The following is a 72089-nucleotide window of genomic DNA, read 5'->3' as shown; positions in this document are numbered from 1 at the left end:
ATAACTTTAAATAAAAGATAGAAATTGATTTGCATTTCATTGAGGGAAATAAGTTTTGAACCCCTACCAACCATTAAGAGTTCTGGCTCCCACAGAGTGGTTAGACACTTCTACTCAATTAGTCACCCTCATTAAGGACACCTGTCTTAACTAGTCACCTGTATAAAAGACACCTGTCCACAGAATCAATCAATCAAGCAGACTCCACACTCTACAACATGGGAAAGACCAAAGAGCTGTCCAAGGATGTCAGAGACAAAATTGTAGACCTGCACAAGGCTGGAATGGGCTACAAAACCATTAGCAAGAAGCTGGGAGAGAAGGTGACAACTGTTGGTGCGATTGTTCAAAATGGAAGGAGCACAAAATGACCATCAATCGACCTCGCTCTGGGGCTCCACGCAAGATCTCACCTCGTGGGTGTCAATGGTTCTGAGAAAGGTGAAAAAGAATCCTAGAACTACACGGGAGGAGTTAGTTAATGACCTCAAATTAGCAGGGACCACAGTCACCAAGAAAACCATTGGAAACACATTACACCGCAATGGATTAAAATCCTGCAGGGCTCCAAGGTCCCCCTGCTCAAGAAGGCACATGTGCAGGCCCGTCTGAAGTTTGCCAATGAACACCTGAATGATTCAGAGAGTGACTGGGAGAAGGTGCTGTGGTCTGATGAGACCAAAATAGAGCTCTTTGGCATTAACTCAACTCGCTGTGTTTGGAGGAAGAAAAATGCTGCCTATGACCCCAAAACACCGTCCCCACCGTCAAGCATGGGGGTGGAAACATTTTGCTTTGGGGGTGTTTTTCTGCTAAGGGCACAGGACAACTTAATCGCATTAACGGGAAAATGGACAGAGCCATGTATCGTGAAATCCTGAGCGACAATCTCCTTCCCTCTGCCAGGAAACTGAAAATGGGTCGTGGATGGGTGTTCCAGCACGACAATGACCCAAAACATACAGCAAAGGCAACAAAGGAGTGGCTCAAGAAGAAGCACATTAAGGTCATGGAGTGGCCTAGTCAGTCTCCGGACCTTAATCCAATAGAAAACCTATGGAGGGAGCTCAAGCTCAGAATAGCACAGAGACAGCCTCGAAACCTTAGGGATTTAGAGATGATCTGCAAAGAGGAGTGGACCAACATTCCTCCTAAAATGTGCGCAAACTTGGTCATCAATTACAAGAAACGTTTGACCTCTGTGCTTGCAAACAAGGGTTTTTCCACTAAGTATTAAGTCTTTTTTTGTTAGAGGGTTCAAAAACTTATTTCCCTCAATGAAATGCAAATCAATTTCTATCTTTTATTTAAAGTTATTTTTTCGATTTTCCTTTTGATGTGCAATCTGCCACTGTTGAAATAAACCTACCATTGAAATGATACTGTTCTGAGACTTTTCATTTCTTTGTCATTGGACAAACTTACAAAATCAGTGAGGGGTCAAATAATTATTTTCTCCACTGTATATAGTAAACAGTAATGGAATTAATAAAGAACCAGTTGGCCTCCTTCCTAAACATAACAACCGGACAAGGACGGCCTAGCTGGAAGATGCAACATGAAAAGTACTCTGACAAAACTCCAAATATCAATGACTTACAGAAGATGACCTGTATCAAGAACAATTTCTGAAGTGATCTACAGAAGTAACTTTAAGGAAAAGGTGGTGAGACAGAAACCATTCAGGCTTAAGAAATTACATCATTGGAGTTTACAAGGGATGACAGGTCATTAAAGACTCTTAGTTTTGGTGAACAATGGTGGAACTCATTACCTGAATACAAAGTAGGGATGTTCCATGTGATCACCCACCCGATCTTCAAAACAAAAAGACTGACTCAATGATCGGTAAATTGACAGATCACAAAAAAAACTATTTGCTATTTTTCTATTATCGTGATGCAAATTGTATTATAGTGACACACCCAAAGGGGACATTAATATTAGGGACCTATAGGTAACTATGGTCCACCCCCTCTAACTTTAAGGTTGCTACTTGTGGTTGAGGTAGGTAGGCCAGTCTAATAATTTACGACAGAGGGGGTGGCGGCCCCACCGATTTGCATCACGATGATAGAAAAGTACCAATTATTTTTGTCCGCACCTGCTTTTCTAAGCTTTACTATTGTAATTTAGTTGTAATGCTCCTTTACTCAAGGCATTACGGTAGTTGAACTTTCACACATCTTCTTTTGCTGCAAACCTCCTGTAAACAGAGAGCGGCAAGGCAGACTTAACAAAGAGAAAGAGAGAGAAGACCGGCTTTTACATTAAAGAAATTGGAGTAATAAACTGAGAAAAAGGAATCTGAGGAGTCACCCTGAGCAATTAGACAAATGATGAGGAAAGCTATTTTAATGAGTTCAGACAGTTTTATTTTGTCCTTGATTGCGTTAAGTACTGCAGCTTACGTTTTTTTTTAGAAAAAGAGAAAAGACTGAAATTGCTGCTTGGTAAAGAAACAGGCTTGTTAGCTTAAAAGCAAAATTTGTCTATTCTACCTGAAAACGTGTTAAGCATGCTAGCCTTGCATTGTCTTGATAAACATCTTATGCACATTTCATAGATTTGAAGATTTTTTATTTTAATTTGTACTGTTTATTATTTGTTTGTGTGTTTCATACAGTACTTGTTTTGGTAAGAAACAAGTACTGCATAATTAAAACAGTCATCCACATTTATATTTAAACATCAAGAATTACAGTACAAATGTCTAGCTTCAACACTTTAAAAAGTCACAGTGCTTATGGGCAAGACAGAAGAGAATGGGAAGTTAAACCCATGCTAAAATTGAACACATTACAACATGGTCTGAATAGAGACTAGAGTTTTATAACAAGATATGAGGATTATTTGCATCTCTTGGAGTGACACAGACAACCTGACTACAGATCCACATTGTATGGAAAAACTCATCAGAAACTTCAAAAGACTTTGTTGGACAGTTATCTTATCCAAAGATATTGACCATACATTGTTCTCCTCTCTTGCTTAATGAACCTTACCCTAAAAGAGGTCTATTAATTTTTTACATCTAAGATGTCTCACTTAAAGGTTTTCCAATGTGATAGATAGATAGATAGATAGATAGATAGATAGATAGATAGATAGATAGATAGATAGATAGATAATTAATCCCAAGGGGAAATTCACATAATTCAGCAGCAGTATACTGATACAAAGAAACAATATTAAATAGTAATAAAAATGAAAATAAAATAAAAATAGACAATAACTGAGTAATGTTAGCATTTACTCCCCCAGGTGGAATTGAAGAGTCGCATAGTGTGGAGGAGGAACGATCTCCTCAGTCTGTCAGTGGAGCAGGACGGTGACAAAAGTCTGTCACTGAAGCTACTCCTCTGCCTGGAGATGACACTGTTCAGTGGATGCAGTAAATTCTTCATGATTGACAGTTGTATCTGTCCTAGTGTGTGTATAAACACAGGGAACTCCACTTTCTGAATTACATCTTGCCTGAAGAAGGGGCCTGAGTTGCCTCGAAAGCTTGTATATTGTAATCTTTTTAGTTAGCCAATAAAAGGTGTCATTTGATTTGACTTCTCACTACATTCATAATGGCTAAGATGGTACAACACCCTAGTACTAGCTTCTGCACTGAAAAAGTATAAAATAGTAAATGTATATTTCAACAGCAAAAAAGCTGTAGTGCAATTCATGATTAAAAAGGAGTAAAACCTGTGTGTGTATGCTTACATTTAAGCAGTGTTTAACTGCCAATATCAATCAATTGAATCAATGTGTGAGAATATACATTTTTGTTAGGTAAATGATGAAAAGTCCTTTCTTGAATTAAGCTTTGTTTCAGGTAAGTGCATTATAGAAGAAATTAAACAATATGACAGTGTGTAATCACGAGAAGCATTTTCACTTATTTGCTTTTTTTTATAATATTTAATGTTATTTATCATGGATCAATATTTTATCTACATATTTAATTTGTTTAAAAAGTAAGTATTGCAATGGAATTGTATGTACACTCACCTAAAGGATTATTAGGAACACCTGTTCAATTTCTCATTAATGCAATTATCTAATCAACCAATCACATGGCAGTTGCTTCAATGCATTTAGGGGTGTGGTCCTGGTCAAGACAATCTCCTGAACTCCAAACTGAATGTCAGAATGGGAAAGAAAGGTGATTTAAGCAATTTTGAGCGTGGCATGGTTGTTGGTGCCACACGGGCCGGTCTGAGTATTTCACAATCTGCTCAGTTACTGGGATTTTCATGCACAACCATTTCTAGGGTTTACAAAGAATGGTGTGAAAAGGGAAAAACATCCAGTATGCGGCAGTCCTGTGGGCGAAAATGCCTTGTTGATGCTAGAGGTCAGAGGAGAATGGGCCGACTGATTCAAGCTGATAGAAGAGCAACTTTGACTGAAATAACCACTCGTTACAACCGAGGTATGCAGCAAAGCATTTGTGAAGCCACAACACGCACAACCTTGAGGCGGATGGGCTACAACAGCAGAAGACCCCACCGGGTACCACTCATCTCCACTACAAATAGGAAAAAGAGGCTACAATTTGCACGAGCTCACCAAAATTGGACAGTTAAAGACTGGAAAAATGTCGCCTGGTCTGATGAGTCTCGATTTCTGTTGAGACATTCAAATGGTAGTCAGAATTTGGCGTAAACAGAATAAGAACATGGATCCATCATGCCTTGTTACCACTGAGGCAATGATGTTTTCACTTTAGGCCCCTTAGTGCCAAATGGCCACGGGCTACCTGAGCATTGTTTCTGACCAGTCCATCCCTTCATGACCACAATGTACCCATTCTCTGATCTTTGCAGGATAATGCACCATGTCACAAAGCTCGAATCATTTCAAATTGGTTTCTTGAACATGACAATGAGTTCACTGTACTAAAATGGCCTCCACAGTCGCCAGATCTCAACCTAATAGGATCTTTGGGATGTGGTGCAGCCCCTGGATGTGCATCCCACAAATCTCCATCAACTGCAAGATGCTATCCTATCAACATGGGCCAACATTTCTAAAGAATGCTTTCAGCACCTTGTTGAATCAATGCCACGTAGAATTAAGGCAGTTCTGAAGGCGAAAGGGGGGCAAACACCGTATTAGTATGGTGTTCCTAATAATCCTTTAGGTGAGTGTATATTAGCACTTTCATGGCCAACAATACATAAATAATAAATAAATAAATTATAATAAATAATACAATAAACCTACAGAATTTAATTATGTCAATAAAAAAAATGAACATATCATCTAGAGTTTAATTATAAAAATATCAAAGTTAACACTTTAATATAGAACATAAGGCTTCTCTGAATCTGGTTATGCAAGAGCTTAGTGCAAAAGGTTTTTAAAAAGACAGAGAGAAAAAAAAGGAGTGAACCGGCCAATGATATCAGCCCTATAAAAACGTGATCGGAACATCCCTAATACAAAGTGAACAAAGCTCATTTGCCATCTAGCATCACCCCTGATAGGAAGGATGTGAGTGGCTACATCAGGTTAATACCTGCCTTTCAACAGCGAGGACCAGCATTAGATTAAAGGAACACACTGAATGGAGCCAAAGGGGCAAACTGCTCAGGAGAACCTAAACCAGACATAGGAGAGTGAAATTCTGGCAGGGTGATGATCCTCAAATATACATCAAGAGCAACACCTAAAGATTTTGGCAAAATGATGATGGACATCCTAAAGATCCCTAGGTGTCCAAGTCAAAGCCATTAAGAATTTGTTCAAGGACCTGACCTGTGTGACCTGACAGCACACCTCTTCATGGTTAGTTGTTTGAGCACCAGAAATGTTTCAACAGTTGACAAAAGCTGGTTTATTTAATGCTACACAGAACAAAAAAGGCATCAGTTAAGCCCCCTGGATTAATTTATACACTGGAGATAATGATCTTGGTCTTTGGTGCACTGGTTCTCTCCTTACTCCACTGCAGTTTAAGCTTCCTCAGCTGTATGGTGAAAGAAGCCGATTCAAAAAATGGATGGCTGCACCTTTGACTGTGTCTCTGCAGAGGATTTGTTACCATTATCCTTTACCCTGTTCATTAAAGCTATGTGGATTTTACTGTGTGCATACAGACTGCTTCTCTGAGTGTATCGCTTTCCACACTGAGCACAGCAGTAGGGCTTCTCGCCAGTGTGAATTCTCTTGTGTCCCTGAAGGGCGCTTACTTGTTTGAATCCTTTGCCACACTCATTGCAGCAGTATGGCCTCTCTCCTGTATGAATTCTCTCGTATGCTTGAAGGTGGCTGATCTGCATGAATCGTTTACCACACTGTGTACAGCCATATGGCTTCTCTCCAGTGTGAGTTCTCTTGTGGGCCTGAAGATGACTTAATTGCATGAACCGCTTGTCGCATTCGGTACAGCAATACAGTTTCTCTCCCATGTGAATTCTTTTGTGATTCCGTAGAGAACTTCGGCATATGAAACGCTTACCACATTCAGTACAGCAGTGTGGCTTTTCACCCGTGTGAATTCTTTTATGTTCCTTAAGATTCCGTATCCTTGTGAACTGTTTGCCACATTCGGTGCAACGATATGGCTTCTCTCCTGTGTGAGTTTTCCTGTGTTTTTGCAGGGATCCTTTTTCTATGAATCTCCTACCACATTCAGTGCAGGAAAATGGCTTCTCTCCAGTGTGAATTCTCTTGTGTGACTGAAGCGTGCGTATGCTTGCAAACTGCTTGCCGCATTCGTTGCAGCTAAATGGCTTCTCACCAGTGTGAATTCTCTTGTGCACCTCAAGATCACTTAAGCTTATGAATCGTTTATCACATTCAGCACAGCTATATGGCTTCAGTCCAGTGTGAGAAGTTCTGTGTCTCCGAAGGTGACTTTTGTCGACAAATCGTTTACCACATTCAGTGCAACAATACGGCCTCTCTCCGGTATGAGTCCTTCTATGTCTCCGTAGATTGCTTTTCTCCACAAACTGTTTTCCACACTCAGTACAACTATATGGCCTCTCTCCAGTGTGAGTTCTTATGTGCCTCTGAAGTGTGCCCTTTTCTGTGAATAGTTTGCCACACTCAACACAGCAATATGGCTTCTCTCGAGGCCCATTGTGAGTTCTCTTGTGTCGTTGAAAATTACTTTTGTTTAGGAATCTCTTGCCACACTTAGAACAGCAATATGGCTTTTCTCCAGTGTGAATTTTCTTGTGCCTTTGAAGGTGACTTTTCAGCATGAATTGTTTACCACATTCATTACAAAAATGTGACTTCACTCCAATATGCCTTTTCAGGTGCTCGTCCAAATGTGATCTGTAGTTAAAGCACCTTCCGCACAGTCTGCAGGTAAACAAAGCCACAGAATGTTTATTATGGAGCCACTGAAGACTTTTGATAGAATCAATCCTGGTCAGCTTGACCACAGGAAGACGATAACAATTTGCAGAAGCCAGTTTCAAACTCACCACACAGGACACAGTAGTTCCAATATTTTCACTATGCTGTTTCAGTTTTGTTTTCTCCTGAAGGGTGGCCTTTTGAAATGAAGACACTGAACAGCTGCCATTCTCTTGGAAATCTTTAATAATAAAAAAAAAAGAAGTTATCTTAACAATGAAATGCAGTGGCTAATCGGTTCATTTCAAATGCAAAACGTTTACTTTAATGACAGTAACAGAAAGCTTCTATGGTCCCTCAAGTCTAACTTTTATTTTTGAACATGCAGCTTTGATCTTAAAAGACTGGCTCAGTGCACTCATATACAAGATTTACAAAAAATAAATTAGCCACAGAACAGCCTAAGAGATACTGTGCTCATTTACACTTAAATATTTCCGTCTAGATTTCTAAAGAGTGTTAAAAGGGAAAATTAAGTATTGATCTAGAAACTTCTATTTTTAAGTAGTAGCAGTAGTAGCAGCAGCACCATTGGAGGTCGTGAAGGACTGTGTCAGTAAGCAACTGCAAAGGAAAAAGTAAAGGTTACCCCCACACTGAGAACAAGACAACAGAAGAGGCACATTTTGGCTGTTTAGCTTTCGTCAGGAATATGAGACCCTAAATAAGAGCACACAGCCGAAACATTAGGTCTTTTTCCTTCTTTTTTTTTTCAGTATGGGAATTATTTTTTTTTATTCCATATTAGTGCTACCTTCACATGTAGATATAATTATCTCAAGTTAGTCTTAGAAAAATCATCCTTTTCCACCAAATTTTCCAGTGTCTCAAGACACATGCCTTTCTTATTTTAGGACTATGCTTACCATTAAGCAGTCCTGTGGGCGAAAATGCCTTGTTGATGCTAGAGGTCAGAGGAGAATGGCCGACTGATTCAAGCTGATAGAAGAGCAACTTTGACTGAAATAACCACTCGTTACAACCGAGGTATGCAGCAAAGCATTTGTGAAGCCACAACACGCACAACCTTGAGGCGGATGGGCTACAACAGCAGAAGACCCCACCGGGTACCACTCATCTCCACTACAAATAGGAAAAAGAGGCTACAATTTGCACGAGCTCACCAAAATTGGACAGTTGAAGACTGGAAAAATGTCGCCTGGTCTGATGAGTCTCGATTTCTGTTGAGACATTCAAATGGTAGTCAGAATTTGGCGTAAACAGAATGAGAACATGGATCCATCATGCCTTGTTACCACTGTGCAGGCTGGTGGTGGTGGTGTAATGGTGTGGAGGATGTTTTCTTGGCACACTTTAGTCCCCTTAGTGCCAATTGGGCATCGTTTAAATGCCACGGGCTACCTGAGCATTGTTTCTGACCATGTCCATCCCTTCATGACCACCATGTACCCATCCTCTGATGGCTACTTCCAGCAGGATAATGCACCATGTCACAAAGCTCGAATCATTTCAAATTGGTTTCTTGAACATGACAATGAGTTCACTGTACTAAAATGGCCCCCACAGTCATCAGATCTCAACCCAATAGAGCATCTTTGGGATGTGGTGGAACGGGAGCTTCATGCCCTGGATGTGCATCCCACAAATCTCCATCAACTGCAAGATGCTAATCTATCAATATGGGCCAACATTTCTAAAGAATGCTTTCAGCACCTTGTTGAATCAATGCCACGTAGAATTAAGGCAGTTCTGAAGAAAACACCGTGTTAGTATGGTGTTCCTAATAATCCTTTAGGTGAGTGTACATGCCCTTTATAATGATATTCTGCTTTATTTTTAAGACCATTTATAGAATATGAAAAAATAAGTCTAATGGGTATCCTATTGATGCAGACAGCAGAAAAGATAGGTGAAAAAAAACACTAATTTTGAGTAAAACTCAGTAAATCATTCACTGGGAGTTTTAGTATGCATCAGTAAATAAATGACTAGCATATGCTTGTTAACTCCATGTTGAGAAAATTGTTTTCCATTATTCTCCAATGAAACTTTTTTTTTTTTTATTAAATCAAACATATATGTCCACTTTAAATACAAAAAAGCAACTAAAGGCCATCTTTGAATTAATTTATTTTAACACTTACCTTTGGCAAAATGATCTGGAGACGATGCTTTGTCAGTCGTCATTCGGTCAGACTTCAATGTTTCAGACTTCACATGGGCAGAATGAAGAAAGCTGCGTCTACTCTCAGGCGTCTCCCGCCTGGTTACACCTTCATTAGGATGCAAATACTGCGAGAGAAGCGGGGAGTCAGTGCCTTCTTCTTTGAAACCATTTCCAATCACATACTTCTGCATGTCAGTGCTGACAGACTTGCGGTCAAAGTCCTCTTTGGTGACGCCTGCCTCCTGCTCGCAATCCTCCTTCATAGTGGACAGGCTCTCCTGGCTGCAATGGACAGCTTCCCATTCACACATTTCTTCCTTAATATGCACCGTCCTTTTCTCCACAGCATACTCAAAAATGGAGTTCTGGTCTAATGATTGAGTTAACATTACCTTTCCTTTGTCCCCTTCTTCACATTTATACACCATATTGGGAGATGTCTGGACAGCCTGGCAAATCTTCTCCATCTTGTCGATAAAAATATCACGTAAATGGTAAATGCATCTTACTCTCCTGTAGAAATAGCGCAGTATTATTTTCAGACATTCAACAAAAACCGAAGTACACAAGTATACTTTAGTCATTCTTCTGAAAGTAAAGTTATTTAAAGAACCACACAAGAGCAAAACAGACTGCTTCTCATTTAGTAAGAAGGTAAATAATTTTAGGAGGCATGTAATGCTAGTACAACTGGAAACCATTCCTCTTTTTGCCATCTACAATAAACAGGACAGACCTTCACTTATCCACTATATGGGTAAGAGAAGCCATTATTGAGTATGATTCAGTGAGAAAGTGGAATTAGAAAATCTAGATAGATAGATATTTTATTAATCCCAATTGGAAATTCACATACTCCAGCAGCAGCATACTGATAAAGAACAATATTACATTTAAAGAGTGATAAAAATGCAGGTAAAACAGACAATAACTTTGTATAATGTTAATGTTTAAAGGTGGAACTGAACAGTCGCATAGTGTGGGGTCTCCTCAGTTGGTCAGTGGAGAAGGACAGTGACAGCAGTCTGTCTGGAGATGATCCTGTTCAGTGGACGCAGTGAATTCTCCATGATTGACAGGAGCCTGCTCAGCGCCCGTCGCTCTGCCACGAATGTCAAACTGTCCAGTTCCATGTCTACAATACAGCCTTTTAAATGGAAAGTGAATTATTAGAAAAGCAATAAAGTTTAACCAAAACAATTTTACTTCATCAATTTTAAATATGTTGCTTTTATAACATATATTTAAGAGGAAAAACCTGACAGCACATTGCAATCGTACCAGTTTACGGCCTTCTTGCTTGCATGCATCTGTGATCAAATGAGGTCCGCAGCTGATCAGAAACATTTTAAATAAATACTCGCCGCACTAACAGGGTGTGGTAGCATGGCGAGAGCTGTTCCCGGGTGTGATGCAGGAGCAGGTGGTTCTACACTAAGTGCACAGATGTGAGATCGTCCCTGGTCCTAATTGGTGTCGGGTGCCGCTAATTGTCACAGCTGTGCCACGTCCCCATTTTAAAAAGGGAAGCAAGACTGTGAGGAGAGAAAAGAAAGGAATAGAAAGAATGGGGGTTAGTAGAGAGAAGAAGGCAGGAGGCGGAAAGAGCTGGTGCGGGAGAGAAGGCAGGCAGCTGGAAGATGAGCCCCTGCAGAAGAGTGAATGGCCGACACTCAGAGGCAGATGGAATGGGAGGCTCCAGCTGAGCAGTAGTGAGGAGCAGGATTGACCGGGAGTTTGAACAGCTCGCCATGTTAAAACCGGGAAGGCAGCAGGGGGTTGAGGAGGCTTTAGAGGAGAGCCCCAGCGTGGGTGCCCTGGCCTTTGGGGACCCAAGTGTTGGTCCTGCAAGGGAGCCTGTCCATGTCCGTGGGATGGCAGGCAACCAGAACTGAGGAAGGTCAGCGACTCCTCTGCTGCAAGGGCCGTGAGGGAATAAGGAGAGGAGCCGCTGGATAAAGGGGAAAGCACTGGGCTTTTAAAAAGGCCTGTTCTTGTCAGTATTTTAACAGATTTATTTATTGGAGTTATTTTAACCTCCACATTTTCACCTGTTTTTATGGATTATTTATTTATGAATTTTGAAGCACTGCACTTTCTTTTTGAACACTTTGTTTTTGTATGTTTTTAATAAAAGTACTGAACACTTTTGCACCTTCCCCTTAACTTCACGTGGTGTTCTCATTTGTACAGCTCATCCCGGTCATGACTATGGACGTGTCGGGTTCAGGAGGCTCCCAAAACTGGACGATGGGAGCTAGGGGCAGGACCCGCACCGTCACAGTATCTCCTTTATGTGTTGCTCTGCATGTCCTTTAAAACCCTTGTGACAGAGGCCGATTACTGTAGATCAGAGCATGCCGGATTTGATACCACTCATCTGTTTTCATCATGGTGGCTCTAAAATCCGATCTGCATGCACCATGGCCCCAGCATTGATGGACTACCAGAAGTCCACGTGATCACAATATTCTTAGAACTGTTTCATTTATGTTAGGTAGAATGCCCAGCTCATGGCGGAATCCCTACAGATTTTTTTTTTTTTTCTCCGCCTTTTGGGTTTTTTTTTTTTTTTTTCTGTCCCCTGCCATTGGACTCTGTTAATTAATGTTGACTTATTTTATTTTCTTACTGTGTCTTAAATTGGCTTGAGTCTTACTTAACAGGTACAAATGCTTTGTTAGTTGTGGTAATTATACTTTGAAGACACACAATATTCTATATGGTGTTCCAAAAGCATCTCTCCCGAGTCCACTGCTGTTTTTAATCTCCATGATTCCATTAGGTCAGATTATCTCGGGGCATAATGTGAGCTACCACAGCTATGCGGATGGCACACAGCTGTATTTAGCAATAGCGCCTGATGACCCCGACTCTCTTGGTTCACTGACCCAATAGCTTACTTGTGTTTCTGAATGGATGAGTTGTAACTTTCTCAAACTAAATTAAGAAGAGAAAACAGAAACCTTAGTGATTGGCAAAAATGGATATAATGAGGGTATTAGAAATAAACGTGATCCATTAGACTTGAAAGTTAAGACAAAAGTGAAACATTTAGGGGTAATTATTGACTATGACCTAAATATTAAATCACATATCAATCATATTCACTTAAGAAATATAGCAAAAGTGAGATCCCTTATAAGTTTACAAAATGTTGAATAATTAGTTCACAGTTTTGCTTTCAGACGGCTAGATTACTGTAACGCACTCCTCTCAGGACCACCCAAAAAAGACATCACTCGATTACAACCGGTGCAGAATTCAGCTGCAAGAATCTTAACTAGAGAAAGAAAAGCCGAGCACATCTCTCCAGTTCTGATGTCACTACACTGGTTACCTGTGTCATTTAGAATTTACTTTAAAATACTGCTTATGGTTTACAAAGCCTTAAACAATCTCGCTCCATCTTATATTTCAGAATGTCTTACACCTTACACTCCAGATCGTAACCTTGGATCTTTAAATGAGCGTCTGCTTATTATTCCAAGAGCTAAACGTTAAAGAAGTGGCGAGGCAGCCTTCTGCTGTTATGCACCTAAAAATCTGGAATAGCTTGCCAATAGAAATTCACCAGGCAAATACGGCTCCATGTACTTTAATGTACATAATATAAAAATATAATCACTGTCTTGCAATTTACTCCTCAAATATTCATCCCCATATCTGAGTATACGAGAAAGTCAAAGGGAGACCACTCACGATTTTTATTTCTCAGTGTCAAATTAACATCCACCTTTTTGAAGATACAAGTTATTAAAAGCCTACTAAAACAGACAGGGAGACCCAGCCATCAATTATGAAGAACATTATAAAGTACCGAGGAATGGTGGGCTAAAATCGTTCATTAAATCAGCATTGTAATTTCAATGGATTTACCTTTTAGGTGATTTGTGAGCTGTGGAGTTAAACTGGATTCTAATCTTTATCCGACCCTCAATTAAGAAACTTCTGAAAATTAAAAAAAAAAAAAAAGCAGTGCTATACTTCCTTCAATTATTTTACTTGTGTAACCACATTAGTTCTATACGATATTTTTACCATTCATTATTCTTCTTCCATTTTCTTCAATGTCAGTTCTGGAGGAAGAGGATGTAATTAGGTAAAATGGTTAAAAAAAATTGCTTGATGTGGAGTGAACACTGCGCTCAACTGCCGCTCCTTTTCTCTGCATTTGTTCTGACATCCTGAAAACTGGATTAACGGGGTTTGGACAGCCGATCGGCTTTAAAAAGTGGGCGTGCCCGGCACGCGAGGCCCTCGGAGTTTGCTCCATGTCATGTTAATTGAATAGAAATGTGCGTACTCACGTGACGGAGAACCGAGGTGTATGATCTCCTGATAAGTCAAACGGCCCGAAATATGGCCGTGTTATACACACAGCCACGTACAAAACACACACACTTAAATGCACGAGAAGAGTTTTAGACTGAAGTTGACAATAGGTTTTACAAGCAAGCCATTTTTAAATCGTGCATTATATAGCTGTTCTCTGTCTGATGAGAACTCCTTAAAGGGTGAAGGTCAAATTTATACTCGAAACCCGTTCTTCACGAACCATCGCCGATTGAATGGAGAAAGAAACGGAAAAATATCAATACATCATTTTTGTGAATATTAGTAGCCACGGTTATACAAATGCAATGACCTGCGACTGAATGTGAGAATGAATAACTAGGAATTAATAACAGTATGCACTGCCTCGTGAGCACCTGTTGTTTCTAGCCTCTGAATAAACTAGAATTATTAAATTAAGCAGGGGCCGCAGCTGCGGAGGCCAGGCCCGCCTCAAGGATATAACCACTGGACAATCGGCCAACGACCTTAAGACAAAACGAACGAGCGCTGCCGCATTGTGTGCTTCTCAATGACTATTCACTTTGCCCCTGTGCACAAACTCATATGCTGCTGTTTCATGTCTGTACCGCTTCCAGCACACACTTGTCACGTTGATCCGCTCCTGTTTAAAACAGCGCGCGGGATGGGAGTCCTCACTCCAGGAATCAGTGCCTGTTATCCAAGCCTACCGTGACACAAAAGAGTAATAGAAGAAGCAGAACACAGTCAGGCACTCACCACTCTGTTGACCATTATATCGTGTGCCAAACCGATCGACTCGCAGTTCTACCTAAACAAAGCCGCAAATTAAGTATTGATCGCTGCGGTCACATGATCCTGACAACGCTGTCTAGCATCCAAGAAACGTATGGGTCGTACGGAGCGCTGTTTGGGCCAAACATGACTGAGCACACAGACGCGTCTCAAATAAATGACGCTTACACGACTTGGATTACAAATCTGATGAGACATTTTTTGATCCAAGGTAATGTGACGATGACTGTTGCTTTAAAAGTTTTTTTTTTTTTTTACCTCTTTGTAACGTCAACTTTAAACTGGATTCAATTAAAATATGCTTTATACAGCACCCGACCCATAACACATCCAAGCCGTTATCGAACAACTTGAATCCATTTCGAGGTGGCCTGTGAAACAGTCAATCCAATCCAAGCAGCAGTGAGCACAAGGCATGAATCAGCCCTCTCTTGAAAGAGGAAGAGTTTACACATCAATACTCATTCTAACGGAGCAAATTCCGGGCTCGTACGAATATGAAAGTGTTTGTATTTATACACCGACGGCTGGTATATATTCACAAGGGACCGCTTTTAGTGCCTGCAGTCTTACTTAATTTCAAACTCATGACAGGATTGGGAAAAGCAGGGCTGAAATTCCCTTCATAGGAAAACAACAAACTTTGCAATGGCCCTTCACAGCACAGATCATTCTCCAGGTTATAGAATTCAATGATCTCATTTTTGGAGTCAGGGTCAGGCATCTTTGGCGGCCGATTTCCATCATATTCTGTGGTGCCCTGAAAGAGAGATGCCTGATGGGGCTGTAACTCAAAGTTACAGTCAATTCAGAAAGCATTCTGACTTTTTTCACATTTCAACCTTTTCCTAAAATCATTTATCCCCATATCATGCAACACTAAATACCCCCGAACAACAAAGCAAAAAGAGGATTTTAGTAATTTTACAGATATAAAATAAAAAAAAATAAATATAGCATTGACACAAGATTTCATACCCCATGCTATGACACTTGAAATCCGGCTTAATTACATTCCATTCTATTGATCTTCACTGAGATGTTCCTACACTTTGATTGGAGTCCACTTGTGGTCAATTCATCTGATTGGACATGGCTAGAAAGGCACACACCCGTCTATATGAGATCCCACAGTTGACCAAAAACCAAGTCATGAGGTCAAAGGAATTGCCTGCAGAGCATAGAGGCAGGATTATTTCAAGGTGCAGATATGGGGAAGGCTTCAAAAAAAAAAAATCCTGTATTACTGAAAGGCTCCCATGAGCACAGTTGCCTTGATAATTGGATGTAGAAGCTTGATACAACCACAAATCTTCCTAGAGCTGGCCATCAGGACAAACTGAGCAACCATGGAAGAAGGGCCATGGTAAGAGAGATGACCACAAACCCGAGTGTCATTCTGTTTGACCACCAGAGTACCTAGGTGAAGATGGGAGAAATTTCTAGAGAGACAATCATTACAGCAACAGCCCATCGATCTGGGCTTTATGATAGTGTGGCCAGACAGAAGCCTATCCTAAGTAAAAGACACATGGAAGCCCACTTGGCACCTAAAGCAGCTTTTCTCAACCTTTAAGTATTTGCGACCCGAGTTTTCATAACACTTTTAATAGCGCCCCCTAACGTTTTTTTGAAACCTTAATAAAATGTATTCCTATATTTTTTGCTGCTGATACACCGCTACAAGTTTTATTAGACCTACTTAACTTTTATCGACTTTTATCTAACTCTATATTTATTTTTCTTGTATCAGAATGTAGTTTAAGTTAATTTGTTTTGGTTTCAATAGATTTTCGATTCTTGTTTTTTTTTTTTCACATCTTTGCGCCCCCTTTTTTGTTGTCCCACAGGTTGAGAACCGCCAACCTAAAGGGTTCTCAGAAAGACAGAAACAAGATTTTCCAGTCTAATGAAACCAAGATTAGTGTCATGTCGGGAGGAAACCAGGCACTGGCAATCACCTGCGCAATACCATTCTAACGGTGAAGCAGAACCATGCTGTGGGGATGTGTTTTAGTGGCAGAGATTGGAAGATTAGTCTCAGAGACCTGAAAACCTGCACTAGAACACACTGGTGTACATTTAAAAACAGGTCAATGAAGACACACATTATATTTTAAAACTTGAATTACAAGTAGAAATCTACATTAACTATGCAAGAACCTGTAATATCTGAGGGACTAATGAACATTTTGAAATGTAAGACAGAACAATCAGGAAAATATGGTTGTTAACTCCAAGATGAAAGTCAAAGGCCCAGAAGAAATAATACTGTAGATACTGGACCAGGATAAATAAAAAAAGGACCTGATGAAATTTTCTGAGATGCTCTTCTGTTTTTCCTTTACAGAAAATTCACAGAAAGTTTACAGACTATGGAACTGATCACCACCTGTGAGAACGTGACTTTGATCTTTAACCACAACTGAGAACTGTGCTTGACAAATGTGAGAAACTAGAAAAAAAAAAAAAGATGAAAGAAAAAAATAAATAAGTGAACATGTTTTTGATGAAGTTTGTGGACTTTAAAAAGACACTGCTGAAGTGTTAATAATGTTTGAGGACATGTGTATCAAATTGACTTTTCATTATGATGCAGTGGCTTAAAAAATGTCATTAGTTGTAAATGTCAAGTCAAGTTGGGGAGTATGCACTGGTACAGTGCGCTGCTGTACCCACCACATGATGAAACAGCTCGGGATCCTGGTTGGCATCCCCCCAGGCAGACATGCGGTACAGTCCCACCCTCCAGAAATGACCTTCTATTTGCCGCAGCCAGGTGTTACGTGGGTGATCCCTTGGCCAGGTCCAGCCACTCGGGTCCCCAACAATGACAATCCTACGAACTGGATCACCCTCTGGGAAATGAGCCAGATGACCATAGTGCCGTAACTGACGTTCCTTCACAATGCAGGTAATGTGCCTCATTCGGGACTCCATGAGCAACCGCTCATTCGACACAAAGTCAAACCAATGGTACCCAAGGATTCTGTGAAGAGACACAATACCAAAGGAGTCCAGTCTTCTAATGTCATCTAATTTAAAATGTCATACATAACTCAAATAGCGAGGACAACATTCAACATAAGTGTAAGGACAAATAATGTACTTTCTATAATTAATTAATAAGAGGAATTTGAAAGACAATGGGTGGGCATGCTGCTTCACTCAAATTTATAAGTATTTTCTAGAGACTTGCCACCACATAACTGACATAGAAGTAGTCAGCATCTTCTGCATGCATTGCCATTCTACACTTCTTCTTCTTTCGGCTGCTCCCGTTAGGGGTTGCCACATCGGATCATCTTCTTCCATATCTTTCTGTCCTCTGCATCTTGTTCTGTCACACCCATCACCTGCATGTCCTCTCTCACCACATCCATAAACCTTCTCTTAGGCCTTCCTCTTTTCCTCTTGCCTGGCAGCTCTATCCTTAGCATCCTTCTCACAATATACCCAGCATCTCTCCTCTGCGCATGTCCAAACCAACGCAATCTTGCTTCTCTGACTTTGTCTCCCAACCATCCAACTTGAGCTGACCCTCTAATGTCCTCATTTCTAATCCTATCCATCCTTGTCACACCCAATGCAAATCTTAGCATCTTTAACTCTGCCACCTCCAGCTCTGTCTCCTTCTTTGTGGTCAGTGCCACCCTCTCCAACCCATATAACATGTCTCACTACCATCCTGTAGACCTTCCCTTTCACTCTTGCTGATACCCGTCTGTCACAAATTACTCCTGACACTCTTCTCCACCCATTCCACTCTGCCTGCACTCTCTTTTTCACCTCTCTTCCATAACCCCCATTACTTTGTACTGTTGATCCCAAGTATTTAAACTCATCCACCTTCACCAACTCTACTCCCTGCATCCTCACCATTCCACTGACCTCACTTTCCAAGATTCCATTAAACAATCTGGATAAAAACTCCACTGGCATCTCTCCTAAACACCTCCATGCTTCCATAGGTATGTCATCTGGACCAACGGCCTTTCCATTTTTTATCCTCTTCATAGCTGTTCATACTTCCTCCTTGCTAATCCATTGCACTTCCTGATTCACTATCTCCACATTATCCAACATCATCTCTCTCGTTCTCTTCATTCATCAGCCTCTCAAAGTACTCTTTCCATCTGCTCAATACACTCTCCTCGCTTGTGAGTATGTTTCCATCTTTATCCTTTATCACCCTAAACTACTGCACATCTTTCCCTCTGTCTAGCCAATCGGTACAGGTCCTTTTCTCCCTCCTTAGTGTCCAACCTCTCATACAACTCATCATATGCCTTTTCTTTAGCCTTCACCACCTCTCTCTTCACCTTGTGTCTTATCTCCTTGTACTCTTGTCTACTTTCTTTATCTTTGTGACTATCCCACTTTTTCTTTGCCATCCTCTTCCTCTGTATACTCTCCTGTATTTCCTTATTCCATCACCAGGTTTCCTTTTCCTCCTTCCTCTTTCCAGATGTCACGCCAAGCACCCGTCTTGCTGTCACCCTTACTACATCTGCTGTAGTTTCCCAGCTGTCTGGTAATTCCTCACTACCACCCAGTGCCTGTCTCACCTCCTCCCTAAACTCAGCCTTGCAGTCTTCCTTTTTCAACTTCCACCATTTGATCCTTGGCTCTGCCCTCACTCTCTTCCTCTTCTTGATCTCCAATGTCATCCTACAGACCACCATCCTATGCTGCTTAACTACACTTTCCACTGCCACCACTTTGCAGTCTTCAATCTCCTTCAGATCAACTCTTCTGCATAGGATGTAATCTACCTGTGTGCATCTTCCTTCACTCTTGTACGTCACCCTATGTTCCTCCCTCTTCTTAAAATACGTATTCACCACAGCCATGCCAATCCTTTTTGCAAAATCCACTATCCTCTGACCTTCTTCATTCCTCTCCTTGACACCATACCTACCCATCACCTCCTTGTCTCCACTGTTCCCTTTACCAACATGCCCATTGAAATCCGCTCCAATCACCACTTTCTGTCCCTTGTGTACACTGTTCATCACTTCATCCAACTCACTCCAAAAATCTTCTTTCTCGTCCACTGCACACCCAACTTGCGGTGCATGTGCACTAACAACATTCATCATCACACCTCCAATTTCCAGCTTCATAATCATTACTCTGCCTGACACTCTTTTCACCTCCAAAACTTACTGTTCCTTCAGAATAACTCCTACCCCATATTTCCTCCCATCCACACCATGATAGAACAATTTGAATCCACCTCCAATGCTTGTATGGACTGGGTATTGGGCAAGGTCGTGGGGTCCAGCGGTTGTGGGGCATCTGTTGGTGAAGAAAGATTCACTGATTTTGACTTTGCTGACGATGCTGTGATCTTCCCGGAATCAATGGAGGCTCTGATTGTGGCACTCGAGAGACTGAACGAGGAGTCTGAGTGTCTGGGCTTGTGAGTGTCTTGATAAAAACCAAGGTCCAGGCCTTTAATGACGTCTTGGGCACAGCCATCAGCAGTGTGTCTTTTTGTGGAGAGAGTGTCGAAATTGTCGAGTGGTTTACTTACCTTGGCAGTGACATTCATGTCTCTGGTGACTCTTCCTGTGAAGTCAGTAGATGGATTGGTGGAGCATGGGGGGTCATGAGGTCACTAGAAAGGGGTGTTTGGCACTCCCAACATCTATGCAAAAGGACAAAGGTCCAAGTCTTTAGAGTCCTGGTGCTTCCTGTCTTGCTATGTGGTTGCAAGACAAGGACGCTATCCAGTGACATGAGACAAAGACTGGACTCCTTTGGTACTGTGACTCTCTGGAAAATCCTTGGGTACCATTGGTGTGACTTTGTGTCAAATGATCGATTGCTCATGGAGTCCCGAATGAGGAATTGTGAGGGAGCATCAGTTATGGCACTATGGCCATGTGGCGCGTTTCCCCGAGGGTGATCCAGCTTGTAAGATCCTCATTGTTGGGGACCCGAGTGGCTGGATGAGGCCAAGGGGTCGCCCACGTAACACCTGTCTGCGGTAGATAGAGGGTCATTTCCAGAGGGTGGGACAGCCTTGGGGTGTCTGCCTTGGGGGTTGCCATCCAGGATCCTGAATTGTTTTGTCGTGTAATGGGTGCAGCAACACACTGTATCAGTGCATGCTCCCGAACTTAACTTGACTTGGCTTATGCTAGCATATAGTAACATCCATTTTCTTTATGGATGTGCTGCAAAACAAGTACGGCAACATGTGAATTCTTGTGAAGAATTGTGGGGGTGTTTAGCTTCTTCTGGCATAGCAGCTTTGCTGAGTCTGCCTCCAACCTTTCAAATTCCACTTTACTGGACTGGGTTCAGTTTGTAGATAAGGCTATTGTTCTTTACATGGTGATTTTTCTGTAGAGGTTTTTCTCTTCTGGATAAGATTTTAATTGACTGAGGAGTGTCACACACGTGCGACTAGGAGGCAGCTAAAGGGCCTGAGTAACTGTAATAAAACATCCGACCAGAGGGTGGCAGAGTGCGCTTACTGTTTTTCTCAGTTCCCTACAGACCTTTCTTGGGAAATTCTGCAAGGTTCAGAAGACATCAGTTCCGGTGCTGGCCCCTTTGCTGACGTTACATTCGGTCCAGAAGACATCACTTCCGATTCCGGCCCTTTTGAGGACATCACTTCCTTTACAGGCCTTTAAAGCCTCCATCTTTGTCTGTAATAATCAGTTCTGTTTTGGACTCTGTTCTATGCACATCTTGCTTCAAACACTTAACTTTTGCTGCCAGGAAAACAATATATGGATGGCGGCATTGGGATGTTCTCCTTTTCCACTGGGATGAAGTTCAGTGTATAAACCTTTGGCAATTTGATAAATACATTTTCATCAGCTCCTCAAACCTGTAATTCTGATAGTACAGATCATTTTATTAGTTTCTGTTCATTAAACTAATCCATTTCCATCATGCTGATGTGAACTTGAGTTCTTCTTCCAGGTAGGTTTATCTGCTCATGAAGATTTTCTGTGTAGAATGTTGCTGCCTTGCCAAAATCTGTAAAGGCTATGTCTCTATACACCTTTCACTCATCTTATACTTAACCTTGACTGGGACCACTGCTAGGACACACTCTTTACTGGCCCCAGTAGCAGTACACATGTCTGATTCCACAGAGTCATATTTTTTTAGTGGGTGAGTCTTTAAATTCTTTCCTCATATGCAAATGTATGGATGTAACTGAGAGGATATTTGACATATTTGACATTTACTTCTTTCTACTCAGTCTTTACTAAGATGTCCATGTTTAAAGCACTTAATGCATAAACCTTTAGATTTCAAAAATCAATCCTACCTTCACTTAGTAGTTTATTGATCTTATTGAATTTATCAAGAGCATAACTTTCATTGCAAAATAAACAGGGCTTACTGAATGCACAAACTCTGCCTTTTTGACGGAGGTGTCTTGAATCCCCTTTTCAGCCGCAAATATAATCATTGTAGCAAAACTGCTTCTTCTCGAGCCACTTTTCAGGAGAAACTTCTCTTTGTCTTTTTCTTTTCCTTCCTAGGTACACGGCTTTGATAGGCTCTACTGTGCACCAGATGAAAAAATGTTTTAGCCTGTCGATCTAGAAAGTCAACAAGGTCAGCAAGTTGTGCACTTCGGTCCTCATTTTCTTCTATATCACAGGCTGTATTTACCCACATGTCTCACAATTGGTAGGGAGGCTTTGAGAGTATAGCACAAATGTTTGTACTGTCGTCAAATTCTTATCCATTTTTCACGTTGGACGTAACGTTCATACAGCTAGTAAGAAAAGCTGCATAATGTCTGCACCATCATCTGATTTTATTTAAGGCCATTTCATTGCTTTGTGTAGGTGTGCATCAGCTATCTGTAGCTGGTTTCAATAATAGCTTTCAAGCTGCTTTCTGGCCTTTTTGTAACCTTCCTCTGGTAGCAGGTATGTATATCTTTTAACAATTTCGTATGGCAAACCATTTGGAAATTACACTAATCTAAGTTATCTTGGGAGTTCTCCAACACATCTCCCACCGCATGGTCAAATGCCCTAATAAAGCTTACACAGGCCATTGGGTCATCTTCATATACTGGGACCTTTCTGTAGGATATTTGTGCTTTATTTTGCTGTTCATTATGTGAACTCTGATCTTAACAAGTTTATAATTACGTCGAAGTCCATATTTACTTCCATTAGTGTGCGAAGAGCTACTGCTACTTGCACCATATGGCTCTGCTGGGACACCAAATGCATTGTAAGCATTTGGATTACTCTGAATGTGACTGTGTTCTTTAAGAGATGTCAATTTCACATTGGATTCTGTGATTGTTGCCTCTGAAGCCAGCCGATTTATTTTATCTTTTAACTCTGTTTCTTCAAAATCTAGAGCATGCCGCCTCTTTAAAGCTTCAGCGCGAGCGAGCAATACTTTGTGCTCTGCCTCCTGCACCCTGAGCACACTAATAGAGGTTACAAATGAACTTACTCGACTTTTTTGTTTTTACTAAGACTTGGGAGGCATTGTTGGAAGAAGTGACATCATTATGAAATTGGTGCTCATTGAACTGATTTAAAGGTTTTTCATTTACCGTACTGGAAGGCGTCTTGGGGAGTCTTTTATTTTGACGTATTCTCCAAACCCAGTCCATTGTATCTGCAAGAAATGCATTTAAAGTTTTCAGTCTGGCATTGTGACCTTTACGTTGCTTCTCTTGTTCATCTTCATCACTTATGTTTAAATATTTTGTTTTCAATGCAGCAAGTTCTGTTTCAATAGCTTTAATTATTCTTTTCACAATTAGATTCACCCTACTAGAGGTTATCTATATACCTCATCAATTTGTGAATTTCCCCCTGGGATTAATAAAGTATCTATCTATCTATCTATCTATCTATCTATCTATCTATCTATCTATCTATCTATCTATCTATCTATTTGGATAGCTGTTCACATTGTTTCATAATTAATCCTTGAAGCATTATTACTTTGCACATATTTTCATCAGTATCCAATTTGGGAATTAATACATTGTTTCAAAATGTTTGCCATTAGCAGTCATCCAGGAAAGTAAACTGAGCTTCTCTGGAGTTGCAAGCGTCTTAACTACTGTCATGGAGATGTGCTCTCTCTCTGCTGTGTCACAGACTTCCAGATAATCCTTCAGACTTTCGTGTGGAAAGCGCATTTCAGTCATGCACCAGGAATGCTCCCTTTAAGGTACTTAAATTCTTTTCTCTTAGTTTTGACAGTCACACAAAACAGCACTTTCAGCCTTTTCAGATGTTGAACTGCGATCGGCTAATGTGCCAAAGCATGAGAACATTACGATACCTTTTGAGTCTTTCAAGTTGTTGCTTTCGTTGTGAGACGACATCAAAATTAAACAGACAGCTTGAGTGAGTGACACGCATAAGAAAGGAAATCTCTCTGTCCAAAAAGTATGTTTTAAAAAGTATGGTGAAAATTTATAAAGGAACAAATCACAAAAATTCAGAAAAAAAGTCATTACACATGCCGAATGAAAAGGAAAAACAGTTTCTTCTACAGTCTTACCTTTCTTGTGTTAAACTTTAGTTACTTTCTGTACTTAAAGGCTGTATTATTTCTCAATGACAAATCACATACAGTAGGCTTCACGTTGTGCATTCAGTATGTTCTGTATGGTTTGAAACTGTTTACCCTCCAGGCCTCACCAGGCAGGTTTTAAACTGGACTCGTCTGGAGTCAGAATGACAAGAAATGATTAGAATATTCCATTTTCAAATTAGTTTGTGGTGGTTATAATAGAGCTTACCATTGACTATGCATTAACATATAGGCAAACACTTCTATCAACTTACGTAACATAACCTAACTGACTAACTAACTAACAACAGGCTCTTACAGGGCTATTGCATGCCTTGGGTGGTCCACTAACTTCTCTGCATCAGCATTGTAGATTTAAAAGGAAATGCTGAGCTGTGTGGGAGCCTTTAAGAAAAATGAGAGAGTCCCAGGTGAGTCTAAGCCTAACAAAGATAAATGCAGTCGGCTGTACAAAGGTTAAGTAGGGAGCTTCACCAACCAGTCAAACAGGATGTGCCTAACGTGTGGCTGTGAAGAATATTCAAACTGTGTTGAGCTCTTTCCATTAGAATAAGGCAATTTAATCACATGGCCATTCATACTGTCACTGCAACAATGGCTGGAATTAATTTTTAATGCATTACACGACAGGCGGCACAATGGCACAGTGGGTAGCGCTGCTGCCTCACAGTTAGGAGACCCAGGTTTGCTTCCCAGGTCATCTCTGTCACAGTGGAGTTTGCATGTTCTCCCCATGTCTGCGTGGGTGCTCCGATTTCCTCCTACAGTCCAAAGACATGCAGGTTTGGTGCATTGGCAATCCTAAATTGTCGCTTGGTGTGTGGGTGTGTGTGTGTGTGCGCCCTGTGGTGGTCTGGTGCCCTGCCTGGGGTTTGTTTCCTGCCTTGCGCCCTGTGTTGGCTGGGATTGACTCCAGCAGACCTCTGTGACCCTGTAGTTAGGATATAGCGGGTTGGATGATGGATGGATGGATGCATTACGCAATGAAAGGGGTGTCCATGCCCCAGTAAATCATCTGGATCAGAAAGTTAAATTCCCTGTCTGTCTTAAAAAAGTAACAGGTTTTAAACAGCCTTATTTCAAGATGCCTCAGTTTGTAATGCACAATTTAAGCCCACTCTCAATGGAAGTTTTATTACAAAAAAGTAAAAGAATTACTTATAATGTCTAGATTTGATTCATACCTGCCCATAAACATCAAGGGTCTAGTAGACAGTCTGTACAAAAAAAGATTTATCTCAAGTGAAGGAAGCCTGGGCGTCAGCGAGCCCAAACCCCACCACGAACACACAAGCATAGCCCCAGGTTCAAATAAAGGTTGATTTATTAACCAACTCCTCTCAAATATATCAAAATAAACACAAAAAATACAGGAGTTTACCTTCTCCCAATAATGTTCTCACCACCGCACTGCCCTCCTCCAGTCAAGTGTTGCCTCTCTACCTCCCAGCTCCGATTCACCTGGATAAGGGAGTGCGGTCCCTTTTATTACAGACCCAGGATTGCCCGATCGAAGTACTTCTGGGTCACACAGAAGTCCATCACTGTAGGAAGCTTGTCTCCCTGCAGTGCCCTCTTGCAGTACCCCGTGACCCCAGCAGGGCTGCCCTGCCATTTCCCGGCATACCCTCCTGATATCTCACTGGGTCCCGATAACCATCTAGCATGCTGGGGGGTTAAAAAAACCCCAGTGATAATTTTTCTATTTAATGGTCTGCCCATCCACCCTTTCCGGTCCTTCTTTCCAGGTCTGCACCCTCTCCTGGCCGTGATGCCCGTCCAGCCCATGTGGTATCTACACTCTACAACCAGAATTTATGGAAATTCCTAAAATGTTAAGGCTAGAAAGGCAAAGGGAAAAAATTCTGGTGTTTTTTTCTCATATAATTTTAGACTGAACTTTATAAGCACTCCTTTTTTCTCTCAGTGTTTTGAGGTTTTCTTCTTTTAGAACACTTCCTCTTTTACTTCCTGCAGCTTAGGTCTAAATACCCACATTCAGCCATTTTATGACGTATGCATTCACGTGTATTGGCTGTTTTACTCATTTTTTCTCAACTCTGAATATATCATTTTCATTTACATCATGTAAACAAATGGCAATCATGTACTGGATTTATTTATATTGATCCAAGGAAACTGGGTAAGTGAATTTCTTTCTTTCTTAATATGCCATTGCGGGTTGTGCTACAGTGCTTTACACTGACAGTGTCTTTAAGTTGTGGCTGCTCAGGTCGACATGAACTGTTAGGTTTCATTTTCTCTCTGCTATTAGCAGTGCTAAAGGCTCAACTACGCTACTTTTCTCCAGTCTACTTGGAGGAGAGTTTTCTCAGCTAACTGCTATTCTTTATTGTGGTTTGGCAGATGAGGAAAAGTTGCAGGTCTGCTTCTTTCTAAGAAACGATAGTCCATTTCAGTAAATTTCACACCATTCTTCTTGATACTTTAAAAGAGAATTGTTTGTACAGTATAGGTCAATAGTAGTGCTGTGTTGCAGAAAGTCTGAAATTTTAAAATTAAGCCCTTAAAAATGGTGAGATGCTATTAAAATAAAGTTCAGTCACTGCAGATAAAGGTAAAAGAAGTCGAATCATGGCAGAGCTTAAGTTTTAGATTGGCTGAATTATTCACAAATTTAGTGATGTAGTTTATACCTTCAGCTTTCACTTTTCAAAGTTCTATCTATCTATCTATCTATCTATCTATCTATCTATCTATCTATCTATCTATCTAACTATTTGCCCCCTTCCTGATTTCTTATTCTTTTGCATGTTTGTCACACAAAATGTTTCTGATCATCAAACACATTTAACCATTAGTCAAATATTACACAAGTAAACACAAAATGCAGTTTTTAAATGATGGTTTTTATTATTTAAGAAGAAAAGAAATCCAAACCTACCCTGTGTGAAAAAGTAATTGCCCCCTTGTTAAAAAATAACCTAACTGTGGTGTATCACACCCGAGTTCAATTTCCGTAGCCACCCCCAGGCCTGATTACTGCCACACCTGTTTCAATCAAGAAATCACTTAAATAGGAGCTGCCTGACACAGAGAAGTAGACCAAAAGCACCTCAAAAGCTAGACATCATGCCAAGATCCAAAGAAATTCAGGAACAAATGAGAACAGAAGTAATTGAGATCCATCAGTCTGGTAAAGGTTATAAAGCCATTTCTAAAGCTTTGGGACTCCAGCAAACCACAGTGAGAGCCATTATCCACAAATGGCAAAAACATGGAACAGTGGTGAACCTTCCCAGGAGTGGCCGGCCGACCAAAATTACCCCAAGAGTGCAGAGACGACTCATCCGAGAGGTCACAAAAGACCCCAGGACAACGTCTAAAGAACTGTAGGCCTCACTTGCCTCAATTAAGGTCAGTGTTCACGACTCCACCATAAGAAAGAGACTGGGCAAAAACGGCCTGCATGGCAGATTTCCAAGACGCAAACCACTGTTAAGACAAAAAGAACATTAGGGCTCGTCTCAATTTTGCTAAGAAACATCTCAATGATTGCCAAGACTTTTGGGAAAATACCTTGTGGACTGATGAGACAAAAGTTGAACTTTTGGAAGGCAAATGTCCCGTTACATCTGGCATAAAAGGAACACAGCATTTCAGAAAAAGAACATCATACCAACAGTAAAATATGGTGGTGGTAGTGTGATGGTCTGGGGTTGTTTTGCTGCTTCAGGACCTGGAAGGCTTGCTGTGATAGATGGAACCATGAATTCTACTGTCTACCAAAAATCCTGAAGGAGAATGTCCGGCCATCTGTTCGTCAACTCAAGCTGAAGCGATCTTGGGTGCTGCAACAGGACAATGACCCAAAACACACCAGCAAATCCACCTCTGAATGGCTGAAGAAAAACAAAATGAAGACTTTGGAGTGGCCTAGTCAAAGTCCTGACCTGAATCCAATTGAGATGCTATGGCATGACCTTAAAAAGGCGGTTCATGCTAGAAAACCTTCAAATAAAGCTGAATTACAACAATTCTGCAAAGATGAGTGGGCCAAAATTCCTCCAGAGCGCTGTAAAGACTCATTACAAGTTATCACAAACGCTTGATTGCAGTTATTGCTGCTAATGGTGGCCCAACCAGTTATTAGGTTCAGGGGGCAATTACTTTTTCACACAGGGCCATGTAGGTTTGGATTTTTGTCTCCCTAAATAATAAAAACCATCATTTAAAAACTGCATTTTGTGTTTACTTGTGTTATATTTGACTAATGGTTAAATGTGTTTGATGATCAGAAACATTTTGTGTGACAAACATGCAAAAGAATAAGAAATCAGGAAGGGGGCAAATAGTTTTTCACACCACTGTATCTATCTATCTATCTATCTATCTATATGTCTGTGTATATGTACATATATACATATATACATATACATACACACACACATTATGTTTTTGCAAGTATTACATATTTAAATAGGCATGTCATGGTTTCACTGCTGCCTTGAAACAAGACGACTGTGGTGTTTGCATATGGGCTTCCTTCCACAGTCCATGCAGGTTACGTGAAACAGCACTGCCAAATTGACCCTGATGTGTGTGTTTACCCTGCAGTGACCAGGGACTGTTCCTGCCTTACACCCAGTGTATTTTAGATTATACTAAAATTAGAAACACAGCAAGCACAGAAGAAGCAGCAAAAATAAATGAAATTTAAAAAAAAAAGAGCAATTTCCAAAACTCAATGACAGTGTAAAATTCTGTGTTCAAGCACAGGGACCATTCATTAAAAATACAAGGTAAACAATGGCAATGCATACGAAACAAGCTGTGAAAATGATTAAGGAAACTGACCTTGAAACAAAAGTTTTACGATACCAGACAAACTGCAGAAGGTTTAAAATGCCTTACGACTTCCTTTCCTGCACCCATTGCCACCTTGGTCAGCTTGGCTCCATGCAGTCTCATTTTCATCTAACCTTGGGACTTACTTTAATACTGAGCTGTGTTCTGCTTTGAAACTAATCACATGAACAACCTTTTTTGTAGTATTTCATTTTTATAAGGCAGTTAAGATAAAACTATCTGCTGAATAAATATTAACTATGATAAATCTCCTTGGATCATAAAAATACACCATTAGATATATTTACCCTGGGGACAAATACAAATCTATCTATCTATCTATCTATCTATCTATCTATCTATCTATCTATCTATCTATCTATCTATCTATCTATCGTGAAGGCTAGGTGGCACCAGTGAGCCCCAAACATGAACACACAAACACAGTCCCAGGTTCAAATAAAGGGGAGTTTATTACAAATACCTTGTACAAGAATTGAACAAGTGTTTCTTCTTCATTGTTTCTCTTTCTCTGCTGCACTGCTACTCCTCCAGTTGAGTGTTGTTTTCCTTCCTCCCAGCTCCAACTCACCTGGAGAAGGCAGTGCGGCCCCTTTTATTGAGGAGTACTTTGGGTGCCAGGGGTTTGCCCGTTGGGTCGTACAGAAGTCACAAATAGTATTACTCCCTGAAGTGCCCTCTTGCAGCATCTGTGGACCCCAGCAGGGCTCTGTTACCAGACTACAATGGCTGGCATTCCCTGCTGGGGTCCAAATGGACATCAACACACAGAGCTGCTGCCATTAGCTTCTTGGGTGAATAACCAGCCCTTAAAGACAGTTCTTCCTTCTCTTCCTTTTATTCCGGTGCCTGTCCGTCTGCCTGGGGCTTCCCTTCTTGGCAAGGAACTTTCTATCTATCTATCTATCTATCTATCTATCTATCTATCTATCTTACAAGATCAACAGACCAGTTTAACAAGTAATTATTATAGAAAGCATTTTATCAGACAGGACTCACCCACTACATTCTCAATTTGAGTTGTTTCTATCAGGTCACATGGATTTCAAGGTTTTCAAGGATAAAAGGTGACCGGTTCAAACACTATTTCATTATAATTTCTATTCCTCTCCTAAATAAGTTCAATTTTAGTAAACATTCACAGGCTTACATTACAGAATGAGCAGTTAGCATTTGCATCAATCATCAGTCTAGTCTAAATGTTGCTTTAATTGTTATGTCTAATATGTTTGCTCTAATGTTTTTCACCATAGGTATTATGCTCACTACTATATTATATTTATTTGTACTAAGTTTATGTTTAATGGCTGTGTTCTTTCTGATGTATTTTTAATGTTATGCCATGGTCTCTCTAAAACCTGCTGAGAACCCAAATCCCCTCTTGGGACAGTAAGATTGAATTGAATTTATTCATTCCAATGGTAAATATCCTAAATACTTTCCCAAGAATATACTGTATAAAAAGAGACTAGCAGTGACATTATGTGTATTAATCTCTGGCATTAAACATGTGTGTTATTCAGGAATTTTTATGAATTTTTCTAAATGTTTTCTCTGAACACTCATAATTTTCTGTGCTTTTGAATTATAAGGAATCCCTTTGCATTTGTGTTTTCCTATTGTAATTTTGTTTTAGATTTGTTACTTTTTGTATTGATTACATGTTGATTTGTACCACAACAGTATTTTACTTTCCTCTAAGTTCTGCTATTTTGTTAATCCACTGTCATGATGCAATGGCCCGTTGCTAAGGGCTGTGTGCCTGACATTATACTACTAACACCCAAACCTCATAAACATCTTGTGAAACGTTTAGAGTAGGTATTCAGGCAAACAAAATAGCAATTGTGTTTCTGAGCATAACTTTGTTTTATGTTCTGGTTTTCAAGAAAAACAATTTGATCAATTGTGATGAGAACAAACCATTCAGCCCAACTGTGTTCGTCCATGTTATTCACCCAGATTGTCCAAGTCCAAGTCAACATAAAGTCCTGCTCAAGGACACACTGCCTGGTCATTTAATCTATGTGTCTCTGGTTCATTGCTTGAAGAGAACTTTCTAACATTTGTGTAATCAAAGTAACTTAACTTAATCAAGTTTTCTACCATGCCTCTGCCATGCTATTTTAAAGTAACAGTTGGTATCCACAACTCTCAGAATTAAAATCATTGCAGTCATGAATCTTAATCTCCATTTGTTTAAACTGAAAAGGTTTGACTCCTTTATTGTCTCTTCATAGCTCCATGCCTCTTAGACCCTGAATCTGCCTAGTCAGTCTCCTTGGGATTTTCTTTGGTGCTGCTGTGTGTTTTCTGTAATAAAATATAAATGATAGGCTTCATTTATTGTTTTTGACTTGACACATTGCTGAGTATGTTTCATCCTCTAACCAGTTTTCCTTTGTACTAATAGCCTGCCACTTACTTACCTACGAGAACAGCCAAGTGCATCCCAGGACTGAAGGACATGTGAGACAGACTCAGAGAATTAAACCTGTTTAGTCTCGAGGTGGGGAGACTCCATGGGGACCTCATCCAGGTATTTAAAACACTCAAAGGCTTTAATAAAACAGACTAAGCAACATTCTTTCAGCTTAAGAGTGAATCACATACTCGAGAACATCAGTGGAAATTAAAGGAAGTGCATTTAAGACTGAAGCCAGGAAGCACTTCTTTAGCACAAAGAGTTGTGGGACTTTGGAACAAACTGCTGAAACACAGAGTTGAAGCAGACATCTTGACAACCTTTATTAACGATCTGATGAGATACTGGGACAGCTTAGCTATTAGCATTACAACAACAATAAGCACATGCAACAAAATGAGTTAAATAATGACTGTGTTCAACGTTCAACCAGTAATGGATGGTTTCACTTGGATTTTTTTCGGCATAAAATTCAGAAAGCCCTACATTGTGTGACATTTCAAGAGAGGTCCACAGTTCAAATGGTGTGTTCCTTATCCATCCATTTTCCAACCCGCTGAATCCGAACACAAAGTCACGGGGGTCTGCTGGAGCCAATCCCAGCCAACACAGGGCACAAGGCAGGAACCAATCCTGGGCAGGGTGCCAACCCACTGCAGGGCACACACAAACACACCCACACATCAAGGCCAATTTAGAATCGGCAATCCACCTAACCTGCATGTCTTTGGACTGTGGGAGAAAACCCACGCAGACACGGGGAGAACATGCAAACTCCTGGGAAGTGAACCCAGGTCTCCTAACTGCAAGGCAGCAGCGCTACCACTGTGCCACTGTGCCGCCCGTGTGTTCCTTATGATCATTTTAATTTAGGCAGTTTATGTTCCAAATGATGTTAAATAAAACAATCAAAAATCAATAAAAAAAACCCGTCAGTATTACATTGTGACATCTGGAGTTGTAAAATTCAAATTCAGCGTTGTTTATTACAGCATTAAATTTCCAAATAGTAATATATATTTAAATACATTCACAAATTCAATTTGATGTCGCAGCACTAGTCTGAAATGATTCTTGGGGACTGATTTGAATTCCTTCATATCCATGGAGTGACCACTGAAGTTGTCTTCCTGTCTATTTTTATGGTTTCATCCCAGAGCAGATTTAAAGGATGTGATCATCTTATTTACAGTCCCTGTGCTCGGCCCTTGTAATTCCAACTCCTAAAACATTTTTGCCTTTTTTTTTTCACAGTCACCATTTGTCTACATGTTAGATGGGGTTTGTCACTCAGATAGTCACAAAGTCAGACCTGTTCACTTCTTCAAATGGCTCATCTCAGTTCTAAGGCAAAAGAGAGGGCTGGCTTGGCTTACTTTAAGAAAAGAAGACCCGATGAAGAAGTCGATGCTCTGTCAGGTAAGAAAATCTCTGACTCTCTTGTGTCATCTGCAAATGTTCTAAAAACACCTCAAATTACTGTTGAACACTTTATAAGGAAAAGGTGAGCATCAAAACCAATCCTTCATTTATTGTGCCTGTATGTAATAAAGGAAAGAATGAAAGCTTCAAACAAGAATGGAATAAATTGCAAAACTTGAACTTGAACATGAACTGAAAGGGCTTTCTTCTATACCTTTTTTATGTTAATCTTTTAATAAAATTGATCAAAAAATAAATCAGACCAACTCAAATAACAAAAATATTAATACATAAGAATAACATCCCCTGTCCACTGATGAAACCCAGCCCTGTAAAAAGTGAAACTGAAAGCAAGTCATTGACAAGCCTAAGAAAGCCATTGAGGATACAAAGCACATACTCCAGGCCTCAAATACAGAAGAACTTTACAGAAAAAAGTGGGAGACAAAAGATTGAAAAGACACTGAATGTGAGGAACTCCTTCAAGTCTTTCAATCATTCTCCCTGTGCCAGAGTCAATAGTCTTAACATAAAGAGCTTTCAAGAAGCTCATACCTTACTGCAACAATATGTGTGTGTGTATATATATATGTGTATATATATATATATATATATATATTGTCGGAGATGGCTGGAGTAGCGACCCGGCCAGGACGCCCAGGAAGGCCGGAAGTGGGCTTACGTCCACCTCAGACCACGTGTGGGTGACCACCCTAGTTCCTTTGGGGGCCACGGGTACAGAGCTTTGAAGCTCTACCTTGTAAGTGCCCGTGGTTACTGCCAGGGGACGCCCCTGTGCCTTGGGAGCCCTGGACCTCTGCACTTCCGCCACAACTGGAAGTGGCGGGGAAGACAAGCAGTGCTTCCGGGTACGCAGCCGGCACTTCCGCCACACCGGGCAATGCCGGTGGAAGATTGCCGGGAAGCACCTGGAGCGCATCCGGGTGCATATAAAAGAGGCCGCCTCCCTCCATATGATGGCTGGAGTCGGGTGAGGAGAAGGACAGAGCTTGGTGGAGGAGGCAAGGAGGCGGCCTGAAGAAGAGAGTGAGGCATTGTTGTGGCCAGGACCTTGGGGACTTTTGGGGATTGCTGCACTTTGTAAATAGTGGACTTTGTAAATAAACGTCTGTTAGGTGACATTAACGTGTCCGCCTGTCTGTGTCCGGGCCGGCTTCCACAATATATAAACTGCTCCAAAAAATGAAAGGATCACTTTGAAAACACATCAGATTTCAATGGGGAAAAAAAACCTGCTGGATATCTCTACTGCTATGGACAGGGTAATGTGTTAGGAACGAAAGGATGCCACATCATTTGATGGAAATGAAAATGATCAAACACTAGAGGGCAGAATTCAAAGATTCAAATCAAAGCGAAAAAATGATGCGGCAGGCAGGCTAGTCCATTTGCCGAAATTTCATTGCCGCAACTCCAAATCATACTCTGTAGTTTGTATGGCCCCCATGTGCTTGTGTGTATGCCTGACAACGTCAGGGGGGCATGCTCCTAATGAGATGACGGATGGTATCCTGGGGGATCTCCTCCCAGATTTGGACCAGGGCATCACTGAGCTCCTGGACAGTCTAAGGTGCAACCTGGCAGCGTCAGACGGACTGAAACATAATGTGACACCCAGAGATGTTCTGTTGGATTGAGGTCAGGTGAATGAGCATGGGGGCCAGTCAGTGGTATCAATTCCTTCATCCCCCAGGAACTGCCTGCATACTCTCACCACAGGAAGAAAGGGATTGTCGTGCACCAGGAGAAACCCAGGACCCACTGCACCAGCATAGGGTCTGACAATGGGTCCTAGGATTTAATCCCGATACCTACTGGCAGTCAAGGTGCCGTTGTCTAGCCTGTAGAGGTCTGTGCGTCCCTCCATGGATAAGCCTCCCCAGACTAACCATCACTGACCCACCACCAAACCAGCCATGCTGAATGATGTTGCAGAAACCATAACATTCTCCACGGCTTTTCCAGACCCTTTCACATCTGTCACAAGTGCTCAGGGTGAACCTGATCTCATATGTGAGAAGCACAGGGTGCCAGTGGTGGACCTGCCAATTCTGGTATTCTATGGCAAATGCAAATCGAGCTCCATGGTGCCCACTAAGAGGACATCGGACTTTTGTAGGGCTCTGGCAATGCTAATCCTGTTCCTTCTTGCCCAAAGTAGCAGATGCCAGTGGGTACTGCTGATGGGTTAAGGACCTTCAACAAGGGGCCCTGTCCAGCTCTCCTAGAGTAACTGTCCATCTCCTGGAATCTCCTCCATACTCTTGAGGCTGTACTGGGAGACACAGTAAACCTTCTGGCAATGGCATGTATTGATGTGCCTGCCATTCTGGAGAAGTTGGACTACCTGTGCAACCTTTGTATGGTCCAGGTATCGCCTCATGATACCAGTATTGACGCTGACCGTAGCCAAATGCAAAACAAGTGACAAAACAAATGAGGAGAGAAGAATGTCAGTGGCCTCCACCTGTTAAACCATTCCTGTTTTGGGGGTCTTCTCATTGTTGCACCTCTAGTGCACTTGTTGTTAATTTCATTAACACCAAAGCAGCTGAAACTGATTAACAACCCCCTTTGCTACTTAATTGACCAGATCAATAGCCCAGAAGTTTCATTGACTTCATGCTACACTATGATTAAAAAGTGTTCCTTTCATTTTTTTGAGCCGTATATATACTGCATGTATATGTATATTACTGTATATACAAGTACAAGTATATAGGGGAAGCATGGTGGCTCAGTGGTAGCATTATGGAGACCAGGTGATGAATAAAATGTATAATAAATAAATACACAGTATAAATGCGCAGAATAATACACAGAATAAACAATAAATGAATTTAAGAGACTAAAGAATACAAGGAGAACAAATCATCCAACCTAAAAGAGATATGCTAATTTTACAAGTTATTTTCCTCACCACAGATTGATTCTGTTCTATCAGAATTACTATTTGAAGAGTTGAAGTTAATGATTTACAACCAAGTTGGCCGTGGGTGGTCATGTCAGACTAATCTGTAATTCTTCACTTCAGGTATAAGAAAGAAGTTTTGTGAAATTATAAGAAGTCTTCCTCATGAAGATCTCCTCAAGATCACCGAGTACTATAAGCCCTACTTGGCCTATGTGATTGAATATGACATTAAAAGCATCCTGCAGAACATGGTCACCAATCAAATCCTCACAAACAATGAAGCAAAGGTAGGCAAATCTCTCTGTTAGCGAGAAAGATAGGAAAAAGACAAGTAAGTGGAAAGCAAATCGACTCAGGAGAGATGTCTTCTGCACCTGAATGAGCTGGGCTGAGCCTCCATTGCAGATCTCACTGTTTGTGTAGTCTTGTGTAGGGACAGACAATTGAGAACACATGTCTAGGGATAACCAGCTACAAAGATCCATCACTTTTATTGACTATTCCATCACTACATAGTATAAAAGCAACAAACTGTGTGTGGAGAAACACTGTATACTGTGTCTATCTGTCTGTTTGTCCATCCAGTTGCAATGCCACTATCTTTCCAAAAGATTTTGCACTTTTCTTACCATACTACTTGTCAACCATATTCAGGTATGGCTTATTTGGCATTTCCAATTAGACAGCAGTGTTAACTTAACTTAATTATTTTTTTTAGAACTGGCTCTTTTGTAACCACTCAGTAGCAGCAGTTCTTTTTAACTCTTTTTAACTTGGTGTGATGAAACTGTTTAGTCCATCCACCCATTATCTTATCTTGCTTATCCAGAATTTATCCAGCATGAGCCTATCATTGGGAGTAAGGCAGGAACATAGGACTGGACGCCAGCCACACTGTTTAGTACAAATACGTATTTGGACTTAGCTGCCATTTCTTTCATCTGCTCACTGACGATGGCATTATTGTTGTAACTTAGAGCGTCAGACACCAGATACAGCCAGCAGGAGTGCAGCATTCACTTTCTCCAATAGTCTAATGATGTCTTTGAATGGCAAACTATAATCTAGCTTTCCAGAAAAGCTTCCTTTTGTAACAGAACATGTAATGTGTTGTCACACATGATACACATTTGTATGTTTAACAGATGTGTTTTTAGGAGATTTTTGACCACAGGCATGCTGTCTGTTGGACCAGGTTTACAAGCACACTATTGATCCTTGCTGTTTAAAGCACCACCCTTACTTTGAGTTCCAGTTTCTTGAGGTGTGGGATTGGTTTAGAAATGGCACACTCAATGAACAGTCTAATTGCTCCTACCCACCTTTAGGTTAAGATCACTATGGTTATTTTATTCATCTGGCTCTTTCAGACTACTGCTAGTGTGAAGTCATCACACCAGACTGATTGCTCTGTTGTCCCAGTGCTTATCTTTAAATTGATACTTTGGTAACTCCCTTGTTTTTCAGAGATTTAAAGACATAGAGGAGTCTGAAGGTAGAGTGGGAGTGGAGTCCTTCATTAACAATGTGATGAAGAAGGATGGTGTGGTGCTGGCCAGCCTGTGGCTGGCACTGGCAGAAGAATTTGCCAGATTTCCAGTGACAACCTTGAATATAATATTGGAGGAGGTGACGGATGGGGGTGAGTTAATGGAGTCTTACATCACAAGGGAAGGGAGCAAAGGGATGCACACTAAGGCTCCTTATAAAATGTAATCACTGAAGTGCTGCTAAGTGGCTATGCTTTCTCAGTGGGAATGAAATCTGACACATCAGAACACCAACTCCCTCTTTCCATTTCCTTTTTTTCTTTGTTAAATCACTCCATCAGTAATACTTTAAGAAGTGGTATGATGTAGTCTCCTGGTAGCCACACTTATAATTGCACAGTTGACCTGACTCTCTGCACTGCTGTCTTTTTTAACCTTTAAGACACACCTGCTAAATGTTATAATTCCTTTCTTTGCCTTTTTATTTCATGTTTTATCTTTTATATATTATTTATATTTATAAATGTATTACAGGGATCCCTCGCTATATCGCGCTTCGACTTTCGCTGCTTCACGGCATCGCGGATTTTATATGTAAGCATATCTAAATCTATATCACGGATTTTTCGCTGGTTCGCGGATTTCTGCAGACAATGGGTCTGTTAATTCATGGTACATGCTTCCTCAGTTGGTTTGCCCAGTTGATTTCATACAAGGGACGCTATTGGTGGATGGCAGAGAAGCTACCCAATCAGAGCAGGTATTATGTATTAAATAAAACTCCTCAATGATATACGATATGCTTCCCGTGCGGTGCTTCACATACTTAAAAGCTCTAACAGCATCTATTGAGTTTTGATTGTTTGCTTTTCTCTCTCTTACTCTCTCTGACATTCCCTACTCCTGACGGAGTGTGAGCAGACAGGCTGTACGGACACTGGCCTAGAGGATACGGACGCTCCTCTAAAAAATGCTGAAAGACTACCTTCACATTGTTACCTTGTTACCTTGTATGCGGTGCTTCGCATACTTAAAAGCACCTATTGATTTTTGATTGTTTGCTTTTCTCTCTCTGTCTCTGACTTTCTCTGCTCCTGACGCACACTCCTTTGAAGAGGAAGATATGTTTGCATTCTTTTAATTGTGAGACAGAACTGTCATCTCTGTCGTGTCATGGAGCACAGTTTAAACTTTTGAAAAAGAGACAAATGTTTGTTTGCAGTGTTTTAAAGTTTCTGTCTCTACAACCTCCTATGTTTCCGTGCAAATCTGTGACCGAAGCGTGACAATATAAAAATAACAATATAAACGTATAGTTTTTACTTCACGGATATTAACCTTTCACAGGGGGTTCTGGAACGCAACCCCCACGACCGAGGAGGGATCACTGTATTTGTGTAATTAAGTATTTTTCTCTGTTGTAATTACTTTTTAGTTTCTATGTATGAGACTTTGTTCTGCCTGGTTCCATGTGTTTTGTGGGTGGTTCAACAAGAGGCGGGGCCACTCGTCTATCTCCACTGAGGGACTGCTGCCAGTTCTTTAAAGGCTCATGGGAACTGCAGTCCTTCTGTGGAACATTGTATGTGCTAGGTGTTGGTACATTTTTCTCTTTATGTTTATTATACCTGTTGTTTCTGGACTTTAGATACTTTTTAACTCTTTTTAACGCCCCCCCCTAACGTTTTTTGAAACCCTGATAAAATTTATTCCTATATTTTTTGCTGCCGATACACCGCTACAAGTTTCATTATACCTACTTAACTTTTATCGACATTTATCTAACTCTACATTTATTTTTCTAGTATCAGAATGTAGTTTAAGTTAATTTTTTTTGGTTTCAATAGATGTATTTTTCATATTTTCAATTCTTGTTTTCTTTTTTTCACATCTTCGCACCTCCTTTTTTGTTACTTCGTGCCCCACAGGTTGAAAACCGCCAATTTACCCAATTCCAAATGTTTACAAATATTCTTTGTTTGCTTGATCATCCACAAGCCGGACATTTACTGTCATCCTTCTCTGGTGGAGTTTGGACTATATTTCATGAACTTTACTTATATTTTTAAACATTTTGAAGCTAAACATGTTTTGACATAGTGTAGACCAAAGCTAGCCACTGGAGTGGGAGCCCAGGCTGCCTTTGGGTAGGTACTGTCTCTAGAAAAGCACATTGAAATTCTGGTCTTCTCTCTAGCTGGTCTTGGAGGCCTCACACCATTTCAGCCATTATAGATGAATAGATAAGCACAACACCTAGGACTGTCTTGTCTTTTTGTACAAGGATGAGACTCATAGGCTGCCTTTCATTGATTTAGACTTTGAGTTCTCGCATGAAGATTCAAAGGAAGACACAGTCTCACACTGATGACACATTTGTAAAGTCTTATTGCAGGATGTGACCTCATAAAGCTGTGTTACTGGAAGCTTAAACTTTTCTTTGACTCCCTGTGTGCACATGCCTACTATCCCTATTGCTTTTCATCTGGTTATTTCCTGGGTGTTTCTTACTTAAATAATTAACTACTCATAGGCAATCCTGAAAATGTTTTTACTAATCTCATTTCCAGATCTTTTTTCAAGCTTTGCACAATACTTTAAGGTTTACACAACTTCTGGATTGCAATTCTATAGTTTAATAAATAGCAAATAAAGTTTCCCCCTTGAAGTTCAAACATTTATTCTTTTCAACTTTCTCATTCCAATGATTGTTCCCTCCTCCCCTATTCTTGTATCTTCAGGACAGGATCTCTTAGAGAAGATTAAGGCCAGTCAGCAACCAACTTATATTGAGGCTCATTTTAAAGGTAATTCCTATATCTCATGTCTCTGGTCAGCAGCACCTCCATTTAGTTACCCCTTAAATTTTCTCTGTTGTTATAACTGTTATTTATAGAGCTCCAAGAGCAACACAGAATGTCTGTGTCTGAATCTACAAGAAACCTAGAAGAACAGACCAGAGATGTGGGCTTTGAAAGTCGATACACAGAGCTGATGGTCATTAATCAGTACAGAAGAACCTATAGTGAAACTGGCCATGAAATTCTGGAAACTGGGAAGACTCATGTAGAACTGATGGAGCAAAGGACAAAGGAGAAATGTGAGCGAATCTGGACTGAGCATCTTTTTAGAAGAAGTCCTCAAAGCAAAAGTCTTTCCAGTATTGTAGTAGTTAGTGGAGTGGCTGGAATTGGAAAGACCACCATGGTCCAGAAAATTATGTATGATTGGGCCAGAGGCACACAATACCAGATGTTTTCTTTTGTGTTCCTGTTTAAATTCAGGGAGCTCAACCTCCTTGACAATGAACAGGAACCACAGATGCCTCTGACCAGGCTGATTGTGAGGTACTATAAATATCTGAATAATCAAAAACTAAAAGAAATCCTAAAGAGCCCAGAATCACTCCTGTTTATTTTTGATGGGCTAGATGAATACAAACACAAATTGGATTTCACACAAAAGCAGCTTTGCTCGGGCCTTGATGACTACTTTCCTGTCCATATTCTGATCACCAGTTTGGTCAGCCAGACATTACTGAAGGGTTGCTCGGTCCTTATAACAAGTAGACCAACAGCCCTGGAGGCTCTGAACATGGAAAGAGTTGATCGATTTGCAGAGATCCTGGGCTTCTTCCATGAACAAAGGCTGATGTATGTTAAGAAGTTCTTTGGTGACAGTGAATGTGGCTCTGAGGTTTTTGAGTACATCGAGGAGAATGCCATCCTCTACACCATGTGCTTCAATCCTTCCTACTGCCGGATTATCTGCTCTGTGCTGAAGAGCCACTTCAACAAACCTGAAGAAGAGCGAGGAGCAGCCCCCAGTACTGTAACTGAGCTCTTTGTGATGTTTCTTCAGAACATTCTCACCAATCACAAGCGAGACGCTGAGGACCAGCAAGGAATTTTGCTAAAACTGGGAAAGATGGCCTATTATGGGATAGTCAACAATTGTCTTGTTTTTTATGACAACTTTGAGATGTCTACCTTTGGTCTCCAGCCACACCTGCCCTCACCGTTTCTCTCTGGGTTTCTCAAAGAAATTTTGCAGAGAGAAAGCACTTTAGAGCATACAACATACACATTCTTCCACCTCACCCTGCAGGAGTTCATGGCCGCCTGTTACTTCTACCTCGATCCATCAGTGGATATTAATGATCTGCTTGTGAAGCTGAACTCTTGTAAAGATGGAAGGTTTGAGATTTTCACTCAGTTCATGACAGGACTAGCCAGACCCTCTGTGTTTAAAATACTAGGTGGCATCCTGGGAGAATTTGAAAGGAAGACAGCAAAGCAGATGCTGGAGTGGGTTAAGCAGAAAACTGAACAGGCCCTATGGAGAAAAAGTAAAAGGGAATTTCTGCGAGTGTGTCAGTGGCTCTATGAAAGTCAGAATCGAAAATTAATCAGAGATGCCATTGGAAAGAATTTAAAGATGGACTTTAGTAAGATTAGTTTATCTCCTCTGGACTGCTCTGTTCTGGGTTCTGTTATCAGCTTCTGTGAGGGACTTGAGGAATTGAAGTTGTCGGACATAAATCGCAAGCCAGAATGTATCAAGAGACTGTCGCCAGGTCTTAGCTCCTGCAGAAATGTCATGTGAGTAATACAACTGTAAACACAAAAGAGTTTTTATTAAGTTTATTAAATCTGCTGTGTTCGGTACTCATGAAGTCTTTTAGTAAGCCCCATACCAGCACTTGGGGAAATTATGTCATTACTGTGATGTATTTACCTGAGGGAGATACTTTGACATCTCTCCTTTTACTACTGGCAGCTGCTCTACACCACACAGAGACTAAAGCTCAACTCATACTTCATTTGTATCAGTAATGGTATTTAAGAGGCCCAGTGTGTTGAGCTATACATTCTTTCATCTGAGCCAGCTTACACAGTGGTGAAGAAGAGCAGACAATAACTTATTACGGCAGATCTTACAAAAACTTTGGGACATGTCTCTTGGAAGATACATAGAAAGTGACTCCATCCACAATGACTGTCCTCACAGTTCAATGTAAGGAGGGAGTTGGAAATGCAAGCAAAATATTGATTTTCTAAACTTTAGCAAATTGGCTATTGCTGAGTCAAAGCTGCAGGTATTTAGGTTCAGTTCCCAATTCAGTTGCTCTCTTTGGAATTTTGCTTCTCCCTGTGTCTTTCTGATTTGTGTATCCCATGTGTTTGTAGACAAGACAAACCTATATGTGATTCCTTAGAGGGACATCTGGAGGAAAACTCTGAAAGGCAGCTTCAAAATTTGCTTAAATAATCCACCCAAAAAAAAGACTATTATCTGTTACTTATCTTGTGTTGTTTTTAGTGAAGTCCACAGAAAATGTTTTCATGGCAAATGGAGACTGGAAAGTGGATGAAATAATGGCTTTTAATGGGGTCCAGTGCTTTGAGGGTAGGTGGGTGAAGAGACTGATAATACCGAACAGTAGCAAACAATATTAAAACATCCATGAAAAAATCAAAAGTTTTGCATACTTACTCATCCAAATGTCCCTTAGTCAAGTTTTGTGTTTGCCTCCATTTTTTGCTAAAATACTATTAAATAAATATTTCTAAAAAACCAGAGTAGTGCACAAACAGGATGTGTGTTGAAATGGGATCGAGCTTTTGAATTTTTGTAGGCAGGGCTATTGACCAATGAATGAGGGATATAGGCGGGTCTTCACTTCACTAGAAACAACAGGAAGTATGTAAAAGATAAAAAAAAAAAAGAAACATTTTTTGGTAGAGTATTCTTTTAAGACACAAATCAAGAAAGGTTTCAACCATTATGATGGCAGGACATGGGGACAAAGTAAATGACAGAAAAGTTAAAAAGAAGTAAAACATCAAAACTGAAATAAAATGAAATGTATTTTTTTTATTTTGACAACCGCTTCATTTACTGTCAATTTAATATATAAGGGAGAGACAGACAAAAGCACTTATAGAAGACATTCTTTTCAGCGTGAAGCAAGAGTTTATTCACAGGACTCGACCTTATGTGACCGATGCCCTCAGTCTGCCTGTTTTTCTTGAACTTTCTGTGTGTTGTTGTCTTCTCTCCTCATCTCTGCAGTCTCTCCGATTGTCATTTCACTTCCGAATGCTGTGATTACCTCTCATTGGCTCTCGCTGCCGAACATTCATGTCTGATGTATTTGTGGCTGACAGGAAATTACCTGGATGATTCAGGAGTTCGTCGATTGTGCAAGGGGCTTATGGACACAAACTGTAAACTGGAGAAATTGGGGTGAGTACACACTCTGTCTGTCAGTGTGTCGGTAATTCTCGATGTCTTCACTTTCTCTCTGTTCATCTTTACAGACTGAGCTCATGTGGACTCACCTCAGGATGTTGTAAAGCTCTCTCCTCAGTCCTCTCTTGTAAATACTCACACCTTACTGAGGTGTGGCTGAACACCAATAATGTGGGGGATTCAGGAGTGCAAATGCTGTGCGAGAGTCTGAGGAGCCCAAACTGCAAATTAGAGAAACTGGGGTGAGTAAATCCTGTGCGAGTGCCTGTCTGTGGATTATATACAGACACGCAGAATAAATGTTGCAATTAAATTGCACTGGACGAGTTCAAAATCGACAGCAGCACCTCACAAAAGGTCATATTTGTAGAGCTGTTTGTTTTTTTGTACTGTATGTCACATGGAGATTGCACAGCTTATGTTGGATTCCTTAGTCCTTAGATCAGGGGTGTCGAACTCCGGTCCTGGAGGGCCGCAGTGGCTGCAGGTTTTCTTTCTAACCATCTTCTTCATTAGTGACCTGTTTTTGCTGCTAATTAACTTCTTTTGCCTTAATTATAATTAACTTGACACCGACCCCTTAGTTGTCTCTTTTTCCTTAATTAGCAGCCAAACAATAACGAGACACAAAACGAGCCGCCACACGACCAGCTCACCTGTGCCCTTTACACAATATCTGAAAATAAAGAAAGGTGAAGGTCTCGGTAAGGTTGATCTCTCAGGTCACTAAAACATCTTGACAGTGTTCTTAGAAAAAACAGAAAAATCAACAGTTTTGGAAATGTTTGGTGTGGCAGAATGAGAGCAGCAATAAGCCATGGAATTAAATAATAAGTTCAATTAACAGCAAGAATCGGCCGCTCATTAAGAAACTGGTTGGAGTGAAATTAGTTGGAGTTTGAAATCCCAGTTTAGATTAGATTAGATTAGATTCACTTTATTGTCATTACACATGTATAAATACAGGGCAACGAGATTCAGTTTAGAATCTAATCAGAAGTGCAAAGAGCAGAAGTACAATAAATATAATATGTGCATATTATGTACAGTTAAATACGATAGTTACAGTTAAATGCGATATATACAGTTAAATACGATATGTACAGTTAAGAGCACAGTAAAGATGGGAATAGATATATAGATATATATAACTAGATATACAAATGTTCTAAATGCAGATGGCAAATATACATATTTTACAATATACATTTATGTACCTATACATGTATTTGTATGTACTATAATACTATAAGTACTATATATATATATATATATATATATATATATATATATATATATATATATACACATAGATGTACAATATACAGATGTGATATGTATGTGCTGTAATACTATGAGTATTGTAATATATACAGATGTACAATATATGATATATGAGGTACAATGTACAGGTGTGCTGTGTGTGCACAGGTATGTACAGATATGTACAAGGAAGGGAGGAGGAGGAGTAGTGTAGAGGATTAAGTGTGTGGATGTGAAGGTTCAATGGGGGACTGAGTTTAGAAGTGTGACCGCTGTGGGGAAGAAGCTGTTCCTAAACCTGCTGGTTTTAGTTGGAAGGCTCCTGTAGCGCCTTCTGGAGGGGAGGAGCTGGAAGAGTTTGTTGGCTGGATGAGAGGAGTCCTTAAGAATGCAACGAGCTCGGCGTAAACATCTCTTCTTGTGAACGTCCTCAATGACCGGAAGTGGAGTCCCTATGATGCGTTGTGCGGTTTTCACCACCCGCTGCAGTGCCTTGCGGTCAGCAACAGAGCAATTCCCATACCAGGCTGTAATACAGTTAGTCAGGATGCTCTCTATCGCACAGTGGTAGAAGTTGCCCAATATGACAGCAGATAGTTGGCTCTTCTTCAGTATCCTCAAGAAGAAGATGTGCTGATGGGCCTTCTTGACCAGGCTGGAGGTGTTGTTTGTCCATGACAGGTTCTCCGAGATATGTATCCCCAGGAATTTAAAGCTCTAAACCCGTGTCTCCCTTCTTCTTCCTGAAGTCCACAATGAGCTCCTTGGTTTTGGTGGTATTCAGGAGCAGGTTATTTTCAGCGCACCACGCAGCTAAGTGTTTTACCTCCTCCCTGTAATTAGACTCATCGTTATCACTGATGAGACCGATCACCGTGGTATCGTCTGCAAACTTGATGATGGAATTGGATCCATACATGGGCCTGCAGTCATGAGTGAAAAGGGAGTAGAGGAACGGGCTCAACACGCAGCCCTATGGAACGCCAGTGTTGAGTGTAATGGTGGTAGAGCAGTTATGGCCAGACCTGACATGCTGGGGTCTGTTGGTCAGGAGGTCCATGATCCAATTACAAATAGAATTATTGATACCAAGATCCACAAGTTTAGTGATCAACTTGGAAGTGATGACTGTATTAAATGCTGAGCTGAAGTCAACAAACAGCAATCTTGCATAGGTGTTCTTATTGTCCAGGTGTGAGAGTACACCATGAAGCGCTGTGGATACAGCATCCTCTGTACTCCTATTGTTACGGTAGGCAAATTGGTGAGGATCCAGTGTGGGGGGCAGGCATGTCTTGAGGTGTGCCAGTACCAGTCGCTCAAAGCACATGTGTTGGTTTGTTTCACATCTCATTTCTGTTTGGCTGCCATTTAATGAAGAAAGGAATCAATTCGGAGGACTGCATCCTTAAACACAGGGCTATTAAAATGAAGGGGAAAGGAGTTAATTAGCAGTGAAAACTGGTCAGTGATTAGGAAAAGGGTTAGAATGAAAAGCTGCAGCCGCTGCGGTCCTCCAGGCCTGGAGTTCGACACCCCTGCATTATATTTAGGACTATACACAGATTATTTTTAGGATACCACTGCTTGTATAACTGATTATTTTTATGTTATGTCGTACACTGAAAAAAATGGAATGTCAGATTAAAATAAAAAAAATATGTATATTGGTTGCACATAATAAAATTGTTTTCATCAAAAATAATGTAATTATGTTTAATGCACTAAATTAATAAATCCTGAACCAACATGATATTTTTTTTATGAAATGAATGAAACGTTTTCATTCTCTGTTAAATGAATTATATTATTTTAAATGAACATGTCAATAAAGCATAATATTTTAACAATTATTTTATAAACTTTTTTTAAAAAAATGCACCTCACCAAGTTATAACCTTTTTACATTGTCAATTATACTTATTCCAATATCATTTTATAGCTCATGTTCAAAGTTATTAATAACACATAAACAGGTTTTCTTATACCAAAACTAGTTTTATTTGGTAAAAACAATACAAACCAACAAAAATACAAAAGATTATTATTCAAAAGCTGAAATGTACAACAGCTGTTCTTCCTCTTTGGCTGTGTCAGAATCCCATGACCAATGTAGAACTAAATATGAACACAAAATGCACCGTGGATAGAGTGTTATATTATAACATATAGTACATTTATTTATATTTGTGTAGCTGTATATATTATAGAATAAATGTTAAACATTAGTAAAATATAAAGTGCAAAAATTGCTGCTGATCTGATTCGGCAATTGCATTGTATTGTAGTCGAGTGAATTATTTATTTGTCAATATTAATAGGATTTATCTGGTTGAGCAATGTTATGATTATACTAATGAACAGCAATGCTGAAAGTAGTTGACCCAAACTAAGCAAATAAATCGAGACAACTTAACAGTACATTTAATGACTTGTGATGATAGTTAGTGAGAGTAGTTTGATTAAACAGTAAAAGAGAATACAAGGAAAAATGCAAAACAGAGTAAAGTTTGTCTGTTTGATGAAGTGTTTTAAATGAAAATCTGAATATTTCTCAAGTGTGTGTGTGTGTGTTTTAACTTTTATTTCATTAACCTTTTGCTCTTAACCGGCGACAATAACTCAAATCCACAACCCGTTGCTTCTTTGAAAGTCACATGACTTTACCACCAAGTTATCCATCCTCCACTGACGATAAATCCGCTTGGTGCTTATTAATTTTTGGTGAGGACTAAATAGAACTATTTTGACTTAAACCTAAATGACTGAAATTAGTACATTGTACATGCCACAAGATTCAACAAATGAAACTCGATCGAGTTATGTTCAAAAGTGGAACATAAACAATACATGTAATATAAAGTAAATACATTTTTGTAAATGTAACAACCTGTCATTTCCCTTCTTTTCAGTGTATATATTATTCATTTAGTTATATATAACTATTTCTAATTTGCTGTTTTTCTCTTGTAACTCTTCCTTTATATTGTTTAAAGCAATTTCAGCTACATTCCCTGTATGAAAATGTCCATCCATCCATTTTCTAACCCGCTGAATCTGAATACAAGGTCACGGGGGTCTGCTGGAGCCAATCCCAGCCAAGACAGGGCACAAGGCAGGAACCAATCCTGGGCAGGGTGCCAACCCACTGCAGGACACACACTAGGGCCAATTTAGAATCGCCAATCCACCCAACCTGCATGTCTTTGGATTGTGGGAGGAAATCCACACAGACACGGGGAGAACATGCAAACTCCATGCAGGGAGGACCCGGGAAGCGAACCCGGGTCTCCTAACTGTGAAGCAGCAGCGCTACCACTGCGCCACCGTGCCGTCCAGAAAATGTCCTATAGAAATAAAAATGTTGTTGTTGTCAATCAATCAATCAATCAATCAACATTTATTTATATAGCACATGTTCATACAAAAAAATGTAGCTCAAAGTGCTTTACAAAATGAATAGAAAAATAGAAGACACAATAAAAAATAAACATAAGTCAACATTAATTAACATAGAATAAGAGTAAGGTCCGATGGCCAGGGTGGACAGAAACAAAAAAAAACTCCAAAGGCTGGAGAAAAAAATAAAATCTGTAGGGGTTCCAGACCAAGAGACCACCCAGTTGTTGTTATTGTTGGATGCCTTAGTCACTTTCTATGTCTTTTTTTCCTCTTTTCTTGTCATGACAGCCTGCGGTCATGTTATCTCACCTCTGGATGTTGTGAGTCCCTCTCTTCTGCACTCTCTGTTGATCATTCACGTGTGATTCAGCTGGAGCTCTCAGACAATAACCTGGAGGATTCAGGAGTGCGTCTTCTGTGTGAGGGGCTGAGGAGCCCAAATTGTAAATTACAGAAACTGAGGTGAGTCAACACTGAGTGTGCGTGTAAGTGCTTGTGCTTGTGTGGATGAGATACCAGTATGTGACAGTCAGCGTTGGCTCCACAGTCCTTGGCAGCTTGAACCCGGATCCATCAATAACAAAACCCAGGATGAGGAGGGTAAATGAGGACATGCACAGGCAGCAAGAAGGAATGCAAAGTAGTTAAGTGCGTTTTTACAATATAAAGTGCTAAATTATGCAGTGTGCATTCAATACATGCTGTAAATAATCCATAAAATCAAAGTGAACAGTGGAGGTTAAAAGTCCAAATAAATGACAATAAATAAATCCATTAAAACAAGGTTTAAACTCCAGGCAGGTCTCCTTTTAAAATAGCCATGAACCTCAATGCAACTCTCTAAATCCAGCATCTCTTCTACTTATCCAGTAAGGGCCTTTCAGCACAAGGAGACACTTGTCGAAAGGTGCAGTCAAACATCAAAATCCTGACTTGTGTCCCTCTGCCTTAAACGGAGGACCCCACAAGCCCTGCCCCTACTCCGAGTGCATGGATCGCGCCTCCTGTATAAGGTGCTCAGCAGGAGTAATCTTTTTAAGTCCCACTGAGCGCTGGCCACACACTCCTCTCCCTGGGACTCACACCAGACCACAGGTTCTCCTGATGCTGCTCCTCACTCTCTCTTTGCTTTAGCCTTCATTCTTTTTTTTCTCTTCTTTTTGTCTCTCTCTCCTCTCCTCCTCATTTCCTGCCCAGGCCCACTTTAATGCACTGATTGGGGTCAGGTGCTACAATTACCTGAAGCACCTGACCAATCCGCTTGCGTTTGCACTTGAATGCGTAATCAGCCAAGCACCCCAATCAACCTTGGAGCAGTCTGCGTGTGTTCCCATGTGCATCTGCACCTGCTTGGAACTTTCCAGTTTGTGACTTCCATTTATTTGATTAAAATGCACAATGCTACGAACCTCTCTGACCGCACTCATCATGACAGTCTGCAGTCACGGAATCTCACCTCTGGATGTTGTGAGGCTCACCTTTCTGCACTTTCTGTTGAGCATTCACAAGTGACTCAACTGGAGCTGTCAGCCAATAACCTGGGGGGGGATTGGGGGGGGATCTTAGGAGTGTGTCTTCTGTGTGAGGGGCTGAGGTGCTCAAATTGTAAATTACAGAAACTGAGGTGAGTCAACACTGAGTGTGTGTATGTGTATGTACAGTGCATCTGGAAAGTATTCACAGCGCATCACTTGTTCCACATTTTGTTATGTTACAGCCTTATTCCAAAATGGATTAAATTCATTTTTTTCCTCAGAATTCTACACACAACACCCCATAATGACAACATGAAAAAAGTTTACTTGAGGTTTTTGCAAATTTATTAAAAATAAAAAAACTGAGAAAGCACATGTACATAAGTATTCACAGCCTTTGCCATGAAGCTCAAAATTGAGCTCAGGTGCATCCTGTTTCCCCTGATCATCCTTGAGATGTTTCTGCAGCTTAATTGGAGTCCACCTGTGGTAAATTCAGTTGATTGGACATGATTTGGAAAGGCACACACCTGTCTATATAAGGTCCCACAGTTGACAGTTCATGTCAGAGCACAAACCAAGCATGAAGTCAAAGGAATTGTCTGTAGACCTCCGAGACAGGATTGTCTCGAGGCACAAATCTGGGGAAGGTTACAGAAAATTTCTGCTGCTTTGAAGGTCCCAATGAGCACAGTGGCCTCCATCATCCGTAAGTGGAAGAAGTTCAAAACCACCAGGACTCTTCCTAGAGCTGGCCGGCCATCTAAACTGAGCGATCGGGGGAGAAGGGCCTTAGTCAGGGAGGTGACCAAGAACCGATGGTCACTCTGTCAGAGCTCCAGAGGTCCTCTGTGGAGAGGAGGAGAACCTTCCAGAAGGACAACCATCTCTGCAGCAATCCACCAATCAGGCCTGTATGGTAGAGTGGCAAGACGGAAGCCACTCCTTAGTAAAAGGCACATGGCAGCCGCCTGGAGTTTGCCAAAAGGCACCTGAAGGACTCTCAGACCATGAGAAACAAAATTCTCTGGTCTGATGAGGCAAAGATTGAACTCTTTGGTGTGAATGCCAGGCATCACGTTTGGAGGAACCAGGCACCGCTCATCACCAGGCCAATACCATCCCTACAGTGAAGCATGGTGGTGGCAGCATCATGCTGTGGGGATGTTTTTCAGCGGCAGGAACTGGGAGACTAGTCAGGATAAAGGGAAAGATGACTGCAGCAATGTACAGAGACATCCTGGATGAAAACCTGCTCCAGAGCGCTCTTGACCTCAGACTGGGGCAATGGTTCATCTTTCAGCAGGACAACGACCCTAAGCACACAGCCAAGATATCAAAGGAGTGGCTTCAGGACAACTCTGTGAATGTCCTTGAGTGGCCCGGCCAGAGCCCAGACTTGAATCTAATTGAACATCTCTGGAGAGATCTTAAAATGGCTGTGCACTGACGCTTCCCATCCAACCTGATGGAGCTTGAGAGGTGCTGCAAAGAGGAATGGGTGAAACTGGCCAAGGATAGGTGTGCCAAGCTTGTGGCATCACATTCAAAAAGACTTGAGGCTGTAATGGCTGCCAAAGGTGCATCGACAAAGTATTGAGCAAAGGCTGTGAATACTTATGTACATGGGATTTCTTAGTTTTTTATTTTTAATAAATTTGCAAAAACCTCAAGTAAACTTTTTTCACATTGTCATTATGGGGTGTTATGTGTAGAATTCTGAGAAAAAAATTAATTGAATCCATTTTGGAATAAGGCTGTAACATAACAAAGTGTGGAAAAAGTGATGCGCTGTGAATACTTTCCGGATGCGCTGTACTTCTGTGGATGAGATACCAGTATCTTTTCAAAAATATAATTAATTGCAATCAAATTTAGACTTGTAAACTGTTACAAATTGCTGTTAATTTAAAGCTAAGTTTCAAAAATGTTAACTGGTTATCTTTAAATATCAAATACTATCGTTATTAAAAATCGATACAGGTGCCATATGACTTATACAGGGGTAATTTTATAACAGTATCCTGCAATATTTTTTTGAATTTCATGAACAAGCAGCAGTGGAGGGCACCTGTGATGTGATGTAAAGCATTTTTTCATTTGTTCTTGTCCTGCAAGTGAGTTGGTAGTTGCAACTTTATTTGTTGTAAAGTTATGCAGAATCACTATGGATGATCCTATTTAGCTTTACTTTAGCCTAGTTAAGATTTCGAGTTGTGCTGGGAGCTTGCATTGATACAGTGTGTTGCTGCACCCACCACATGACGAACCACCTCAGGATCCCAAATCAGCCATGCAATGAGTGACACCTCAGCACCACACTAGTTTGAGTGGTCCTGCCACCAACCCCCAAGTTTTCCTTGTAAGTTGGAGGACCTGCTTGCAGGGCTGGATGCAGATTAACATCATACCCAGAATGGAGCATTTGCAGGTTAAGGGCCTTGCTCAAGGGCCCAATGGAGTGGAATCACTTCTGGCATTTACAACATTTGAACTGACAGCTTTCCAATTACCAGTGCAGACTCCTTGCCTCAGAACCACCAGTCCGCCCCGTAAGATTTCCAGCCTTCAATTAAATTACTACATCAAGTTAGTATTTGTGAATGTATAATTTAACAATTTGCTAGCTAACGGGTAAGCAAATGCTATGTTAGATAAATGCAGGCAATGTTGCTTTTCTTGTATTAACATACTGATATGGCACTTGTCACAATAAGAGACTTCAGTCATCGCAAGAAGGTTTGGGGCAGCCACCCGTATATTATAATCCAGGCTGCAAAAGGTAGTTGTGTCAAAATCAGCACTGGGTTGTTTACACTACTGAGTCCAAGACAGAACTGATCACCAGAGGAAGGGGAGCGGCTTTAATGGAGAGTTGACTGGAAGTGATGTCGCCCTCGGGCCCGGGACCAGAAGTGTCTTCTTCTGGGCTTCAGCACCTGGTGGGATTTCCCAGGAACGGTCTGCAGGGAACAGAGAAAGAGAGTCTGTGCACCCCTCCACCCCCTGGTCGGATAAGTTGTTACGATTAAATAAGCCCTTCAGCTGCCTCCTACTCGCATGTATGTGACACACTCTTGTAACATAACATTGTAGCATGAAGGAGTACAGTGGTGTGAAAAACTATTTGCCCCCTTCCTGATTTCTTATTCTTTTGCATGTTTGTCACACAAAATGTTTCTGATCATCAAACACATTTAACCATTAGTCAAATATAACACAAGTAAACACAAAATGCAGTTTTTAAATGATGGTTTTTATTATTTAGGGAGAAAAAAAATCCAAACCTACATGGCCCTGTGTGAAAAAGGAATTGCCCCTGAACCTAATAACTGGTTGGGCCACCCTTAGCAGCAATAACTGCAATCAAGCGTTTGCGATAACTTGCAATGAGTCTTTTACAGCGCTCTGGAGGAATTTTGGCCCACTCATCTTTGCAGAATTGTTGTAATTCAGCTTTATTTGAGGGTTTTCTAGCATGAACCGCCTTTTTAAGGTCATGCCATAGCATCTCAATTGGATTCAGGTCAGGACTTTGACTAGGCCACTCCAAAGTCTTCATTTTGTTTTTCTTCAGCCATTCAGAGGTGGATTTGCTGGTGTGTTTTGGGTCATTGTCCTGTTGCAGCACCCAAGATCGCTTCAGCTTGAGTTGACGAACAGATGGCCGGACATTCTCCTTCAGGATTTTTGGTAGACGTAGAATTCATGGTTCCATCTATCACAGCAAGCCTTCCAGGTCCTGAAGCAGCAAAACAACCCCAGACCATCACACTACCACCACCATATTTTACTGTTGGTATGATGTTCTTTTTCTGAAATGCTGTGTTCCTTTTACGCCAGATGTAACGGGACATTTGCCTTCCAAAAAGTTCAACTTTTGTCTCATCAGTCCACAAGGTATTTTCCCAAAAGTCTTGGCAATCATTGAGATGTTTCTTAGCAAAATTGAGACGAGCCCTAATGTTCTTTTGCTTAACAGTGGTTTGCGTCTTGAAATCTGCCATGCAGGCCGTTTTGCCCAGTCTCTTTCTTATGGTGGAGTCGTGAACACTGACCTTAATTGAGGCAAGTGAGGCCTGCAGTTCTTTAGACGTTGTCCTGGGGTCTTTTGTGACCTCTCGGATGAGTCGTCTCTGCGCTCTTGGGGTAATTTTGGTCGGCCGGCCACTCCTGGGAAGGTTCACCACTGTTCCATGTTTTTGCCATTTGTGGATAATGGCTCTCACTGTGGTTCGCTGGAGTCCCAAAGCTTTAGAAATGGCTTTATAACCTTTACCAGACTGATAGATCTCAATTACTTCTGTTCTCATTTGTTCCTGAATTTCTTTGGATCTTGGCATGATGTCTAGCTTTTGAGGTGCTTTTGGTCTACTTCTCTGTGTCAGGCAGCTCCTATTTAAGTGATTTCTTGATTGAAACAGGTGTGGCAGTAATCAGGCCTGGGGGTGGCTACGGAAATTGAACTCAGGTGTGATACACCACAGTTAGGTTATTTTTGAACAAGGGGGCAATTACTTTTTCACACAGGGCCATGTAGGTTTGGATTTTTTTTCTCCCTAAATAATAAAAACCATCATTTAAAAACTGCATTTTGTGTTTACTTGTGTTATATTTGACTAATGGTTAAATGTGTTTGATGATCAGAAACATTTTGTGTGACAAACATGCAAAAGGATAAGAAATCAGGAAGGTGGCAAATAGTTTTTCACACCACTGTATGTTCGTTTTCATGACTTCATTTTTGATTTTCTGTCTGATTGTTCGTTTGTAATATTAACACTGTTGGCTGGGATTGGCTCCAGCAGACCCCCGTGACCCAAAATGACTGACTGACTGGGTAACCTTAAATGTTAAAGCAGGACAATTTGGTGAAGAGCATTAAGCAGAACCACTAAGCAGCAAATGTTTCCTTTACAAGTTACCAAAAACCTATTTTAAAAAAAAAAACAGTTTTATCCTGTTTATATGTAAAAATGGTAGTAAACCGTAAATCTTAGCAGCAGTCAGGTGCTGTTAATTTTACAGTAACTTTCTTGAAACCCTGTTGCCAATTCTTTGCTGTTTATTTACAATAAAACTTTTCCAGCATTAGATAGCTCATTCAGTTTACATAAAGCTGATCACTTTAATTCTTTAAAATGTGTGCCCTTTATCAATTTTATAACCGTTTTGCAAAAGCAGATCTATAAATGAAAAAGTCTGTCTACCAAAATTCTGAATCCACTTTGCTCACTAAAAGGTTAGGGTCAGCCAGGGCTTTGTAATAGACAGAGGGGACTAGTTTTCCAGCTTTTGACCTAGAAAGACCCCAACAGGCCAGGATGTGAAAAGATGTTTTTTTGTTTTTATTTTAACCTCCTTGGCATTAATCCTGAGCCTGTCTTGGGTTCAGAATTTTGTTTAAAAAAATGTTAATCCTGAGTGTAACTTAAAGAAAGCTGTTATAATCCAATTAACAGTGTTTAGCCCGAATAATGCTTGAGACAGCATTCTGCTGCTATGTAGTGGGTAAATTAACATGCTAAAAAATCATGAATATTTCTATACATTCTGCCAATCTATGGTAACTCATTAATAATAATGAGTGAAGTGAGTGGGGTCTTCAACCAGAAAACACAGTTGTGTAAATGAAAAGCTGTAAAGCCAGTTTTAGAACAAACTGATCTTCACTTCCTTTCATCTCATTTCTACAGTCTGCTGTCCTGTGGTCTCACTTCCGGATGTTGCGCAGCTCTCTCCTCAGCCCTCTCCGTTAAACATTCACTAATGACTAGGCTGGAGCTATCAGGTAATAAACTGGAGGACTCAGGAGTACATCTATTGTGTGAAGGGCTTAGAGAAGAAAACTGCAAATTAGAAAAACTAAAGTGAGTAAACTATGCCTTCATATGTGTACATGTGCGTGTGTGTGTGTGTAAGAGTGTTTCATTCTTCCTCCCTGATGGAAATAATTGTTAAAGATTCAGAACAAAGAACATTTTAAATTATGAAAGATCTAATCACTGATAACATTTTGTTTTTGCGGGTGGCAGAAATTAGAATTCACTTAGCAGCAATGATAAACTTGCAACAAACAGAGGTCGATCAATCAAGTGAACTTTCATGAACCGGCTCAGAAAAAAAATTATAGTCAAGAGACCTTAGTCAGTAAGCTGAAACTGTAAGAAAAACCTCTGGTACAATAGCTGTTGTCAGTTGTCTTTCCTCTCCATTTCTTTAATGTACAGGCAGTGTTTACAGCTATCCTTCAATTTTAAATAAGATGGAATCGGACATGTCATCAATAGATGCACATACAGGAATACTGTATGTTAAAACTAAAAGAAAGCATCCTTTGAGGTGAAATTCTACAAGAAACAAAAGGAAGAATAGAAATAAACAAATGTGAATGCATCTTCAATATACAAGTAAAATAAATGTAACCCTTAGCAGATCCTGACAGATGGCACCCTAGACTTTAGAATTGTTAAGTTTTGATTTGCTCTTTTCTCTCACGTGGATATCAGAGATGTTACTAGTCCAAACACACACACACACACACACACTCACATTCACAAAGTCTTCTCATTATCTCTCCCTTCTCCAGGCTACAACAGTGTGGTCTCACTTCTGGCTGCTGTAAGTTTCTTTCCGCTGTTCTCTCTGCTGATCACTCCAAACTGATTCAATTGGAACTGGGAATGAATAAACTGCTGGATTCAGGAGTCCGCCTGTTGTGTGAGAGACTGAAACATCCAAACTGTAAATTGGAGAGACTGGGGTGAGCAAACACTCTGTATGTGAGTACAAATCAGAGTGTTTATTTTGTACGACTTTACAGAAGTGTTTAGTAAATACTCTGAATTCAAACTATTCAGATCTTATTTAACAAGTAATTCGTGTATGAGTGGTAAAAGTGTTATTCCATGAAAAACCTAATGGCAGAGCATAATGGAAGAAATCAGACAATGCTAATCTTCTAAATAGGGCCTTGAGAAAAGCAGGGTTTGATCAATCAGGTGAACTTTCATAAAAGTACGAACAAGAAAGCGTAGTCAGGAAAGTTTAGTTAGGAAGTTGTGTGTCTCTAATTTACTTTATTTTAAATAGACAGGGTGTAGAAGACCAGCCCTGCTACAGACAGACACCAAGGACACACAATATCCAAACACACACGTTTATTAATTCTTTTCCTTCTGCACAGCACCCAGTGCACAAATTAACCACAAGGCTCAGTCCCTTTTCTTCCTCAAGTCTTCTGCCGCCTCTACTCCTCTCCTCGCAAGCTCCATCCTCTTCCACCCGACTCCAGATCCCTGAATGGAGTGAGGCGGTGCCCTTCTATACTGCACCCAGAAATGCTCCAGGTGCTTCCCAGTTAGCCTCCAGCCGCACTTCCGAGTGTGGTGGAAGTGCTGCAGATCTTGTTTCCGAAAGCTGTCCAGGCACCCCCAGCGGTGGCCACAGACCCCAACAAGTTTGAGCTTCTAAGCCCCAAGCCCGTGGCAACGATGCAACCCAAAGGTGCTGCCCTCTCCTGTCCCGAGGTATAAATTGCCCTTCTCCTGGTTCTCTGCTCCTCCTGCTAGGGCATGATCCCCGGCCATCCATTTTTAAATACGAATGCACCTGATATGTTATCAGTTCACAGTGTTGTGCAAGTTCACACCTCACAAGAACTATAGCTCAAACTTCAGTCCACACAGATTAAAATGAATACATTCACGTTTATAATTCACCGTTTCAATTTTGAACTATACTCAGCAAAAAAAGAAACGTCCCTTTTTCAGGACTGTGTATTTCAACAATAATGTTTTAAAAATCCAAATAATTTTACAGATCTTCATTGTAAAGGGTTTAAACAATGTTTTCCATGCATGTTCAATTAACCCTAATCAAAGAATTAACATGCACCTGTGGAATGGTCGTTAAGACCTTAACAGCTTACACAAAGTAGGCATTTAAGGTCACAGTTCTAAAAACGCAGGACACTAAAGAGACTTGTCTACCGACTGTGAAAAACACCCAAAGAAAGATGCCCAGGGTCCCTGCTCATCTGCGTGAACGTGCATTAGGCATGCTGCAGGGAGGCATGAGGACTGCTGATGTGGCTAGGGCAATAAATTGCCATGTCCGCACTGTGAGACGCCTAAGACAGCGCTACAGGGAGACAGGAAGGACAGCTGATCATCCTCGCAGTGGAAGAGCCCGGATCTCAATCCCATTGAGCACGTCTGGGACCTGTTGGATCGCAGGGTGAGGGCTAAGGCCATTCCCCCCAGAAATGTCCAGGAACTTGCAGGTGCCTTGGTGGAAGAGTGGGGTAACATCTCACAGCAGTAACTCACAAATCTGGTCCAGTCCATGAGGAGGAGATGCACTGCAGTACTTCAAGCAGCTGGTGGCCACACCACATACTGACTGGTACTTTTGATTTTGAGCCTCCCTTCATTCAGGGACACATTGTGAAACATTTTTAGTTTATGTCTTATGGTGTTGACTCTTTTAGTGTTCATACAAATATTTACACATTACGTTTACTGAAAGTAAAAACAGTTGAAAGTCAGAGGACGTTTCTTTTTTTGCTGAGTATAGTTCATGTTCAGTTCATTTTGTATTTTTTAAGGAGTGAGAATAAATGACCCATGAGTTTACTTTTTTCAATTTTGCATGCCTTATATTAGTCTGTTACAGTGTTCTTGAATAAAATACAATAATTATGAAGACTTTTTTATTTAAATACACTTTACTGAGTTATACCCGGCAACAAACACATATAACCGTATATGTTAATAACCTCCCAGTCATAAAAGAAATGAAATAGGTGCAAGTATTCACATAAATCACTGCTCTATTTCCAACTCTGTGACACAAATGGTGACTGTGTAGGTCAGGGGTGTCAAACTCCAGGCCTGGTGGGCCGCAGTGGCTGCAGGTTTTCATTCTAACCCTTCTCCTAATCGGTGAGCAGTTTTCACTGCTAATTAACTCCTTTTCCTTTCAGTTTAATAGCCCTGGTTTTAAGGATTCAGTCCTCTGAATTGATTTGTTTTCTTCATTTAAATGGCAACCAAACAGAAATGAGACGTGAAACGAGCCAACAGATGACCAGCTAAACTAGGATTTCAAACTCCAACCAGTTCCTTAATGAGAAGCCAATTCTTGCTGTTAATTAAACCCGTTCTTAAATTCTATGGCTTGTTGCTGCCCTCATTTTGTCACAGCAGACATTTCCAAAACTGCTGATTTTTCAGTTTTTTCTAAGAACGCCGTCAAAATGTTTTCGTGACCTGAGAGATCAACCTTACCGAGACTATCACCTTTATTTATTTTCAGATATTATGTGATGGACACAGGTGAGCTGGTCATGTGGTGGTTCGCTTTGTGCCTTATTATTGTTTGCCTGCTAGTTAAGGAAAAAGAGCCAACTAAGGGAGGTGGAGTCAAGTTAATTAAAACGAAGGAAAAAGAAGTTCATTAGCAGCAAAAACTTTTCACTAATGAAGAAGATGGTTAGAATGAAAACCTGCAGCCACTCCTGCCCTGCAGGACCGGAGTCTGACACCCATGTGTGGTGTTATGGGTCCACAGCTCGTTGAGCAAAAGGCCATTCATTTTAAATAGATAATCACCGCACCCGAGGCGGCTTCGTGAGGGGCGTTGTTAGTAGCAGCGGGGCAGTCGTCGATGTGGCGTTTCTCACCGTGTGCACAGGTGAGGAACTGCCCACATTCGTGATTGCTCCGTGGCTAATCTACAGCTGTAATGGCCCCTCACGTTTTAAAAAGGAGCGCGAGTCGGTTGTGGGGGGAAGAAAAACGTTCGCGGTAAAAAAAATGGAGAGAGGAGAAAGGAGATGAGGAAAGAGGACGGAGGTTACAGGGAGCGAGGAAGCATGCGGTGCAAGAGAGACGGACAGGCGGTGTGTGCGTCTGGTGAGCGCGCGATCGAGCGCTCGTGAGCAGCTGTATGGAAGCTGGGTGTTAGGCCAACACCTAGACGTTTGAGTTGAGGTTGCTCCCGCTGAGTGACCAGGTAGCGGGAGTGCCTAGAGGAAAGCGACGAGCCGCAGAAGGCCGTGGAAAGGCAGCGGAAGTCGGGAGGCTTGGTGGTGGAGTCCCCAATGTGAGCGTCCTGGCTATTGGGGTAATCAAGTCTCGGGGACTGGGATGAGTGCCAGACCGAAGCCAGGGATCGGGAGGTCTCCAGTCTCGGGTGTGTTGTAGGAGGGCAGCTGCAGAGAGCGTCTTGCCTGCTGCTTGGCCCAAACGGGATAAGCAGGTGAGACGCTAACAAACGCTAATAGACGATGCACCGGATTTGTTTGTTGTTTTAAGACTGCTTCCGTAAGAAGATTTAACCTCTCGTTTTAAAGGATTGTCTTTTCTATTTATTGATTTTTAACCTCCACGTGTTCTTTTTATGGATTATTTATTTAATGAAGAACTGTGAAGAACTGCACTATTTATTTGAACACTGTTGTTGTTGGTTTTAAATAAAAGCACTACTCATTTTTGCACCACCCCTTGCTCAAGTGTTTATTTGCCTCCACTGACTAGCTCACTCGGTAACATTATCGACGGTGTTGGGTTCAAGGGTTCCCAAACATCAAAGGGAGTGTGGAGCCAGAACCCACATCGTCACACCATGGTGTAGGTGAACTAACCTTTTACGCTGCCAGTCGAAATTCACGTGACATATTGCATGTCCAATGGGGAAAAATATAAAGTGGCCTCGCAAAATCCAATGTTTCCTCAAAGTGAAAGCGGAGCTTCACCGCGTTCTCGTGTCAGTGGGGGTGCAGCTTAAGCACAAGCAGGCAGACACAGACAGTGCCTATTTGATTTCACGTTATTTTTATTTTTATACAAATAAATGGCAAAAAATCTGTACGAAATAAATATTTGTAAAAATTCACATACCATATTCGGATTCGGCTCCACCCCTACATTAGTGTAAGGCAAATCTGAACATAAACCAGATCCAGAATATCACCCAAAACTAAAGTAGCTCACGTTCAAGTTCTTCACTTGCAAATACGTTACGTTAAGTTCACCATTCTTATAAAAATGAGCTTGTGCAATGAATGTGCTCTTTTGAACTAGTTCATGCACAGCGCTGTCCATTGATGCATGTAAACTAATACTTTACAAGAAGACAGTGTCCTTAATGGAAACAGAAGAACATCAATGAAATGGTGCAAACAAAACAGAAAAAATAAAAAAATACTTAGTTTAAAAAAATATGTGAAAAATTTTGCATGAAGGCTGGAAGCATGCACTGTAATAGTGCATTGAAGGACTTGCATGTAATCAACATAAGACCCTGACAGAGACATTACATAAGACCCACAAAAAGCTTGCTTGCTTACTTGAACTTTCATTTGCCAGTTTTGTTACAAATACAACCTGAATGTTACTTTCCCTCACCCTCAAAGACTCACCTGGTCTTCTTTTTATTTCTCCTCATCTCTTCAGGCTGCAGTCGTGTGGTCTGACCTCTGAATGTTGTGAGGCTCTCTCCTTGGCTCTTTCTACTGAGCATTCCCATCATCTCACAGAGCTGTGGCTGAGCAGCAACAATCTGGAAGATTCAGGGGTCCATTGGCTCTGTGAGGGACTAAGACACCCAAACTGCAAACTGAAGAAACTGAAGTAAGTAAACAATGTGTGTGTGGCAGAGAGAGTGTTTGGGCTTTTGAAAGATGGAAGGAGTCAAAGTCTAGTGCAGAAAAGGGGCAACTGTGACACCATGGGAGCTCTAGTGGTTTTCCACTTTCTTAGTCAGTTATCTTCTCAAGGGCACGTTGGTGATAAAGTACAATGTGAAAAGTGGTCTGCTCAAAATACTGCCCAATTAGTGATGGTCCTTTCAATTCATTTAACTGATTTGATCATTTCAAACTAATAATTTAATTGAATCAATTCTTTTAATTAAGTTGGTTTGTTTCATTCATCAATAGGATATAGGGCTGGTGCCGGTAAAAAATAAAAAAAAACAGATTCCTATTGACTTAATCACAAAATATGTAGTCAAATAATTTATACCCTAATTATATAGACTAAATTATATATTAAAAAATGAAACATGCTGATAATTCGTTTTATATGACACTGTACTGTTTGAAAAGTAGTAGGTAGTAAGGATTAGAGCAGAGCTAATAGACTTACATTTAAATAGACAGAGCTGCAATTTTCTAACCTAAAACTGAGTTGAAGAGGGTACGTATCTATGGCCCAGGTTTTACAAAAAAATGTACAAATCAAGAAATAAACTAGAAATCTCAAAGAAACTCAATCCCGTCACTCATAGGGGAAAAGAAGGGGCAGCATGGCCTCCTGTTTGGCTCTGATCCTAGGGTCTTGACACCCAGTCACATCTGAAAAATGCAGGAAAAGTGATGTCAGAGGAAGATGACAGTGTGTCAACCGGAAGTGACAGGGTGGCTGATGAGACTGTAACTTGCTTTTCTGTCTCCTCCACAGGATGGATATGAGTAGGCTTGGTGTTAAAATGAGGAGGAAGCTTCAGTGTTTATTGAAGGAGCTGAAAGCATCTGGGCGGCAGTTGGAAATCATTAAATAGGAATCAGCTGTTACAAATGTAAGGCAAGTTTTATGATTAAACTGGCATCTCAGTGACGGCTACTCTAGTCAGCTCAATTCCACAAAGGAGCTTAATATTTGAACTCTCTCCCCTACTGTTTCTATTGTATCTTAAAATTATTGTTAGAGTTAAACACTGCCCTTTCTAATTGTACTTCCATTGCAGCGGTTCAGAGCCTGATGAAAGAGTACAAGGAGATAAGGCGCAAGGTGAAGAGAGAGGTGGTGAAGTCTAAAGAAAAGGCGTATGATGAGTTGTATGAGAGGTTGGACACTAAGGAGGAAGAAAAGAACCTGTGGGCAAGCTGGGAAAGATGTGCAGCAGGTTAGGGTAATAAAGGATAAAGATAGAAATGTACTCACAAGCAAGGAGAGTGTGTTGAGCAGATGGAAAGAGTACTTTGAGAGGCTGATGAATGAAGAGAACAAGAGAGAGAAGAGGTTGGATGATGTGGAGATAGTGAATCAGGAAGGGGAATAAAATTAATGAGCCACAGCATGAAGTTATGGGAAAGAGTAGTGGAAGCTAAGTTAAGAAGTGAGGTGATGATTAGTGAGCAGCAGTTTGGTTTCATGCTGAGAAAGAGCACCACAGATGTGATGTTTGCTCTGAGGGTGTTGATGAAGAAGTTTAAAGAAGGCCAGAAGGAGTTGCATTGCATCTTTGTGGACCTGGAGAAAGCATATGACAGGGTGCCTTGAGAGGAGCTGTGGTATTGTATGAGGAAGTCGGGAGAGGCAGAGAATTATGTAAGAGCTGTACAGGATATGTACGAGGGAAGTGTGACCGCGGTGAGGTCTGCGGTAGGAGCGATGGATGCATTCAAAGTGGAGGTGGGTTTACATCAGGGATCGACTCTGAGCCCTTTCTTATTTGCAATGGTGATGGACAGATTGACAGACGAGAATAGGAAGGTATCCTCGTGGACTATGATGTTTGCTGATGACATTGTGATCATTGTGATTGAGGAGACCCTGGAGAGGTGGAGATATGCTCTAGAGAGGAGAGGAATGAAGGTCCGTAGGAACAAGACAGAATACATGTGTGTAAATGAGAGGGAGGTCAGTGGAATGGTGAGGATGCAGGGAGTAGAGTTGGCGAAGGTGGATGAGTTTAAATACTTGGGATCAGCAGTACAGAGTAATGGGGATTGTGCAAGAGAGGTGAAAAAGAGAGTGCAGGCAGGGTCTAGAAGAGTGTCAGGAGTGATTTGTGACAGACGGATATCAGCAAGAGTGAAAGGGAAGGTCTACAAGATGGTAGTGAGACCAGCTATGTTATATGGGTTGGAGACGGTAGCACTGACCAGAAAGCAGGAGACAGAGCTGGATGTAGCAGTGTTAATGATGCTAAGATTTGCATTGGGTGTGATTAGGATGGATAGGATTAGAAATGAGTACATTAGAGGGTCAGCTCAAGTTGGACGATTGGGAGACAAAGTCAGAGTGGCAAGATTGTGTTGGTTTGGACATGTGCAGAGGAGAGATGCTGGGTATATTGGGAGAAGGATGCTAAAGATAGAGCTACCATGTAAGAGGAAAAGAGGAAGGCCTAAGAGGAGGTTTATGGATGTGGTGAGAAAGGACCTGAAGGTGGTGGGTGTGACAGAGCAAGATGTAGAAAACAGGTTGATATGGAAGAAGATGATCTGCTGTGGCAACCCCTAGCGGGAGCAGCTGAAAGAAAAAGAAGAGGAAGAATACGTAGTGAGCAGCGACAACAGTCATACCTTGTGCGTGGAAACAGTTTCACAATATTTATATATAAATAATGGAATGAAGAATATTGACATCACACTTGTGAAGACAGTGGACACTCAATATACTGTAACTCAACATAAGCATTTGTTGAAGAAGTCATCACGAGTCCATCGCTTATTTTGAATGTGTATTGATATCAGTGAGGTCAGACTGCTTCTCTGAACAGTTTCCCTTTGGCCTACATGAAGAATTAAATAACACTATAGAATCATATGTGTGTTACTATAATCTTCATGTGTATTTCTAGTACTGTATGCATATTTCATCATGAATAAAAACAAAATTCTTAGCTTCTTATTATTTTCTGTAAATTGGTTGCTCTTATACTAAAACACTATGCTGTCAACTGCAAAGTTATTGATATAGTGCACTTAGCAGGGCTCACACTATAGAATAATGGAGATGCGTAAGTAAGTTTGGATGAATTAATTTAAAAAATATTACTAAATATAACATTTGTGTCATTTGTTTATTTACAGAACCTAATCTGTTTCAGGAAAATAATTCTATGGATTGAATACTGGAAACAAATTAATTGAATCTCATATTTCTTCCTTATTATGTTTTTCTTTGAGCTGCTTTTTTCACATTTTCATATTCACTTCCTATCACAAACCAGTAATTTATGTACAGAGATTAAAGAAATTATCTAATAAAATAACAAAGCAGTGTTTATATCTGTGACACCACAGCAGCCAGATTTTGGTCAATGCTGGAGCTCATATATGGCATCTAAAGCCATCTGTGGAGTGGAAGGCTAAAATAAATTCTCTCACTTTATTTTCCAATAGGAAAGCCAAATATATTTGGTCAAGACTCCCAGAATTCTAAGGACTTATATATTAGGGCAGAAGAGTTTGTGTGTGTTTGTAAAGGCAAAGAAAGAAACCTTAAAGATACAGTTAAGGATGGAAAGTGAGGCAATGCAGAGTAAAAGAGCTAAGGGTTCTAAGGATTAGGAAAGCAAGTAGATAAGAAAAGTATGCAATATAACACAGATAGGAACGCTGACCATAGCGTGTTGGCCAGCTTAGCTCGGTCGACTAACACCACTGTCAAATGCGACAGCAACATTGTCAGCTTTGGTCTATTGAACATCCGCTCACTTACGAGCAAGGGACATCTCATTCAGGATCTCCTCATTGACCGTAAGTTTGACTTTCTCTGTTTAACTGAGACTTGGCAGCAACCTCAAGACTTTTCACAACTTAATGAATGCACCCCCCCGGGGTTTGTTTACACTTGTCAACCCCGTGCATCTGGCCGTGGAGGAGGTGTCGCGATAATTTATCGCGAGAAGTGGAAAGTCCTGCCGTTGCCTGCTCCTGCTGTTAGCTCTTTTGAATCGACTGTGTGTCAACTGTCTGGGCCAGTTCCAACCATCATTGCAACTGTCTACCGTCCTCCTAAGTCTAACAACAATTTTTTGAATGATCTTGCTACCTTCCTTACCAGTCTATCTGTAATTACTCCAAATATAATTCTGCTGGGGGATTTTAATATACATCTGGACAATATCAATATCCCTCTCACTAGAGACTTTTTATCTTGCCTGGAGAGTTTTGGATACCAGCAGCACACTGATGTTCCTACTCATTGTAAAGGACATATCTTGGACCTGATTTGCTGCTCTGGTGTTGTTCCTTTTGATCTTACAGCAGATGAACTCACTATAACCGACCACTTTCTCCTCTCATTCAACGCTAAACTTACCTTTTCTGTTCCTAAGCTTCCACGTCTCATAGCCTTTCGTAACATTAAGAATATCAACTTGAATTTGCTGTCTTCTAGAATTGATTCACAAATGGACTTTTATAATTTATCCTCTCCCATAGAACTGGTCTCATATTATGACACTTGTCTTAATGGTATTCTTAATTCTCTGGCTCCGCTAAAAACCAGATCTGTTTCTTTTCCTTTTCTGCCCCTGGTTTACGCCTGAACTTGGCTTCTGAAAGCTAAAGGCAGGCAACTTGAAAGGTTGTTTAAAAAAACAGACTCTTTGTCCACAAAGAGATGTATAAAAATCATCTACTTTACTACAAGGATTGTATAGCTCAAACCAAATCTAATTATTACACTCAGTTAATTACTAGTAATACAGGTAACACCAAGTCTTTGTTTTCTTTACTTAATAATGTTACACAACCTCCAGACTCTTTACCATCTCACCTTCACTCAACTGCCTTCTGTAATTCTCTTATGTCTTTTTCAATGAGAAAATCCAAAAGATACATCAGCACCTTGGTCCAGATCCTTTCTGTATTTCTTCTGAACTACACTCACCTATTCACTCTTTCTCTTCTTTCCAGCTTCCCACTTCCTCTGAAATCTCAGATCTCATCTGCAAATCCAAGTCATCTACTTGTCAGCTGGACCCCCTGCCTACAGTTTTGGTTAAAGCCTGCCTCCCCTCTCTAGTCCCTCTTATTTCTGCCATCATTCACTCTTCTCTTACTACTGGTATTATTCCCTCATCTTTCAAAACTGCTGCTATAACCCCAATATTAAAAAAACCTGGTTGTGATCCTACTAATTTCAATAATTTTCGCCCCATTTCTAACTTGCCCTTTATCTCCAAAATTCTTGAAAAATAGTAGCTATCCAACTTCACACCCACTTGTCTCACAATAATCTATATGAGAAGTTCCAGTCTGGTTTTCGCCCCCTTCATAGTACAGAAACAGCACTTGTTAAAATTACTAATGACCTCCTTATGGCTGCTGATTCTGGTCTAATCACTATTCTCATCCTTCTTGATCTGAGTGCGGCCTTTGATACTATTTGTCATACCACTCTCCTTAATAGATTATCTTTGATTGGCATTACTCACACTCCACTTGATTGGTTTAGATCTTACTTTCAGGCCGCACTCAGTTCATACAGCTTAAAACTTTCACATCCCAACCCACCGCTGTTACTTCTGGTGTGCCCCAAGGCTCTGTCCTGGGGCCTCTTCTTTATTATTTACCTTCTTCCCTTGGCAATATTTTTCGCAAATATAACATTAATTTTCACTGTTATGCTGATGACACCCAGCTCTACCTTGCTGGTAAACCCACCTCCTCTTTTCCACCACCCTCACTTATTGACTGCATTTCTGAAATTAAATCCTGGTTCTCTTCAAATTTTCTTAAATTAAACAGTGACAAAACTGAGGTTCTCCTCATTGGTTCAAAATCATCATTATCCAAAACCAATAATCTTTCTTTTATTATTGATAACTCTGTTGTTTCCCCATCATCTCAGGTCAAGAGTCTGGGTGTCATCCTCGACAGTACTCTATCTTTCCAATGTCACATTAATAACATCACCCGGTCTGCTTACTTCCACTTACGTAATATTAATCGCATTCGCCCATCCCTCACTCCTCACTACTGCCATTCTTGTTCATAGTCTTGTCACTTCTCGGCTGGACTACTGCAATTCACTCCTCTTTGGTCTCCCTAATAAATCTCTTCACAAGCTTCAGTTAGTCCAGAATTCTGCAGCACGTATCATCACTGGAATCCCATCTTTTCACCATATTACTCGGTCTTGCAGCAGCTTCATTGGCTCCGATCAAGTTTCGTATTGATTTTAAGATTCTGCTACTAACTTTAAGGCCATCCATAACCTCGCACCTCCATATCTGTCTGACCTTCTACATGTTGCCATTCCATCCCGTAACCTTAGATCCTCTTCCTCCACCCATCTGACCGTTCCTCCCGCCCGTCTAACCACCATGGGGAGCAGAGCTTTCAGCCGTTCTGCTCCCAAGCACTGGAACTCATTACCTGCGGATCTCCGAAATATCAAATCATATTCATCTTTCAAATGTAAACTTAAAACACATTTGTTTAAAATGGCTTTTCTTCTTCCTCCTAATTATAGTGGTTTTGTTTGGTTTTAATTTTTAGATTTTCTGATGTTTTAAGTTGTTTATAATTGTGTTTTAATTTATTTATTGTTTGTTCGGTGTCCTTGAGTTCTCTGAAAGGCGCCTTGTATAAATAAAATGTATTATTATTATTATTATTATTATTATTATTATTAATAATAATAATAATAATATTACTTGTAAGATGCATGTCCAAAAAGTGCATCCAAGTTTCAATGTCATTCATTAATACCAACACCAGCCAGTTATAGAGGAAGCAGAGTGAACATCAAATGGATTCAACATGTCAAGACACAAGTACTGAAGAAGCAACGGATTTTAAAGAAGCCATTGTCACAGTATATTTATATTAACAGAAACTTGGAGGGGTGTCAATTATTTGTTGACAAATTAATTCTGCATGGTTTGTTATTTCACTACCTATTACAGTTTTAAACAGTGTAGGCTGATTTGTTTCAGTAAACTGAAATTGGTGGAATTTGTATTTTATAATATGTTACAATATACAGTATATGTATCAATCTCAAAGTAACAGTTTATGATGTTGTATATACATTTGTCAATAGTTCAAGTGAATATTTTATGGACATCCGAGGCAAATTTTGTAGGGCAATGTCATCAATACACTAATAAAGTATAAGATTCACACCTCTTGGTAAGCTGCCTCCATTTCTTTCCAAACACAGAGGCAGCTTTCCAAGAGTCGTTTTTACAAATAAACATTTGGGAGTTCAGACTAGGTCTAGCCATGGCTCTTACATCAGTGGGTCGGTTCAAAATGCAATAAAAATCCCCACTTCTTTGCATGCTACAGTTCTGGTGTGCTTCTGTTGTTGTAGGTACGCATCAGATGTGCTCCTTAAAAATGAGACCCACACAGGACACTAGTAGACAGAGGGTTTACTGTCCTTCAAGGAAGGGTCAACATGGAGGGGATAAATCTGCCTGATCTGAACAAATGCTTTTATTTTATATTTTATTTTATATGTGCACCCCTAGGTAACTGGAGGCAGCACTGGAGAAGGGTACTGTGTACACTCGCATATAAGTCGAGTCTTGAAACCTGAAAAATCGATCATAAAATCAGACTCCGACTTATACACTCATTCAAAAATACGACCCTTTACTTTTTTTTTTTTACATCTTCTTGCCTCCTCCAATCTCACACCAGTTTCTAAGACACATGGAATTTTGTTGCGGCACTGCAGTTATCAATTTTTTTCGCAACTTCAGCGACTTTCAATTTAAAACCAGCTTCATAGTTTCTTCTGATTGAACGCTCCATCATAGATGACGGATGCTCTTACGATAAAGGTGTGTGAGGGTGTGAGATACAAAAAGCATAAAACAGTGCAAACGTCGCTTCGGAAAAATTTGGTTATCGCAGTGTGGTCATGTGAGCACAATACATAGATAAAAGGCCGTGTGCTCCGTGGTTACTCTCTCAGGTGGGCATTAACGTATCATAATCTCTTGGACCAATAGCGTGAGTTTTCCACATTCAACTTATACGACTGACATTATAAAATACTGGAAATTATACAGTAAAATCAAGTCCCGACTTATCTGTGGGAGAACTTAAACACGAGTATATACGGTGTAACAAGGCGATATATTGGCGCCTGACCCGACACAGACTCACACCAGAGACACGTATAAAAACAAGAACACTTTTATTTTTCTTCACCTGTGGGGCACGTCATCCCCTTGATCCCCACAGGCACAATACAGTCCCAAGTAAACAAAACACAAGCACAAACACTCTTCTCTGGCACCACCACTCCTCCTCCAAGCTTCATCCTCCTCCTCCCGACTCTGGCCATTGAGTGGTGGCTGCTGGCCCCTTTTATAGTCCACCCGGAAGTGCTCCAGTTGGTTGACTGCCGAGTTCTGGCTGCACTTCTTGGTGTGTCTCAGGAGTCCCAGCTGCAGCACCCCCTGGCGGCGCCTACGGGACCCAAAAGGGCTGCACCAAACTCCAAATCCCATGGAGCCCTGCGGGAAACTCAGGCACCGCTCCAACCCAGTGGGGGCGGCAATATAGTGTCCAGGGGGAGGTATTGCACAGTCCATGGCTGCTCCCCCGAACATATAGCGAAGGGTCATCCTGGTCAGGCATGGACCCTGGCCGTCCGCCACATTGCCCCTCTCTCAGCTGTGCCCTGTGGGCCTCAGTGGCACATCCAGTCAGGGCTGGTCCTCTCCAGTACAGGGACATGGGCCTGTCCTTTGGAAACAGAACAAAAAAAATTGTGAGGAGTTGTCCCAATGTCCATGTCCTCTGGACGTCCTCCAGGGACAACACCTCCAGCTGTGACCACAGCGGTCACATTTGTAGCAGCACTGCTCTCCTTTAGTCCGAACCCTGTGGGATCGGAAGCAGAATGGGAATTCCTGCCCCGACGTCCACCTAGCTGAGGGCTTGTGGTGTCTCTGCCCCTCCACGGTGCAGCCCTCCACTGCCTTTGAGCAGACAGGCTCATATTGCGCTCTGTCAGGACTCCCCTTCTTCCTTTATCGGGTCCTCCTCTTGCTCTGGGGTGCACCAATGGTCTGTATCTCCTTATGGGAAGAAGAGGAACCCCGTGCCATCTGCACCCATTTGGAAGCCTGCGAGACCAGTGCTATATCTACCAGCTACCTCCCTACACACTCCTCTGCCACACTGTTAAAGTTGAATTGAGTGCCATCTTCACCATCTGGTCACTACTGATACCATTGTGGCAGACTGCTTTGATTAAACAAATCACAGACTGGAAGCAGTGGTGGTAGGGACAATGTGACTGTAGGTTCAGGGTTTTCTTTATAGGCTAAGCTGTAGGAAGAAAAAACTAACAATTACAATGCATTGTTACCTATATGTCCTTCCATTTTATCCCTTCTGTTGCCTTTAAATCACTCTCCACAAGGCTTACACTTATTATGATACAGGCAGAATTGTTTCACTGGTTTGTATTTATTTTGCTTTATTTTTGTTTTTGTTCATTTTTAGTTACTATTTTATGTATTTGTTATTTTTGTCAGTTCTGCTTATCATTTCTTATTTGAGTTTTATCTCTTGTCACACATGTTTGCATGGGAGGCAGCTGAAGGGCTCACAATGGGATAATACCGTGCCAGACCAGGAGGTGGCAGAGTGCACTTCCTCTTTTTAATTGGTAGACCAACCTTGGGAAATTTCACCTGGACTTGAGAACATCACTCCCGGTTCCTGCCCCTATGATGTCACTTCCCCTGCCCGGCTTTAAAATTGCCACGTCTGCCTATTGTTGTTGTTCTATTTTTTGGACCGAAATCTTCTGATACATGTCATTTGGAACCAATCATTCATTTTGGCGGCCTGATTCAAGTATACGAGTGGCTGCCCCCAAACCTCTTTCTGTGTCTGTTCAATCATTTTACACTCTTTAAATGTAGTTCCATTCCATGTGCTTTTTGGGTGAAACACTAAGAAGCAGGGCCACCATGGCTGCATTGCTTCTGTGTCCTACTTCTGGCTCTATATTCACAGTTGGAAATGAGACTCCACAGTGGTTCATTGAATTTCTCTCTATTATTTTTTCTAGAGATTATCTATTTTTTGGGACTTCTACCATTTTCTGGATTTCAGTATTGAAAAGTATACTGAAACTTGTCTGCTTTGGATTGCTCTATAAGGAAAATTCTTTTTGCCTTGTTTTCCCCTTTTGATGTGTTTTGCTCTTATTAAATCCATCCATCCATCCATTTTCTAACCCGCTGAATCCAAATACAGGGTCACGGGGGTCTGCTGGAGCCAATCCCAGCCAACACAGGGCACAAGGCAGGAACCAATCCTGGGCAGGGTGCCAACCCACCGCAGGACACACACAAACACACCCACACACCAAGCACACACTAGGGCCAATTTAGAATCGCCAATCCACCTAACCTGCATGTCTTTGGATTGTGGGAGGAAACCGGGCCGGAGGAAACCCACGCAGACACGGGAGAACATGCAAACTCCACGCAGGGAGGACCCGGGAAGTGAACCCGGGTCTCCTAACTGCGAGGCAGCAGTGCTACCACTGCGCCACCGTGCCGCCCTGCTCTTATTAAATACTAGCAAAATACCTGCGCTTCGCAGCGTAGTAGTGTGTTAAAGAATTAATGAAAAAGAAAAGGAAACATTTTAAAAATAATGTAACCTGATTGTCAATGTAATTGTTTTGTCACT

The 72089-nt window shown here is 40.9% G+C and overlaps 2 protein-coding genes across 10 annotated transcripts; one reads left to right on the top strand and one right to left on the bottom strand.

The window, feature by feature from the left end:
• Window positions 1-5867: 5867 nt before the first annotated feature.
• Window positions 5868-14697, bottom strand: LOC120533170 (gastrula zinc finger protein XlCGF57.1-like). Of its 6 annotated transcripts, XM_039759894.1 has the most exons (5): window positions 14576-14697; window positions 13541-13578; window positions 13379-13450; window positions 9477-10012; window positions 5868-7552 (listed from the first exon to the last, which is right to left on the bottom strand). In XM_039759894.1, the coding sequence occupies exons 4-5, from the start codon at window positions 9964-9966 to the stop codon at window positions 5991-5993; spliced, it is 2052 nt and encodes a 683-aa protein (XP_039615828.1). In that variant the 5' UTR covers window positions 9967-10012; window positions 13379-13450; window positions 13541-13578; window positions 14576-14697; the 3' UTR covers window positions 5868-5990. The 6 variants fall into 6 exon arrangements, with proteins under 6 accessions (XP_039615828.1, XP_039615827.1, XP_039615826.1 ...); XM_039759893.1 differs by lacking the exon at window positions 13541-13578; XM_039759892.1 differs by lacking the exons at window positions 13379-13450; window positions 13541-13578.
• Window positions 14698-31502: 16805 nt separating this feature from the next.
• On the top strand, window positions 31503-62512 carry LOC120533163 (NACHT, LRR and PYD domains-containing protein 3-like). Of its 4 annotated transcripts, none has more exons than XM_039759863.1 (14): window positions 31503-31538; window positions 32679-32843; window positions 35902-36068; window positions 37249-37423; window positions 40013-40078; window positions 40168-41872; window positions 43347-43520; window positions 43595-43768; window positions 48480-48653; window positions 55363-55536; window positions 56256-56429; window positions 61126-61302; window positions 62134-62251; window positions 62420-62512. In XM_039759863.1, the coding sequence occupies exons 2-13, from the start codon at window positions 32753-32755 to the stop codon at window positions 62231-62233; spliced, it is 3351 nt and encodes a 1116-aa protein (XP_039615797.1). In that variant the 5' UTR covers window positions 31503-31538; window positions 32679-32752; the 3' UTR covers window positions 62234-62251; window positions 62420-62512. The 4 variants fall into 4 exon arrangements, with proteins under 4 accessions (XP_039615797.1, XP_039615798.1, XP_039615796.1 ...); XM_039759864.1 differs by having other exon boundaries at window positions 62134-62256; XM_039759862.1 differs by having other exon boundaries at window positions 62134-62512.
• Window positions 62513-72089: the final 9577 nt, after the last annotated feature.

Source organism: Polypterus senegalus, chromosome 8 (assembly GCF_016835505.1).
Source record: "Polypterus senegalus isolate Bchr_013 chromosome 8, ASM1683550v1, whole genome shotgun sequence".
NCBI lineage: Eukaryota > Metazoa > Chordata > Cladistia > Polypteriformes > Polypteridae > Polypterus > Polypterus senegalus.
Note: the sequence above shows the minus strand (reverse complement) of the source record. Positions and strands in the feature narration are given on the sequence as shown.

What these genes read in the sequence shown, in the direction of transcription:
- LOC120533170 (XM_039759891.1), bottom strand. Translation starts at nt 10,215, where the DNA reads ATGGCAAAAAGAGGAATGGTTTCCAGTTGTACTAGCATTACATGCCTC. An exon ending in TCCAGATCATTTTGCCAAAG is followed by an intron (nt 7,553 to 9,476) that starts GTAAGTGTTAAA and finishes TTATTATTAAAG; the next exon opens with ATTTCCAAGAGAATGGCAGC.
- LOC120533163 (XM_039759863.1), top strand. Translation starts at nt 32,753, where the DNA reads ATGGCTCATCTCAGTTCTAAGGCAAAAGAGAGGGCTGGCTTGGCTTAC. An exon ending in AGAAGTCGATGCTCTGTCAG is followed by an intron (nt 32,844 to 35,901) that starts GTAAGAAAATCT and finishes TCTTCACTTCAG; the next exon opens with GTATAAGAAAGAAGTTTTGT. An exon ending in TATTGAGGCTCATTTTAAAG is followed by an intron (nt 40,079 to 40,167) that starts GTAATTCCTATA and finishes TGTTATTTATAG; the next exon opens with AGCTCCAAGAGCAACACAGA.